The 56656-nt window shown below is 48.2% G+C and overlaps 2 protein-coding genes across 2 annotated transcripts; one reads left to right on the top strand and one right to left on the bottom strand.

Moving 5' to 3' along the window:
* The first annotated feature begins 14132 nt into the window (after positions 1–14132).
* dpp10 (dipeptidyl-peptidase 10 (non-functional)) lies at positions 14133–35109 on the top strand. Its single transcript, XM_086145510.1, has 26 exons — positions 14133–14560; positions 21513–21627; positions 21736–21831; positions 23874–23968; positions 24045–24119; positions 24509–24561; positions 25595–25676; positions 26027–26147; positions 26338–26492; positions 26597–26694; positions 27264–27387; positions 27497–27535; positions 28000–28107; positions 28183–28274; positions 28351–28398; positions 28476–28597; positions 28683–28727; positions 29396–29494; positions 29581–29650; positions 30461–30655; positions 30727–30781; positions 31248–31347; positions 32084–32142; positions 32688–32760; positions 32863–32936; positions 33022–35109. The coding sequence occupies exons 1-26, from the start codon at positions 14507–14509 to the stop codon at positions 33160–33162; spliced, it is 2388 nt and encodes a 795-aa protein (XP_086001636.1). The 5' UTR covers positions 14133–14506; the 3' UTR covers positions 33163–35109.
* A 1436-nt stretch (positions 35110–36545) lies between these two features.
* LOC147234840 (inactive dipeptidyl peptidase 10-like) lies at positions 36546–55725 on the bottom strand. Its single transcript, XM_086145499.1, has 27 exons — positions 55642–55725; positions 49155–49266; positions 48651–48746; positions 48384–48478; positions 48228–48302; positions 48088–48140; positions 47939–48020; positions 46857–46977; positions 46569–46723; positions 46015–46112; positions 45811–45931; positions 45702–45740; positions 45340–45447; positions 45128–45213; positions 44998–45045; positions 44260–44381; positions 44128–44175; positions 43890–43988; positions 43602–43671; positions 43325–43519; positions 42634–42688; positions 42445–42544; positions 42298–42356; positions 42165–42231; positions 41321–41394; positions 40390–40540; positions 36546–37103 (listed from the first exon to the last, which is right to left on the bottom strand). Exons 1-26 carry the CDS (start codon positions 55696–55698, stop codon positions 40394–40396), a joined length of 2382 nt encoding a protein of 793 aa, XP_086001625.1. The 5' UTR covers positions 55699–55725; the 3' UTR covers positions 36546–37103; positions 40390–40393.
* Positions 55726–56656: the final 931 nt, after the last annotated feature.

Here is a 56656-nt window from a genome sequence, read left to right as displayed (position 1 = left end):
AGCACAGTGTGCGGTGTCTGTGATGCCTGTCCTGTGGTTCGTTAAAATGTCAGATGATGAGAAACGATGATGAAAAGCACCAGCCGGAGAAGATGGAGAGGTAGATGTCGCCTGCTTATCTCATCGATTGCGCCCCCCCTCCACCCCCCGCAGAACTCCACAGCGGGCTGCAATCTGCAGCTGGTCGTCACGGTGATGAGGACGCTGTCACCTGAGGAGGCGCTTAATAAACAGTTTATTAGCTTCTGCTAACGGCAGCATCATCAGCCTTCAGTCTCAGGGTCACATTCATCATCAGCCAGATCCACCCGGACCCCCCACCATCAGCCACCTGAGCCCTCTGTTAAAACATAGAGAACCTCCAGGTTCCTTTGCTTCAGGGAACGGTTTGACTGGAGGTTCTCAAGGATCTCCTTTGCCTTCGTTTTGACGCCGTGAGGAACATCATAATCTCATGTAATCTCAATCTCATCGGTGGCTCTGTCGTGTGGAGAACAAGCAGAAAAGGGTTCATCTGGTCTCCAACCAGGGAGCACATCTTATTGACCAGCTCGGTCCACCCCCCCCACCCCTCTGAAGAGTTGTGCTCTACGTCCGCCGGGGGCCCCGGGGCGAAACCCCCTCCGTTCAGTAACCATGGCAACAGCGATGGGACAGGAGAGGAAGCGGCTGCAGGAAGGACGGAGAGAAGATGGATGGGGGGGGTTAGGTGGGAACTTGAGTGATTGAGTGAGTGCATGTGTGTGTTTGTGTGTGTGTGTGTGTGTGTGTGTGTGTGTGTGTGTGTGTGTGTGTGTGTGTGGAGGGTCTGCTTGGTGGTCCATCTGCCTGGGTTCACCTCCAGGACGGTGTAACCTCCCCAGCACCTGTGGATTTTTATTTTGAAGATCTCCGACTGTCCCTTGTGGGATTCAGGTTTTTCTTCGTACCAGGTCCCAACAGTGTCAAAGGGGCTCGGCTTTGACAGTCTGAGTTCCTGCCACCGTGGCATCTTGACGCTGCTGAAGGTTTGCAGCCAGCGAGCCTGAGAAGGATCGGAGCAGGAAGCAGGAAGTAGAACCCCCAACAGAAACACTGCAGCCGGAAAAATCTCATCTCTAATCTGTAATCCATAGTTTATAGAACTATAAATTTAAGTCATCTATAATCAGTAATCTGAATCAACATTCATTCATCATGTAATCTAATCTACAATCACCTGTATTCTATAATACTGTGACCTGCCATCTAATCCAGGTCATGTGGAAGCAGCTCAGATGGAGTCTGGAGGTGTTGAAGGTGTAATTGATCTCCATTGATCTCCAGGTGACCCCCCACCCCCCCCCCTCCGGCTCACCCTGGCTTCCATTATTCGTCCCCCCGAGTTGTCATCGCTGGACCAACAGCCTTTGTCCGTCTGTCACCACGTTGCCATGGAAACCCCCCCCCCCCCCCCAGGGGCCCATAAACACGGTGTACAATAAGTTGTGACATCTCTCTGAAGGACCAGGGCCTGCAGGACGGAGGTACCAGGGAGACCAGCAGACAGCCACCTTCTCACAGACCCACCAGCTGTGACAAGACCTCCAGACCCACTTTGACTCCTTATCTCCTTGTGGTTCTCCTAAAAGCTTTGAATGAAAAATCCATCAAGAGGGTTTCTCACATTCCAGAAGGTTCTACATCGGCTGTCTTCATTCACTGAGGGACAAGAAGCTGAGAGAAAGTTTGGATCTGGAGGACCCAGTTCAAACACTAGGACGTGACAACATGTGAAGACTTGACAACCTTGTGTGAGGACCAGAGTGTCATGTTGTTGGCCACAGCAAGACCTTCCCCGGGGTCATGACGCCCAGTTGCGGTTCCTTCTCAGGCCCAGAAGAGCGAGCAGAGAAGGTTCCATCCCCTCCTTTGTCTGAGGCTGGACCGCCAGCGTGACAAGCTCTTTATCTTCTCTCCATCTAGAGTCTCCTTCCATTAGCCTGGTCTTACATAAGACCAGAACTTGGCCTCGGGCCGCGCAGGCCACCATTACCGCACCCTCATATTCACGCCACTGGGAGCATGTGTACGTGACCATGTGTCTTACCGGGAATGGAGGCTGAGCCTGGGTTCTCCAGAGTTCTCCTATTATGTCTTCAAGCCAATGAGGAACTGTGTGTGTGTGTGTGTCCATGAAAAATATATGATAATGATAATAATAACAGCAGCGCAGTGGTGCAGAGGTTAGCCCCGCCTCTCAAGGCCAGAGGGTCCCTGGTTGGATTCCCACAGGTTCCTTCCGTGATCTCTCCGTGTGGTTGTGGGGTTCCTCGGGTCTCTCCGGGTTCCTCCCACAGTCCAGGAGGTTCGGTGAAGATCCTACATTGTCCAGATGTGTGAATGTCTCTGTAAGCAGTCCTGTGATTGGTCCAGGGTGACCCCGCCCCTGTGTGCAGGATAGGCATCTGAATGGAAGAATGAATGAGAAAGAAAAGATGGATGAATGAATGGATGGATAAATGAGTAGATGAGTGAATGAATGGGTTCATAAATGAATCAATGGATGGATGGATGGATGGATGATGAATGGATGGATGGATGGATGGATGAACTTCTCTCCATGCGTTGCCAACCCGACCTGTGATTCTTCTCACGGAACTCCTGCTAGCAACAGTATCCAGGAGGCGGGGCTTGCGTCCGACGGACGCGCACGGCGTGGAATTGGTTGCGAGAGGCCGATCAGTGTTTTATGTCACCCCCCCCTCCCCACACACACACATTCAGAAATGTCTGCGGTCGCCCCTGGTAACCGGCCGTCCCGGTCACTCAGACTCCGCACGCCGCCGCTCCTCCGGTGAGAAGGAGCTCCGGGATCCTCCACCGACGCTCCGCGCCCCCCCCGGACCCGGACCCGGATCCCGGTCCGTGCCTCGGAGCCCCGGGATGAACCAGACGGCCACCACCGTGTCGCACCAGGTGAAATGCCAGCCGACGAAGAGCATCAAGGTAAGACCTGTCCCGGAGCCCCGGAGCCGGGGAGGGGATCCCCGGAAACCCCCGGAGCCTAAGCCAAGGAGCCCCGGAGCCGGTGAGGACGGTTCCGGATCCCGGAAACCCGAAGCACCTGAGCTGAGGAGCCCCGGAGCAGGGGAGGGGAGCCGCGGAGCACCGCAACCCCACCGTGCGCACTGACGCGCGGGGCCCTCCGCGGATGACTCCCCGGCGGGTGGAACACCCCCCCCGGTTCTCGGTGCTCCTCTACCCCGTTTCCGGGGCTCCACTCCCCGGTTACCGGTACTCCCTTCCCCGGTTCCCGGTTCCCGGTTCCTCCCCCTGGCGCACCCTGGCGCAGCGCCCCCTTGTCATGCTCCTCACGTCCGCCGGCGCGTCTCATTGTGCTTTTATTGTGAAAGGGACGTTGGCGGGACTCGACGGCCGGCGTGGAAAGTTGTCCCCCGTGGAATCTGCGTGCGCGTACACATGAGCTGGACGGGTAACGCCGTCATTTTGTCTCCCGGTCTCGTCCGAATGCGTGTGAACGTGTGCGTGACTCAGTGATACCGATCCCGGAGTCCCACCGGAAGAACCGGGCCAGTGTGTGTGTGAGGGGGTCGAGAACCCGTTAGAACCCTTTACAAACCAGGGAACCCGTTAGAGCCTTTTAGAACCCTTTAGAACTTTTTAGAGCCTTTTAGAACCCAGGGAACCCTTTGGAATCCATAGTTCTGAGACATGAACCACGAGAACCTCACAGTGTTCCATGGCATAAACAGGGTGTGTGTGTGAGTGTGTGTGTGTGTGTGTGTGTGTGTGTGTGTAGAGGTTCTTGTCCTAGGAACTGGACTTTCTAATGTTCTTTATCACGAGGAGGTTCCCCCTCTGGTTCCAGAGGTTCCTTGAGTTCTAATGGACTGTCCGTCTCTGGAGACAGGGAGAACGTAGGCTCGGAACTACAAATATGGCATCTGCCCCGGTGGCCCAGGTGTCCGTCTGTCACATGACCCCAAGCAGGTCCTCCTTCTTCTGCACATCAGAGTGGAGAGACGATCGATGGCGAGCTTCCGGAACGGTGTGAGCCTGCTTCGTGACTCTGGAGCTAACCTCTGCAGGAGCTTCTGCACGTGCACGACTGCCACTCACCAGCTGTGATCGGCTGAAGGTTCTGACAGGAGCAGTTAGAACGTCACCTCGTTTCTGTGAGGTTCTGGATGGGAACATCAGGGAGAACTTTACGGAGATTGTCGGGGAGAGCATCATGGAGAACATCAGAAAGTTGAGGAGAATGTTGTGGACAAACTCAGGAGAGTGTCAGCTTGGACTGGAAAGAGTGCAGTACTTGCCAGCAGTACTCTTATCTCCACTCCAGACGCAGTACTGAACGCAGTACTCCGAGTTCCAGTGGTCTGAGGTCCCACTTCCTCAAAACCTGGACTGAAGCTCCGCCCCCAGAGGGATAGGCCCCGCCCCTAACCCCTGGGAGATTGAATAAAACAACACTGAACATCCGCAGCTACACCCCGTTAACACCCCCTCCACAGTTGCCCCCCCAGATCTATCAGGTTGGCTCTTTTAAGATGCCTGCTCTGATGAATGCCGCCATCGTACCAGTTAGAGCGTTGGTGCTTCTACTAGAGAAGCCCATCTATAAATTACCATACCCCCCCCAACCCATAGCAGCTGATAGATGTGTGTTGTTGTGATGTTATCTTCCAGCAGAGATCCTCCTCCCCCACAGTAGTACCCTGTAGTATTGTGAGTACTCCGAGTACTCCTCCATGGTCCTGCACTGGTACTGTATTTTATTTGGAAATCAGGCTTTTATTCTCTTACTTTCTGTCAGTCTGCCACTGACTTCTTGCCTCATTTTGACACATTTGCAAAAACTCACTTCCTGCATGTGTTGGAAAGGAGGAGGAGGTGAGGAAAAGCCTCCTCTGATGCTGGAGGTGTTGATTGGTGAGACCTTCACACCCCACTGTGCTTTCACTTTCTATCTCCCGGCCCTGGAGGGGAGTTGGAGTTTCTGGTTCAAAGATGGCGGCGTATAGAACTACTTTGACCCCCCCCCCCCCCGGAGGTCAAAGGTCACCGTGGGTCTCTGCAGTTTGTGTGCAGCTTATCTTCTGTTGGGTTCTCCTGCGGGGTCTCGAGGTTTGCGGGCCTCGTTCTGGACCGGCCCACGGCACAGGGGGACATTTGGAGAATGTCAATGAGGTACCGGCGAGGAACCGGCTCGCATTTGGGGGGGTAGGGGTGGGGGGCTGTTCTGACTGTTCTAGGTTCTGGTTCTGGACTTGGAACACCTGGAGGGTATGGACCTTATGATGTAAAAGATCAGAACATCCTCGCAGCAGTTTCTTCCAGGGTTCTCCAACCCAATCTCAGTCTGGGAGCAGCACGAGAGGTGCAGACAGTGAACGTGTTTGTGTGTGTGTGTGTGTGTGTGTGTGTGTGTGTGTGTGTGTGTGTGTGTGTGTGTGTGTGTGTATGTGTATCACAATATCCCTGACAGTGTGTGTCCTGTCATGTAAAGTAAGCTGGCGCCCTCCACTGGTCATGTTGGGGTATCAATTAAATTATGGCTCAGGATTTAAAATCAATATCAAATCAATAGCATCAATTTGATTGAAGATTTATAAATAACCTGAATATTAGAACTAGTAAATATTTAGAATATATAGGTGAAAACTGTCAATTACCAATACCAATAAACAAATACATAGATAAATTGCAGAAGCGCACACACACATTCACACACAGGCAGCAGTTGAATTCTATATCATATAAATCAAATCATGTCTTCTCTTGTTCTTTATATTTGAACCAATGACAAACATGTCAACAACAATAGAACAATTAGTAAACATGTAAACAAGTGGGGAACAACATAGTAACATGCAAGCAACATGTAAACAACATACGTAAATATAGAAACAGGTAAACAACTTGTAGCCAATGTGTAAATATGTAAACAACAGTCGAACAACGCGCAAACTTTGCGTGTGAAGATAACTGCTCCACAAAGCTGCAGAGGCACCACGTCCTGAGCAACACCGCCCCCTGCTGGCCGCCAGGAGAACTGCACGCCCCCCAAACCTCTGGGAGGGATAGAGATGGAGGGGGCAGACACAAATAGAAACACACACACACACACACTCTCACACATATACACACAGGGGGACACACGGACACACGCACACTCAAGATGGACTTGCGCACATCCACACACAAGCACACATATACACTCAGACACACTCTCACACATGCACATTCAGACACACACACACAAACACATACACTCAGACACTCTCACACACACGCACACTCAGACACACACACACACACACACACACACATATACACTCAGACACACACGCTCAGACAGACACACATTCTCAGACAGACAAACAGAAACACACACACTCACACACACGCGCACTCAGACATACACTCTCTCTCTCTCTCTCACACACACACACACGCAAACACACACACACACACACAGACAGACACAAACAGAAACTCACAAACACACACAAACACCCTCAGACACATACACACACACACAGACTTAGACACACTTGCACACACATACACTCAGATAGACACAAACAGAAACTCTCTCTCACACACACACACACACACACACACACACACACACACACGCACACACTCTCTCTCACACACACACACACTCTCTCTCTCTCTCTCACACACACACACACACACACTCTCTCTCTCACTCTCTCTCTCTCTCTCTCTCTCTCTCTCTCTCACACACACACACACACACACACACACACACACACTCAGACAGATTCTCCCTCTTTTTCTTTCTCTCTCTCTGTCTCTCTCTCTCTCTCACACACACACACACACACACACACTCAGACAGATTCTCCCTCTTTTTCTTTCTCTCTCTCTCTGTCTCTCTCTCGCTCTCTCTCTCTCTCACACACACACACACACACACACACACACACACACACACACAGGTAAAAATAGCAGAAACAGACAGTCTTTTCATATCAGGTTGAGTCTCGAGGCTTCTTGCTTCTTCTTCTCACCAAGGTTATTTCATGGTGGTGGTGGGTCAGGGGGGGTGACAGGCTGACTGTTCCCTGTTTGACCCCCCCCCCCCCCCCCCAGTGCCCCCCTCCCAGGAGACCCTCTGCAGCTCAGGAGGAGCAGCTCCCCTCAGAATACATCTCAGTTCCCGGTCGACCGCTAGGGGGCAGCACTGAGACCCTGTCAGACTGCAGCACTGGCTGAATGGATGGATGGATGGAGGGCAGGATGGATGGAGGAATGGAGGACTAAATGAAGGAAAGGAGTCGTAGGACCAATACATAATACAATGATGTCATTACACCTTTTTAAGACCTCGCTGCCGCAGGACTTCGGTCACACCTGAAGCTCACTGGATGTGGATCCCAGCTGAGCTCCAGGACGCCCTCAGGTTCTGAAGGTGCCTCCTGGCCATCATGTGACCCGGGCCTTTGGAAGTGCCACAGTGACCTTGCGGCTGTGACGTCAGAACCGCTCCGTTGTTTGGTGGTGGTGGTGAGCAGAAGCCTCGTCCCCTGCTCCGGAGGCGGGGCATTAAAATTCATGAACAGGTTTACGGCGCCGATTCGGCTCCTGCGGGTCCTCAGGGATGGAGAGCAGGAGATAAGAGGGGGCAGATACGTGTGTGTGTGTGCGATAACGGAGGGATGAAGGAACGTCTGGTCAGAACCCTGTTATCAGACCCAGTCTAAATACATGATTACTCCTTCCAGAAGTTTGCGTTCTGAAGAGGTTCTCCTTTGGAACTCAGGTTCCTGGAACCGTTCTGGTTTAGGCGTCTGGACGTGCTGCAGAAACTCCTGCTGTCCTCCTGTCTGAAGAGAGCGGACTGAAGGTTCCTAGGGGACCAGACCCCACTCCCGAGGGAACCTTGGTCAGACAGAAGTCCGGTTCCATCTTCAGTCCGGAGTCATTCATGGTCCGGTTCTGATATCCTCCTGGATGTTAATAAGACAATTATTGGCCAGGGGTAGTTCTCCAGTTCCCGCTGCGGTTCTCCTTTCCCCCACGGGTTGATTAACGTTCTCCGCGTCGCCGGGACCTGCTTCCAATTCCATCACCTGCTCTCCACGAGATGGTCCAGATAACGTTCCATTTCCTCCTCGGATTCCGACATCCGGTTCCCCTGGTGATGAATGATCCAATTACCAAGATGGCCGGCTCTTCTCGGGCCGCTGATTCATGGCTAACGGCACTCTGGACCGGGTGCTGCCCCCTCCCTCGTTCTTCTGCCGACTCCTCCGAGAACCTTCTGCCGTTCTTCACCTCCTCCCCCCCGCAGGAAATGAGCTCCATCTTCAGCACAGGAAGGGGATGAAAGGCCGATTGGTGGCGTCTTCAGTGCGGGGAAAAGCTTCTACAGCAGGGGAGGAGACCACCTGAGGACGGGCTGGACCAAAAACAGGAAGGGGAAGGAAGGCGGCCAATCATCACTGACACTGGGGCGGGAAGCGGGGCTTAACGTGGTCTGGTAAGCTGTCAATCATCCAATCATTCACCCTCTCAACTAAGGCAGGAGAACATGGGGAGAACCAAGACAGCTCCTGGGTCAGAACCTGAAAGTTCCTTAAAGTCCTGGAGTTACCAGCTGATGTTCTTCCAGCTCAAACCTCCATGTTCTTCAGAACCCTTAAATCAACGGTTCCGCTTGTTGTTTGTCGAGACCTCCATCTCGGTCCGATCCAAAGAAGAGGAATGGGTGCCGTCTGGCCGATGAACCCAGACCGAGGTTCTCCAGGAGTGCAGGAGTCTTGAAGGACAGAGTGTCCCGCTTAGAACTTTCCTCAAGCTGATGGCCAATTAAAGGAGACCCCCAAGCTTCACCCCTGAGGTCATGTGACTTAAAATAACTCCTGTTAATTAGACCATGTGACCAGCGGCAAGCCTGACCTGCTCCCGGAGGGGAGGGGGGGGGTAATTGGGTGAGGTGGAGGAGGTGGAGGTGGAAAAGATAGAGGAGGAGGAGGAGGAGGAGGAGAGAGGAGCTCCATCATCCTCACACTGAAGATCCTGGATTCAGACTTGATCTGCAGGTGAAGACGAAGGTTCTGTGTTTGTCAGGAAACAGGACAGAACAGGTGATCCATGTCTACAACCATCAGACACCCAGCAGTGAAGATAAAACACTGGAGCATCAGGTGGACCCTGAATGCACCACACACACACACTCCGTATCAACACACTGAATCAATGATAACACACACTGACTCACATCAACACAATGAGTCACTAATAACACACACTAACAGCCAAACACCGGTTCACTCTCAACACACATCGATTTGCTGTCGACACACACTCAGTATGATCACACAGTGACTCAGTCTGAACACACAAAGACTCAGCAGGAACACACGCTGACTCAGTCTGAATTCACACCCTGACTCAGTCTGGACACACACTGACTCAGTATGAACACACACTGAGTCAATACCAACACACTGACTCAGTTTCAGTCTGGGAGTCAGTGTATCACCTGTGATGGCAGATCTCTCTTGCTGTAGGGCGGTTGTTGGGTCCTCAGAGCTGCTCGAAGCAGATCCAACCCTGGGATAATGAGCCCCAGTGGAGGAGGAGGGTGATAAATCAGCTGCTGCCGGGCTCTGCGCGCGCGCGCGCGCGCGTGTGTGTGTGTGTGTGTGAGATGATTCATATGAAGGTGAACGTCCTTGGTGTGCCTGTTGCTCAGGATGTGAAGGTCCAGGCTCAGATTCTGATCCCTTCACAGATGTTTGTAATAACACAGTTGCTATCAGATTCTTCACTGCTGTTTCTTGGTGATCTTCAGGAAGGAATGTCCGCTGACCCTCCACTCGTAATCTTCATCTTCTGGTTCCGCCTTCAGATGGTTGTCTCTGTAATTGCCTCTGGACTTCTTGACTAGCCAGCGTATGCTGGGCGGCGAGTGTCCACCCCGTCTTCTGATTTAAATGGAATTATAATCCCCGACTCCTAAACGCCTTAATTAAACTCCTTTGCGACATTTAATTAACCCGCGGCAGCGAACGGTCGTCACGCTTACAAAAATAGCCCGTTAGCCGACTGAAGCCAGATGGGTTCTGGTCCAAGGTGGACCTCACGGGTTCCTCGTCGAGCTGCGTGTTCAGGACGAACCGTGCCCTTCGCCGGTGTCCTGGTCCCTCACTAACATCGCTAACAGCGCTGACGCTCCCCTGGCTTTCATCGGCGTGGCATCGGATGATTGGCAGGTGAGCTGTCCGGGCTAAGCTCCGCCCCCAGGTCCGGCCAGCAGGATGAAGGGCAAAGCAGGGAAGGGAGGGAACTACTGGTGTGTGTGTGTGCCCGCACATGTGTATGTGAGTGATGTTACAGTTAATGTCATAGATCATCAGAGATTGATTTTCTACTCAATGTTTGACCCCCCTCTGCTGAAACAACTGTGTGTGTTTGTGTGTGTGTTTGTGTTTGTGTGTGTGTGTGTGTGTGTGTGTTACGATCACAGCCCCTCTTTGGCAAAGCGATGTGTCACATGACCTTTGTCTGACAACATGTCTGAAGATGACAGAGATGACCCCCCCCCCCCCCCCCCCCCACACACACACACACACACACACTACACTGGACCAACTGGTTCTCTGGAGCTCCAGAACCTTCTGTGTGAACAATATTAAAAAACAGATTTATCAAGAACAAGCGAGGCCAGTAAACACAGCAGGCCTCTGTTTCTATTGGTTTTACAGACATGAAATCCTTCTACAATAAATATAAATTAGCTGAACATTAGAAGGCAATGACATGAAAAGGAGTATTACATCCCATAATAATCTGCGGCATAACGAGCCCGGAGTGATCATGTTATCGGGGATCAATTTCCCGGAATCAGCAGCTGGTCTTCAGACATGTGAGGAGAGCAGCTGGAGGTTCCCCTGAGCAACGACAACCCATCTCCACCCAGCGTGATGTGAAGATGAGCTGAAAGGTGGCTGGAGAAGAAGTGCATGAGTGTGTGTGTGTGTGTGTGTGTGTGTGTGTGTGTGTGTGTGTTGGGGACCAGAGCCAGTCCTTACTCCCTGTCCCCATTACTTCCTGTTCCCTATTTCCTGCTTCCTTCTTGTGTCCCATCCAGTGTCTTCCATTCCCTCCTGTCCTCTGAAGGATACACAGCTTCTCTCCTCGGCTCCGATGGCCACTGTGGCTTGTGTGTGTGTGTGTGTGTGTGTGTGTGTGTGTGTGTGTGTGTGTGGGTGTGCCCTGTTTGAGACAAACATGGCCAGAGCTCTTATTTTGAGGGGTAGATGGATCTCCAAGCTGCAGGTGAAGAAGATAAGCTTCTTCTTCTCTGCCTGTGATCGAGGCGGTTTTCATCACACACAAACACACACACACACACACACACACACACACACACACACACAGTATTGATCGTATCACCTCCAGCCATGTGGATGTGTGTCAGTGTGTCTCCGGGCAACTTTTATTTTGGCATGAGCCTCAGCAGGAAGTCATGGAGGACACACACACACTCACACACACACACACACACACACACACTGTGATTGTTTACGTGAGGTCTTTTATCTGAACCGTCATCCAATCAGAGGCCAGGAAACACCGAAACACAGATTCCAGGACCAGCAATCTGCTGGGCCTCGTCGTCCTCCTCCTGCTTCACCTCCTCATACTTTCCCTCATGCTAATGCTAATGCTAACCCTCCTGTCCCTCTGTCAGACAGACGCACTCATTGTAGAGTCTCGTCTGTTGTTTCCAGGGGCAACCCCCTGTGGTTGCCACAGAGACGTCACCGTGTGCGGACACCTCCTCTTTAATATCCTTCCTCTTCCCCGTCTGCGTGACATTCGTATCGCTGTGGCGACAGAAGGAAGCCTGCCGTTCTTCTCATTCTCCGTGCTGAGAGCTTTGGGGGGGCGGCGGCCAAAGTGCTGAGTCATGAAAGTTTGATCAGCCGGTGCCCAGGAGCCCAGGAGTCATGAATACTTCATCTACAGTAGATACCTCCACACACACACACACACACACACACACACACACACACACAGAGGGCCATGTTGCCAGGTTGTGTACAATTCAGCCCAACCATCTTCTAACCCTGATGGTCTTTCAAGAAGCAGGAAGTGCCTTCAGAGCATCCATGGCTTCATATTATCTCCATCTAAGGTGCTCCTCACACTTTCCTGGTTTCACCCCCATGGTTCTTGTGAGGAATGCTGTTCAACCCCTGGACAGATGAGTTCCACGCCTCCTGGAGGCCACCAGGCTCCACTGGACCTCCAGTCTGTCCTGCACCTCCTCTAGATGTTCAGTGTTCTCAGACCAAAGAGCTCTTTGAACTCGGGACTCTCCACCGGCGCCATATTTGTAGTTCCATTACGGGCGTCAACTTCAGGTACCTTCAGGTGTCCTACTGCCGCATACGTGGGTGACCGTTCAGAAGTGCCTGAAGTTCTGGGGGGCAGAGGAGGTTCTCCTCCAGCAAGAGGTTCGAGGGGAACTTCAGTAGGTCTGGGCTGAGATGGTTCCACTGGCGACATCATCAGCATACAGGGTGGCAGTCAGGAGAGAACAGAAAGGAAGGAGAGTTCCTCTGAGAAGAACCTGCTGTCCATCCATCCATCCATCCATCCATCCATCCATCCATCATCCGTCCGTCCGTCCGTCCGTCCGTCCGTCCGCCCACTCACTCACTCACTCATCCTCTCACTATACATCCATCTTCCATCCATCCATCTATCCATCCATCATCCATCCATCCGCCCGTCCGTCCATCCGTCTTCTGTCCATCCATCCACCCATCATCAATCTTTCCATCATCCATCCATCAATAAATCATCTGTTTATCATCCATCCCTTTATCCATCCATCTATCCATCATTTGTCCATCGTCTCTCCATCTCTCCGTCCCCCCTCCTATGGTCTAATAGGTGTTGGTGATCCATCCTCAGCCTCAGAGATCCATTCACTGATATTGCTGATTGTGGATTATTGATGAGGTGCCAATCCTGTGACTGGACCACATCTTCTCAACTGACTGTTTTTTAATGAATCTATTGATTATATGATAGATTTTTTTTAAATTTCCCCAAATGTTCTTGATTGATTTATGAAAATGCGAGTGCAGTGTACTTAACCATTTGCAACAAAAAATATCACACACCAATGAGCGGGGCATTCTCTGATTGATTGAGCTCGGATCAGTGATTGATAACTGATCTACAGCTGGAAGGACGGGGTGTTCAGGGACCTCTGGTCATTCTGAGTGCTGCTGCTACATTTTATTCACTGTACTTATCCATCCATTGGAATGCACGTGCGTGCGTAGGTGTGTGTGCGTGTGTGTGTGTGTGTGTGTGTGTGTGTGAGAGAGAGAGAAAGAGAGCATGCTCGCACATGTAAGACTGGTTGATTGTCTCTAAGGTCAAACACACTCCTTGTCTGCAACTCACATGTATACACACTGACTGTCACACACACTTACCAACACACACACACCAACACCTGCCAACACACACACACGCCTACCAACACACACACACACACACACACACACACACACACACACACACACACACACACATATCTATCAGTACACACACCAACTAACACACACACACACTGACTGACAAACACACGCCTATCAACACACACACACACACACACACACACACACCTATCAATACACACACAACTATCAATACACACACATACACGCCGACTGACACACACACACCGTCTGGAACGCACACGCCTGTCAACACACACACCTTCCAACACACACACCGACTGACACACACACACACACACACACACACACACGGTCTGACACACAATGACGACATACACGCGCACGTCTCCCATCGATCGGTCTGAACGGAGCCGCTTTGAGGTCTAGAAAGAGGCGCGATGTAAGTGCGTGTGTGTGTGTGCACGCACGCGCGCGCGAGCGAAGACGAATGCGCTGCGGCGCGGCTGCGGGATGGACGCGCGCCCCTTGTCCGTTCACGCGCTCATCCGTCGCGAGAACGACGACGTGAGAACGTCGTTGTTTTCCACGCCGACGCGCACACGCACACGCGCTTACACACACACACGGGGGAAAATCCATCACGAGACTACTTGAGCCCCCCCTCTTCCTCCTCCTCCCTTCTTCCTCTCCTCCCCTTCCCCCCCTCCGTTAGTCTCCACCGGGCCGCGGACGGTCGGTTACCGGATCCTCCCGGAACCGGCGGGGCGAAGGATGCGTCATCAGCGCGCGGGCTCCACCGCAGCGCTTGAGCTCCCGCGTCCGGTGCCGCCGATCCGGGCGCTGTGAGCACGCGCCTCCCGCCGAGCTTCCGGTCGTGACGGACCGACACACCGACCGACGCCCCCCCCCCCTCCTCCTCCTCCTCCGCGAGGGACACAGGAGGACCGGAAGGACCGGCGGCGGATCCCGAACCGGGTTCTGGACGGATCCGGTGTTTTCTACCGCTGGAGCAAGTTTGAACCGGGGACTTTACGATGACCGCCGGGAAGGAGCCGCCGAACCAGCGGCAGAACCCGCCGCAGGACGAGGTGAGCAGACGGAGCCCGGTACGGTACGGAACGGTGCGGCCCGGTCCGGTACGGTGCGGCCCGGTCCTGTCCATACGGTGCTTTCAGGGTTCATCTCGGTTTAGCGCGGACCGGTCCGGTCCAGCCCGCACGAACCGCATGTGAAATGAATAGTTTGTTGTTTGTTGCGTTCGGTCACGTGACCGGGCGCGTGCGAGTTGCGGGTATTAAAAACAATCACGCAGATCCAACGTGCGGTTTTCCGTCTGTGGCGGGCGCGTGCACACGCATGGCGTGCGAGGGAGCCAGAGACTGCGGGGCGCATCTTAATGCAGCCGCGCATCCTGACAGCTGGCCTCCAGGCCAGGAGGAGAACATTATGGTGGTTCTCCACCTGGAGGCGAGGTCCTCCTCCGCCCTCCACGGCTGGTCCAGGAGCTGCTGAGGACCAGCAGCGAGGTCCACCCAGGCTGGAGAAGGTCCTCCTCGAGGCCACCAGGCTTACGGACGTACAGGGGGCAGAGTGGGTTGGAGAACCTCCTGCCCGGCCGCGCTTAGAACCCCATCTAGGAGCTTAGAACCCTGTTTAGGGGCTTAAACTGTATTTTGGAGGACCTTAGAACCCCGTTTAGAGGCTTAGAACCCTGTTTAGAGGGAGTTTAGACCTCCGTTCAGGAGCTTAGAACCTTTTTTAGAGGCCCAGAACCCCATGTAGGAGCTTAGAACCCTGTTTAGGAGGACCTTAAAATCCTTTTTAGGGGCTTAAACTGTGTTTTGGAGGACCCTATAACCCTGTTTAGGGGCTTAGTGCCCTGTTTAGAGAGAGCTTAGAACCCTATCTAGGAGGTTCGAACCCTGTTTAGGAGCTTAAACTCTATATTGGAGGACCTTAAAACCCCGTTTAGAGTCTTAGAACCCTGTTTAGAGGGAGTTTAGATCTCCATTTAGGAGCTTAGAACCCTGTTCAGGCACTTACAACCCGGTTTCGAAGGAGCTTAGAACTCAATTTAGGAGCTTAGAACCTTGTTTAGAGGCTTAGAACTCCGTGTCGGAGCTTAGAACCCTGTTAAGGAGGACATTAAACACTGTTTAAGGGCTTAAACTGTGTTTTGGAGAACCCTAGAACCCTGTTTAGGGGCTGAGTACCCTGTTTAGAAAGTGCTTAGAACCCTATCTAGGAGCTTAGAACCCTGTTTAGGAGGACATTAGATCCCCGTCTACAAGCTTAGAACCCTGTTTAGGAGCTCAGAACCCTTGTTTATAGGCTTAGAACCCGGGTTTAGAAGGAGCTTAGAGTTTCTAGAACCTTCTGAAGGATGAACATGTGGAGTCTACTGTGGGATGCCATCCTGGGACATCATGTTAACTCCATGAACCAGTGAAGATACAAGTAGTAGTAGTAGTAGAAGTAGTATGACTAGTATTGGTAGTAGTATTATTGCTGATGTTCTCCAGATGTTCTCCAGAGCTTCCTTTGGCCCTCGTTCCTCCCCGTCCTGTGGTACCGCTCTAATTTTACCTCTGAAGGTCTGACCTGTTCCAGTCGCACCTTGGAGGACTTTGGTTCTGCTGCTAATTCAGTCCTCTCAGCCTCGTTCCCGAGTAGGAGCCTCTCCTCCTCCTCCTCCTCCCTGGCCTGGAACAGGAGGCTTCATCATCTAGGACTCTGAGCTGAGCTCAGGACCGCTGTGTGTGTGTGTGTGAGAGAGAGAGACAGTGTGTGAGTATATATAGTGGGTGTCAGTGTGTGTGTGTGTGTCAGGGGTGTGTGTTAAGGTGTGTGTGTGTCTTCATATACTCCAGGTCCTGACAGTGTGGAGCTGTTCATAGACTTCTACTGTTTAATGGCTCCTCATCCTGAGGCTTACACACACACACACACACACACACACACACACACACAAGCGCACTCTGGGTTCTCTGTGGGTTCTCCATGGATTATCCACATGTTCTCCATCTCCAGTCCTGTCCGGAGGTGTGAGTAAGAGGCTGAATGGTTGGATGATTGACAGCTGAGGCTAAGCCCCGCCTCTCTGCATCACTGGCTCCAACCCCAATCACGAACCCAGCCCGTCGCTGATGCTGATTGGCTGGCGAAAGCAGGAAGTGGGGGGAGTTTGACGTTGGCAGTGAACCCACGGACGGCCGTCCAAAGATCAAACAGGTGTCCGAGAGATCAAAGGGACGGCTAATGGCGTCTGTTAACGAGGTTTAAATGACTTTGATCTTTGACATAGCCTTTGATGTCTGGCAGCCGCTTGTTGGCGGGGAACATCAGAGGGTCAGATAAAGGGGCGGGGCTGACCAGATGTTGCGCCCCGCCCCTTCCCCCCTGAAGGTCTTCTGGTTGGTCAGTGAACGCCACAAACCACTATCGTTGCATGAGACGCCATTATGGCCGCCGCCGTGCGAGCTCCTCTTCATCAAACATGCATGAGCACACAGAAGGCTGTAAATAATGGAGCGTGCACTTCCTGCGGGCTGAAGGTCGGAGGAGAAGGTGGAACCAGGAGAACCTCCTGAGGGTTCCGTGTGTGTGTGTGCGGGATTAGAAGTCTTTGTTAATTCCAGTAATCCTTCAGCCTTTTTTCATCAGCGGGGACGCTAGGGTTTCCGAGGGTCCTTGAATGCATCACGTGTAAGACGTGGCGAGGAGATGTCCGAGGTCAAGAGAGTTGGAGAGGAACCGCATGGACCTTCTCCCGAAGAAGAGATGAGCATCACACGCTCCTCCTTCTCTTCTTCTTAATCCATCTCCTCCTCTTCCTCCTCCACATCCCGCTTCTTCTGCTCCTCTTCCTCCCCCTTTTCCTTTTCTTCCTCCACCTATTCCTCCTCCACTTCCTGCCTTTCTGCCTCCTTTTCCTCCTCCTCCTTTTCTTCTCCTATTCCTCACCCCCTCCCCCTTGCGAGGGTTCGGAGGTCGCAGATCTTTAAAATGCTAATCTTCTTCCTCTCAATCAGGCGTAGAGAAGGACTTCTTCATCCCTGTGGAATGGAGGGATGAAGAATCTGCCTGGAGATGATAAGGCGCCGGGGCGATGGGGAGATTATCCTATTTTTCCATCCAATGTTGAGAGCTGCCAGCGTGTCCAATCCAGATCCATCGCCGTCTATGGTCCGGATCCAGCGTGGAACGGCGCCGTCCTCTGTGCGTGACCTCGGCGCCGCACCGCCATTAGCCTCCTTGGGTTGGGAACAGGAGCCCTGCTTCCCTCTGGCGGCTGATGTTACAGATCGATCCTCGGGAACAGGAAGTGGGGGACGGGCGCCATCGTGGAGGCAGAAAACCTCCAACCCCCGGGGACCTTGGCGGCGGCTTATTTCCCCCATCCGCCAGGGCTTTTATTTTGAAAATGTGTCCATGACACCTCCCGACTGTCATGTGATCCTGGAGATGGTAGCCTAGCTTTGGCTGACAAACACTAGCACCCCCCGTTTCACTTCCTGTTGGACAGACAGACGTCCTCTGGGCTCCGACAGTGGTTGGATGTCTCAGTGTGGAGCTCTGTGATTGACAGGTGGCCCTTTGATTGACAGGTGATTGGTCCTGGTCAAACCCTGCCCCTCCATACAGGATCAGCTGGGAGCAGGATAGATGGTGCAGATCCTGAATCAGTAGATGAATGAAAGAATGAATGACTAACTGAATGAATGAATGAGTGAATGAATGGATGGATGGATGAGGTGTTTGAATGAATGAGCAAGTGGATGAATGGATGAGCTAGTGAGTGAGTGAGTGAATGAATTAACAGATCAGTGATGAGTTGGTGAATGTATGAGTGAATGGATGAATGAATGAGTGCGTGAACAAATGATTGAATGAGTGAGTGAGTGAGGGAATGGATGGAAGAATAGAACAGAATGCGCCTTTCGTGGTCCCACCAATGGTAAATTTCAGAAGTGAAGGTGTGAATGAATGAGTGAATAAATTAATGCATAAATGAATTAGTTTGTAAATGAGTGGATGAATGAATGTGTGGCTCTGCAGCACCCTGCTCTATGTCATGAGCAGACTATCCTTCCTGGAACCATCTCCAGGTTCCTCCTCCGGTTCTTCCACGTTCCAGTCTCCATCTTTGCTGGAGTCGTGCCAGGGTTCCTCGAGTTCTCCGTGTCCAACCCGGTCCTGGCGTCCGTCCAGAGGCCTGGTCCGGCCCCTCTGTTCCCGGAGCTTACCTTGGATTTAGATAACGATCTTTAAATCCAGCCCCCGACATGTTCTCCAGGAGGTCTCATCCCGCGGCAGCCGTGACCTTCGTCAGCCGGCTCCTCTTCTCGCTGCCAGGAATTATCCGTGTCCAACGGGCTGCAGGCTAGGGAGCCATTAAAACCTCGGGCGCCAGCATCACAGGAAGTAGGACGCAGGAAGCAGGAAGTATGATGTAGGAAGTATGAAAGGTCTGACCTTGAGATACGGGTGAAGACACCTGCCAAAAGACAAACTGGTGAAGTTTGAAAATCCACCATCTGGAGGTATGAGTCCTGAGGCGGTTCCTCTGTCCCAGGACTCGTGTTCCACCTTGCCTGCATGGACCTGAAGGTCCACCTCCTAGTCCAGCCTCATCAAAGTCCAACAGGGTCTCCACTCTGGATCAAGGAACCTGCAAAGAACCGGGTCACCCCTCAGAAGTTCTCAGGAGCTGCAGTATCATAGTTGTTGTAGTTCTTATGATGAAGAGGTTGTCACATTATGGTTGTTGTACCACATGGATAATGAGGAGCTTGTAATATCAAGGTGTCAGTGTGGTAGCAGTACTTAGTGGTTGTAGCCTGGTGATGTTGTAGTACAGTCACTACAGGTATGAGTTAATGACAACTCAGAGTTACGACTCTGAGTCGACAGACGGGCGTTACGACTATGACCAGTATTCATTTCACGAGAAATAGCTGGAAGTTGCGACATCAACGTATATGTGCCAAGCACAGTGGGAGCGCAGTTGAGGGAGTAACTGTACCCCAACGTAGCTGTGTACGATAAGTTTGGCAACTGGCAGCACAGAGATACAGCCAGCATCTTCCCTCCCTCAGTCACCAAGTCTCATTCAGTCACCGTTACCGTTGTGTGCCTTACTGAGTTACCTCCACTTTTTTCTACAGTACTTGTAGTCCAGTGAGGTTGTAGTACGGTGACAGTACGGCAGTTGTCTAATCGATATGTAGCTTTTGTCATACCGTATTTTACAGACCATAATGTGCACCGGATGATAAGACGCATGAGAAAACATAAGGTATATAAAGAAAAAACAAAATAGTCAGTGTAGTTGAATTTATTCAACTCATCCACTTGTTCACTAACTATTCAATTTTGTCCTCTAACTGTGGCCATCTCTTTTTGGTCCCCCGGAAACTCTGTTTTCTTTATTTGGTGCAGTTCATCTGCTTGCTTCCTCCATATCCGTACCATCGATTCATTAATATTGAATTCTTTCCCAAATGCTCGATTCCCATGATCTCCTGCGTGACTGCTAGCCTTCAGTTTGAATTTTGCTTCTTAAGCATGTCTATTAACAGGTACCATTTTTGGGGGTCCTCATACATACAAATTTACAGTAATATTACAACTTTGAATGATTAACTGCAACAATGAGTCAGTTCTTTGGAATACAAAGCACAACTTTGTGTTCCTGCAGTATATAATTAGTTATCGAACATTGTCTGACGTTGCAACCCATATTCAATCAAGGACCGACTTTAAGACAACGTCCCTGTATCAGGTGGGAACGGTCCGATAATCAAACAAGCGGAGTGGCTTTGTCGCTTACCAAAGTCGCACTAAAACATTTGGACAGCTGTTTGAGCGCGATGTTTGGTTGGTGGTCAGTAAGCACAAGAATTAATACATAAGGCACTAGATTATAAGGTGCACAGTTGATTTTTGAGAAAATTTTATGCATTTTAAGTGCGCCTTTTAGTGTGAAAAATACAGTACTTTGACATTGTAGTAGTTGTATCAAAGTGTTTACACATGCTAACATGCTAACACAGAGATCAGGCATTCAAGGGAAAACTTACACTCAAAGTACCACTCACAAAAATACAGTACACACAGTAATATGAATACTCACAGTACTTTGTACTAACATTGCTGTTGTTCTTGCAGCAGTAAGTTTTGCATTAGTAATAGTAGTAATCATGAACACAGGTAAAACCCGTGTCTGATGACTGATGTTACGGAGTGTGTGTGTGTGTGTTCATATCCTCAGCTGGAGCAGGCCCTCCCCCCTGCTCCAGTGTTAAACCTCCTCAATGAGCCTGAAAGCTCCCACGGTCCCTGAACGCCCCGCCACCACAAACCAAATTAATGGGCTTTTACTCCGAACATTTGTCTGCGGGTCCAAATGAAATGTTGTGCGATTTGCATGGCGGCGCCCACGTCTCCTCCCACCCCTCCCAGCCCTCCAGCTCCCACCATCCCCCTCCGACAGTCTAATCTCTGATTTAAACGCAATTAGACATGGCCGACTGCGCCGCCGCAAATTACCCCGCGGGTTTGCGGGACAAGGTTCCTCCATTTTCCACGCCGTTCAGCAACAAATGTTTATTATTTTTTTTCATAAGTGTGTGTGTATTTGTGTGTGTGTGTCTATCATCGTGGGGCTGGAAGAGTGGCGGTGTGTTTTCAGTCTCGACGGGGTGACATTGGGGATAGCTGGCGGGATGCTGGGAAAAGGTGGAGGGTGGAGGAAGAGGAGGAGGAGGAGGAGGAAGATGAGAACCCAGGAGGTTCTGGAGGAGACGTGTGGAACCCGATCAGATGATACAGATGTTATGGATGGGGTTGAAGGCATCTGCTCCCTGAGGCTCTGCTGTGGAACCCCATCTCTTCTCGTCCGGAAGGATGGACGTTCTCAATGGGCCTCGGTCGTTTCCGCGTCAATTCCTCAGAACCCTTCTGTGATGACTAATGTGTGTGTGTGTGTGCGTGCGTGCGTGTGTGTGTGTGTGTGTGTGTGTGTGTGTGTGTGCTCAGGACCTCGGAGGGGTGAATCCTCCTCAGAGGAACTGGAAGGGGATCGCCATCGCCCTGTTGGTCATCCTGGTGGTCTGCTCCCTCATCACCATGTCCGTCATCCTGCTCACGCCAGGTAAACTCAGAGTACTACAGACAGTACTGCAGAGTACTATCAGCATTACTGCAGAGTACTCCAGGCTGTGTGTGTGTGTGTGTGTGTGTGTGTGTGTGTGTGTTGCAGCTGACAGCCAGGCCGGCAGTGACACCAAGCTGACGGTGGAGGACCTGTTCAGGGCCGACTTCCAGGTCCATGACCCCGAGGCCCGCTGGATCAATGGTCAGTACCACCGTCAACCAATCACAAGCCAGGAAACCAAGTTGTGTGTGTCTCAGTATGTGTATCCATGTTTGTTGCTCAGTATATGTGTTATAATTGCTGTGTGTTACAGTGCGCATGTGTTTGTCTCAGTATGTTGGTCAGTGTGTGTTGGTCTGTGTTTCAGGGCGTGTGTGTGTGTTACATTTTGTGTCTGTTACCATGTGTACATGTGTGTATTTCAGTGTGTTGTTCAGTTTGTGTCGCAGTGTTTGAGTGTGTGTGTTTCATTATGTGGTTCAGTGTGTGTATTCATGTCAGTTACAGTGTGTGTGTGTGTGTGTGTCTGTGTGTGTTTGCATGTTTCATTTTTTGGTTCTGTGTGTGTTATAGTTTGTGTGTACCTGTTACAGTGTGCATGTGTGTGTGTCAGTCTGTTTTTTTAGTATGTGTTGCAGTGTTTGTGTGTATGTGTGTTTCAAAGTGTGGTTCAGTGTGTGTATTCATGTCAGCTACAGTGTGTGTGTGTGTGTTTGTATGTATGTGTGTGAGTGTGTCTATGTATGCGTGTGTATGTCTGTCATTGTATGTGTGTGTGTGTGTGTTTTGCTATGTGGTTCAGTGTGTGTATTCATGTCAGTTACAGTGTGTGTGTGTGTGTGTTTGTGTGTGTTTGTGTGTATGTGTGTGTGTGTGTGTGTGTGTGTGTGTTTTGCTGTGTGGTTCAGTGTGTGTGTTCATGTCAGTTATAGTGTGTGTGTGTGTGTGTGTTTGCGCGTGTGTGTGCGCGTGTGTGTTTTGCTGTGTGGTTCAGTGTGTGTATCCATGTCAGTTCCACTGTGTGTGTATTTGTTCGATTGAGTGTGTTCATGGCAGTTACAGTGTGTGTGTGTGTGTGTGTGTGTGTGTGTGTGTGTGTGCCTGGAGAGAGATGATGCAGTCTATGTATTCATGTGTGTGTGCGCATGTCTGTGTGTCTGTCTACATCTGTGTGTGTGTGTGTGTGTGTGTGTGTGTGTGTGTGCGCTCTCCCTGTGTGGCGTTCAGGGCCCCTGGGACTCCTTACATAAGCGTGTGTGAATTATTGAGCTGAGGTGAATAGAACATGGCGCCCTGCCCTGAACCCGTGTGCCATGCAGCGCTGCTGATGTCACTTCCTGTTCCCGCCTCCACAGATACCACCACTGCGATGCTCTTCTTTTCTACGTTTTCGGGTGGCAGGTAACGCTGCTCCTGAAGTGATCCTTGAAATTAAAAGACAGGAAATGAAAAGGTCTCTCAAGTCAAATAGAAAGGAAACAAAGATTTCAATAAAATAAAATAAAATGTAATTGTTATTGTAATCAAATATAATTGAGACAAATAACTTCGGAATAAGATAAATACGTGGAATTCAATTAGAATAAAATAAATACATTCCAAATAAGTAAAACTGAGGAACTCAACAGAATTACTATAGTAGTAATAAAAACTACAGTAATACTAGTTATTACAGTAGTAGTATCTCTTCCTCCAGCCGTGGTAGTAGTAATTACTGTTAATTGGCAGGCTGCGGTTTCCACCTGTCCTCCATGAGGTTCTACCTGATGAGGATCTCCAGGGATGAACGTTCTCCTGCTGGTCGTCAGACCTTCATCGCTGCTTTTCAGCCCTTTCATTATTCTGTCACCCTTCATCCTCCTCCTCTTCTTCTTCTTCCTCCTCCTCTTTGTTCTGAATTTAATTCCATGGTGTTGCAGCATTCTCTTTTTCTTCGATTCCTCCTCCTCCTCCTCCTCCTCCAGACTATGACATCATGGGGCTATAAACTGCCTTTGTGTTTATTTATTCATTGTTCATTACATAATAATAAGTGTCAGGTTCTAAACATCTGCTCCTTCACTGAGCAGGACCTCCCAGGTTGTCTGGGTTCCCCTGGTTCTCAGACGGAATGAGAGGGAGAGGATGGATGATTGACAGCCCATCATCCATCCCCCCCCCCCAGATATGCCCCCCCACCCCCCTGACCTGGATTACCTGATTTCTTTGTGTGTGTATGTGTGTGTGTGTGTGTGTGCATCCAGACTCAGAGGTCGTCTACAGGAACAGCGACGGCCATGTCGTCAAGTTCAACATCCTGGCCAATGAGACGGAGGTCATCCTCACCAACACCACCTTTGTAGGTTTATGAGCGCCGTTATTACGCCGTATTACCATATAATTACACCCCGTTAATAACGTGCTCCTTCCACCAGATCAACTTCAACGTGGCCAAATACTTCGTCTCGCCCGACCTCAAGTACGTCCTCTTCGCTTACGACGTCAAACAGGTAGGCCTCCGCCGCGTGTTCGGGGACACACTTGAAAAACAACAAAGAACCTTTAAGAAACGGAGATTCAAGGAAATAGTCTGAGCCGGGATGACAGGCCCCTTATCTCTCACACCTGACCTGTTTGTGTGTGTGTGTGTGTGTGTGTGTGTGTGTGTGAGACACATCCCTTGATTGTGTCTCTGCCGCGTAATGATTAAAACCCTAGTCTACTCACTCACACACACACACACACACACACACACACACACACACACACACACACACACACACATACACACTTGCTGGTTACTTACTTAAGCCGATCCATAGCTGACCTGACCTCAAGTCCCCACCTGTGTTTGTGTGTGTGTGTGTCTGTGTGTGTGTGTGTGTGTGTGTGTCCTCAGGTGTACCGCCACTCCTTCATGGCCTCGTACAGCATCTACAACGTGCACACGAGGTGAGCAACTTTATCACACGGTTGTTATATTTTTATTACTCTTATGCTGTTAGTATACAATAATGTTGTTATCATATTATCATCATTTTTTTTGTTATTGCTATGCTATTTGCTATTATTACTACAATGCTGTTATTACACTTTTATGTTATTACCCTAATGTGATCAGTAACATCAATAAACTTATGTTCTAATAACTCTCCTATGTTATAATCATCATCCCCAGTTTGTTATTATTATTATCATTATTATCAACTAAATAGACATTATTGTTGTTGTTGTTGTTGTTGTTGTTGTTGTTATTATTATAATTATCATTATCATTATAATTAACATTATTATATTGTCATAATTACTTTTAATAATATTATTATATTGTTCTTATTACCATAATGCTTTTAATATACTATCTTTTCATTATCATACTGTTATTTTTATTGTAATATTATTGTTATTTTTATTATTATTTTGTTGTAATTTCAATTCTGTTATTACACTATTAAGGTGAGATAAAATAAAATAAGATAATACTTTATCGATCCCCATGGGGAGTAACACAAAATAAATCTATGTATTAAATAATCAATAAATGATTTTATTATCATCATACCAATGCGACTTTTAATGATTATCAACAAAATAAAAATTATGATTTTTCTCATTTTATTATTGCGATGAATATTATTTTATTGTTCTTATTGCCATATTGCTGTTAATACACTATGTTTTCATTATAATGATGATTTTTTGTTATTATTATGGTCATATTGTCATGATTTTTTAATTTATTTTAATTTTCTGTCGTTATTTTACACTTTACACTTAAACTTACACTTTAATTACCATGGGTTTACCCAGTTACATAGTGAGGTTGCATGTCCTCCGATGCCCGTGAATCTCCATCTAAGATAAATACGACATTCCTCCAGCACCTTGAATGAGTTGCCCTCTACCCACCCTCACCCTGTGGTGTTATTACCTTGTTATTACTGTGTTATACCATGTTATTACCACGTGCTTGTCGTTGTTCCAGGGAGGTCTGGGAGCTGGACCCCCCTGAGGTGGTCAACTCGGTGCTACAGTATGCTGCCTGGGGGGTTCAGGGACAACAGCTGGTAGGAAGACACACACACACACACACACACACACACACACACACACACACACACACAACACACACACACACAGTCCAGGCTCAGGAATAGCATCCGGCTAGTTTGGAACCACTGGAAGTGGACCTGAGCAGCGCATTCGCAGCTCAGATAAATTCATGTGTTCGTTAGGCCGCCAGCAGCTTCTGATTGGAGCTTGATGTTTGTGATGGAGCGGCGGGCAGATGCTTCCAGATGTTTCTCAGGCTGGACCTGTGCAGACAAACATGGCTGACAACATCGACGCCTGTTTTCCCTCGGTGATCCCGCACGTCCCTCTGGCCTCCAGCTCAGGCTCCGCTCCATGTCTCCAGGTCTACATATTTGAGAACAACATCTATTACCAGTCCGACGTGAAGGCCAACTCCCTTCGGCTGACGTCCTCAGGGAAGGATGGCGTGATCTTCAACGGCATCGCCGACTGGCTCTATGAGGGTACGTTCTGCGCCCGCTAGCACCGTGCTGACATCTCCCGGTTCCTCCCGATGAAGGTACAGAAAGCACTTGGAGGTACCTCTCTAGTGCTTTAGTACCTCGATGCCGCTCGAGTCACCTGAGAACTTCTGAAAGTGAATCCGAAGACATCAGGAGGAGGTTCTCCCTGACTAGAGTGTGGTTTCTTTAGAGGAGATCCTGCAGAGCCACGTGGCCCACTGGTGGTCTCCAGACGGGGAGAGGCTGGCCTTCCTGGTCCTCAACGACAGCCTGGTGCCCAGCATGGCTCTGCCCAGGTTCACCGGCAGCAGCTACCCCCGGGGCAGGAGCTACCCCTACCCCAAGGTGGGACGCTCACCAGGGTGTCATCCGAGTCCACGATGGTTCATTTGGGATTAATTATGTGTGTGTGTGTGTGTGTGTGTGTGTGTGTGTGTGTGTGTGTGCAGGCAGGTCAACCCAACCCGGTGGTGAAGCTGTTCGTGGTCAATCTCTATGGACCCACACACACACTGGAGCTGGTTCCCCCCGAGACCCTCAAACTAAGGTGAACACACAAATACGCACACACACACACACACACAAAAACACATCCACACACTCAAAAAGATAGATAAAGTAAATATGAAGCGTGTGAAGCTGTGTATTACTGTGTGTGTGTGTGTGTGTGTGTGTGTGTGTGTGTGTGTGTGTGTGTGAGAGAGAGAGAGAGCGAGAGTGAGAGAGAGACCGAGAACATGTGCACGCACTACACACACTGACGAACATGGGCACCTTAAACACCTAAACAAGTAATGTGTTCATGCCAGTGTATTACTGTGTGTGTTTGCGTAGGTGTTTGTGCGAGAACATGCATTCCGGCACCCACATGCACATCAAGGAAACAGGAATCATGTTTATGCACCTGTACGACTGTGTGTGTGTGTGTGTGTGTGTGTTGTCGCACACACACACACACACACACACACACACACACACACACACACACACTCCAAGAGACACATAGGGTAAACAAGAAGTATGTTTATGCATAATAAAACTGTGTTACTGTGCTTTGCTCAAGTCACCACGTGTGTGTGTGTGTGTGTGTGTGTGTGTGTGTGTGTCCTCTCACAGAGAACACTACGTAACCATGGTGAAGTGGATCAGTAAGACCAGGACGTCGGTTCGTTGGATGAATCGAGCCCAGAACGTCTCCATCCTGACCGTGTGTGACACCACCACGGGGGCCTGCGTCGCGGTGTGTGTGTGTGTGTGTGTGTCTGTGTGTGTGTCTGTGTGTGTGTCTATATGTATGTCTGTCTGTGTGTCAGAACCCCTCTTCTGATTGGCTGCGTCCTCTCTTGCAGAGACACGAGGAGATGTCGGAGCTGTGGCTGTCCAAGCAGGTGCGTTTCCTTCACTGTGATTGGTCCTCAGGCCTGCTCGGGAGCCATCTTTGATTGGGTCAATGGTCCAGCTCGCTCCTTCCTGTCACATGACACTTAGAGACACGACATTGGTCGAAAGTGGCGACGTCTGTTGGGTTGCCATGTTGCTATGGTAACCATTTGCCATTCAACTGGAGTGCTGATTTGATTTGATTTTGGTGGCATTTGTTGGTTCACAGATGTCCAAATAATAAATTATTGAAGAACTTACAAACTTGTTTTGTTTTTTTCTCCTTTTGACTTCTATGAAGACTTCAGGAAATTTCGCATAATTTCTTGAACCAGCTTTAGAGGAATAATGGGTTAAAGTAATAATACAAATAACAACAACAGAGAGTGAGCAACAACAATATAAAGTTAGTAATGCTAATAATGCTAATAATGATAATAATAATAATAATAATCTGATTGTTTGATTTCAGAACCAGGAACCCGTGTTCTCCAGAGATGGCAGGAGGTTCTTCTTGACGGTCCCGGTCAAACAGGGGGGGCGGGGGGAGTTCCACCACATCGCCATGCTGACCACGCAGGTGGGCATCTGTAAACGAAGGCCATGTTATTTCAGACGTTTAGCGCGCTAACCCCCCACCATCCTCTGACCTCAGTTCAGGGCGGATCAGAACGAGGTTCGCCACTTGACGTCGGGGAACTGGGAGGTGACGGAGATCCTGGCCCTGGACGAGAACGCAGAGGAGCTGTGGGTTGATTCCGGTCAATCGGTGGAGAGGGTTTGTGAGGAGGCGGAGACTGACAGCGGCCCTTTGTCTCCTCAGGTACTTCCTGAGCACGGAAGGTTCCCCTCGGCGGCGGCAGCTGTACAGGTACCCGACAATTCTGCTTACGGCGAAGGGGAATTAAAGAGGAATTTAATTTTGACGTGTCACATCCTTCGCCGCAGTGTTAAGACGGCAGGCCTGTTCCCCCGCCGTTGCCTGACCTGCGAGCTGAGCCGAGCCCACTGCCTGTACTTCAGCGCCGCCTTCAGCCCGACCAACCGCCACGTCATCCTGCACTGCAAAGGTGGGGCTGCCGCTGGGACGCCGGGCCAGCTGGGGTTAGGCCCCGCCCCTCGACGCTCAACGCCGCCTCTTGTTTCCTGTTTCAGGCCCCGGAGCGCCGACAGTCATCGTTCACGACCTGAACACCTCCAGTCAGTAAAACCCCTTCACTGCACCGCTAGGGCTATCTGCTACGACTATCCATCTGTCCAGTCATCCGTTCATCCGTCTATCTATCTATCTATCTGTCTATCTATCTATCTATCTATCTATCTATCTATCTATCTATCTGTCTATCTGTCTGTCTGTCTGTCTGTCCGTCCACCCATCCATCTATATATCCATTGAACCCTCCATCCATCTGTCTGTCCATCATCCCACCCATCTGTCTGTCCGTCCTTCCTTCTGTCTGTCTGTTCATTGATCCATCCATCCAGCCATCCATTCATCAATCAATCCATCCATCCATCAATCCATCAATCAATCAATCCCTCCACCCATCTATCTATCTATCTATCTATCTATCTATCTATCTATCTATCTATCTATCTATCTATCTATCTATCTATCTATCTATCTAGCCATCCATCCACCTGTCCATCTATCTATCTGTCTGTCCATCCCTCCATCCATCTAGGACCCATAAAGTTAAAAGAAACAGGAAGTAGACCTTCAAACTAAGATCTCAGCCAAAATACCGGGAGTTCCCACAATAGGTTCTCCAGGAGGTCTCTCAGAGGTGTTCCCTTTCCCCCCTCCTGGCTGAGGAGGGAGGAGTGGGCAGGTTGTCCTGCTGACCACAGGACCATCCTACTTCCAGACTTCCTGCTGCTGGAGAACAACTCCCAGCTCAAGGCGGCGCTGAAGTCCAAGCGGATCCAGCTGAGCGACTTCCGAACCCTCCACACGGAGCATTTCGGTGAGAGACCCGCCCCCCTGGACCTCCCGCTGCCCCCCAGGTCTCTCCCACTGGCCCGTGACCCATCTGGTTGTTCTTCTCCACAGACCTCCCTCTGAAGATCTCCTTCCCCCCGGACTTCTCTGAGTCGCGGCACTACGGCCTCCTGCTGCTGCTGTTAGTCCAAAGCCGCCGGATCTCACGCGACAGGAAGTGTCAGCGACCTCAGATGAGGGCGGAGCCAGCGTGTCATTGAAATATTGACAACCAAACAATAATCACTGATGATTGTTTTTTATCAATTGGAATATTTACTGGAGTTGTTGGTTTAGACCACACGAGTTGCTTGGTATTCATTATTATTATACAATATTTTATACTTATTATATTATATATATAATATCAGATGTGAGTACACACATTATTGGTAATTTATTGGTTGTTGTGATCAAACTGTCGTTCTGTTATCTTTATTTTTATTTATTTTTTCTTAATCTATGTTTTTATTTTTATTTTTTCTCAGCATTTTGTCATTATTATTATGATTATTTTCATATCATCATTTTATGAGTTGAAAATTCATTATGTTCTCCGCTGTTTATGTCTGTCTTGCTTCTTCAATTATATGATTTTTTTTTTCATATATCTAATAATTATTATCATTATATTTTTCTCTAGTTCTATAGTTCTCTAGTACTATTAGATGTATATTATAATTAGAAGTGGTGGAGGTTGCGGTCCTATTTGTCAATATATTAGTAATATTATTGTAGTATAGTTGTATAATAATAGTATTAGTAGTGGTATTGTTACTACACTGCAGTGTAGTACTGCTATACTGCAGTTCTTTATCATTTCTTCCCTTCATCATCATCATTATGATGATCAGTAGATAATTTAAATCAGATGAAATTCACTAAATGCACAGATTTCAGCGGTTTCCGTGGTGACGGCCTCCTCAGGCGCCTGTGCTGTCTGGCTCTGCAGTGACAGCGCCCCCGGTGGCCAGTCTGTGAGCGACGCCTTCAGCCTGGACTGGGACTCGGTACTGGTCAGCTCGGACGGCGTGATCGTGGCCCGTCTGGACGGCCGGGGCAGCGGCTTCCAGGGCCAGAAGGTCCTGCAGCAAGTCCACCGGAGGCTGGGGACCGTGGACGTCCAGGACCAGCTCGCCGCCGTCGAGTCAGGACCTTGAATATCTGAAGGTGTGGAGGTGAAGGCACATTTGACTGACAGACACTCTCTGCTTCCAGGTACCTGATGAAGTTCCCCTACGTGGATAAGACCAGGATGGCCGTCTTCGGACAGGTGGGTGCCTCACGGGGACGTGTCACACTTCCTGTCACTTCAACCTTGACATCAATACAGAAAACCACAGAGCACAGGCATTGATGTCTTTCTTTGATGTAAAGAAATAATGTAATTCTCCCTTTCATGTATCAATGGCATTGAGTCTTCCTTTGATGTATCAAATGCATTGATTATTGGTTTGACGTATCAATCCCCTTAATTATTCCTCTTATGTATCAATGGCATTGATTATTCCTATGATGTACTAACATTAGTATTTCTTTGATGTGTCAATTGCATTGATTAATCCTTAGATGTATCTAAGGCATTGATTACCTATTTGATACATCATAGGCATTGACTATTCCTTTGATATAAACAGGTAGAATGTAAGCGGAGGCATTGAATATTCTTTTGATAGATCAAATGCCTTTCTTATATAAAGAAGAGCATTGATCGCTCTATCTCCTCTGTCCTTCCCCAGGGTTACGGAGGATATCTGACCTTGATGATGCTGAAGTTGACGGAGGGCGTGTTTAAGTGTGCGAGCGCTGTGTCGCCCGTCACCGACTGGAGGCTCTACGGTGAGACTTGGGCATGGACACGTCAAGGAGATGAAGATGGAAGTGTTGTGTCCAACTTTGAAGTCTAGATTTTCCTTCAAGAGGGTTGGGATCCGTTTCCTGTCCATGGAGGAAAGGGGGTTCCTGGAAAGACCTGTGATTGGCTGGGCATCTGTCATGTGATTGACTGGCCGCTAACCCTTCACATTAAGGCTCTTCTTCTTTAACAGTCATCTGATGCGAACTGCTAACACTTTGAATGCAAAGCCTTCATTTCTAGTTATCGGATGGTAACCGCCATCCTTCTACTTGTAAGGGCCTGATTTGTTGCAAGGCATCTGATGCTAACAGATAGCCTTTGAAACCTAAGACCCTACTTCATGACTAGTCATCTGATGCTAGCCCCTAGCCCTTCACACACAAGGCCCTAATTCATTTCCAATCAGCTGATGCTAACCACTAACCACTAACAAATTACATCTTAGGTCCTACTTGGTTACCAGTTGTCTGATTCTAATCTCTAACTGCTAACCCTTGACGTCTAAGGCCATACTTGGTTACCGGTCGTCTGATGCTAACCGCTAACCTTTCACATTTAAGGCCATCTGACTCCTAATTGCTTTTCTAAGTTTGCTAAGGAATGGTCTTAGCTAACACTGCAACTCAGAAACCTCCTGTGGACCCCCTTCCTGGAGGTCAGAGGTCCCCCAGAGGAGCAGGGGTTTCTAACGCCTCTCCGCCTCCACTTCCCCCACAGCCTCGGCGTTCTCTGAGCGCTACCTCGGCCTGCCGCTGAGGGACGACAGCAAGTATCAGGTGGGTCAGGTGACTGCTCCCAGGGGCGGCCATGTTTGTCACAGGAAGTGACATGCCACTTCCTGGTTTAGGTCATTGGACTTTTTTCGGTTTCCAAACTAAAATCAGATTGTTTCATTCTTGGGTGATTTATTTTGAGAAAGTTTTGATTTAGAAATTCATAGTCTAGCATTTTATTTTCCTTCAGTGCATTTAATATTTTTTTTGTAATGTATAATATATTTTTTGTTTAAATTTCTATTTATTATTTCTATTTATATGCATCATTTCTATCATCTTTATTCATTTTTATTTTTCACTAGTAATATTCAATTTATGTTTACTGTTTATTTCTCTATTTATTATTTATATTTCATGTATTTATTATTAATATGTATTATTAATATTTATGTGTGGAGCTATTCATTTCTAATATTGATAGTATTTTATTGATTAATACAGTAATAATAATATATTATTTAATATATTTATATTATTCATATTATGTTTATATTTATTTATTATTCATTAGTCTCTCTACTCCATGCCCCCCCCCCCATACCCAGTTCTCCAGCGTCCTGCAGAACGTCCACAGCCTGAGGGGGCAGACAATGATGCTCGTCCATGGGACGGCTGACGGTGAGGGGGGGTTCTGGGGCTGGGGGGGTCCTCTTTTGGCAACGGGTCTTCGTTTCCCTATTCCTCCACCCTCTTGAGATGTTATTCTCCTCAAATCCCCAGCCAACGTCCATTTCCAGCACACGGCGGAGCTGGTGAAGAACCTGGTGAAGGTCGGAGCCAACTACACCATGCAGGTAGGGAGGAGAGGCCAATGGCGTTCAGATGGTTCCTCACAAAGTGCAGGAGAACCTGATGGAGTACCGACCTTCGTCCCTGCAGATCTACCCCGACGAGGGCCACTTCCTGTCCGTGCAGAGCCGCCGGCACCTCCTGACCACGCTCACCTCCTTCTACAGGGAGTGTCTGAAGGAGGAGCTGCTGCCGCTGCCTGACGAGGAGGAGGAGGAAGAGGAGGAGTAGAAAGAGGAGGAGGAAGAGGTGGAGGAGGAGGAGGAGTAGAAGAAGGAGGAGGAAGAGGAGGCCTGAGCTTGAGTTTTCTGCTCGAACAAAAAACCCGGCACCGCCTTCTGTTTGGACCAAGAGTACGTGTGTGTGAGTGTGTGTGTGTGTGTGTGTGTGTGTGTGTGTGTACATACCAATAGACTCTGCTCTGCAGAGACACAGAGGACGAGGCTCCCCTGGAGGCTGGATGGCTGAAGCCCCGCCTTCACACATGCATGTTCTTTTCTGGGCTCCTGATTGGCCGTCTGGGGATTTAGAGGAACACACCCCTGTCCACTTTGGGACCGCCCCCTCACCCTCCCACACACTCCCCACGCCTCCTGGTGGCCGTTACTGTCAAAAACACACAAAGAAGAAAAAAAAAAAAAAAACATCTGCAAGCTCCACCCGAGCCAGTTCCGAAATCCTAGAACGTTCTCCGGCCACGGTGCCGGCGGTCCGGTCCCTGCAGACGCCCCCCCGTCGGACACAAAAACACCTTCGCGGGAAGCGTCACTAGTTTCCATGGCGACGACAAGGCACCACCTGCTGGGGACAAACGGGACTCACCTTTCGATTCAAGACACCCCATAATATTACAGGAATAAAGTCGGATAATATTTCCAATTAGAAAGTAGATGAATTCGTTTAAAAAAATGAATTCTAAGAAAATAAAAAAAATGATAAAACTAGAAAAAAAATGTTAGCAAAGATGATTTTGAATGAGCCCTTCATGTCATAGGTGTACTTACACAAGAATAGAGGCGTAACTAAATATCTGATAAGGTTCAATAGGAGCAACTCTAACAGAATAAAGTTTTAATTATTTAAGGATCTCAGAGGACGTGGGAATGTTTGAAGGACAGATCCAGCAATCCTAGGAACGGATGAAACTTGAACTTTGCAGGAGGACCCTGGGTCTCTTCCCACAGGGCGTCTCTGGACCTCCTCCGGATCATCTCCTTTGTTTTGGAGGCGGTCTTCCTCCACTCCTGCTTTATTCCTGTAAAATCATGCCTTTGCACCTGGTTTTTCCCACCGCAGATGCTAAAACAGGCGTTTGTGTTTCTTCCCGTCATTTTGGTTATTTATTCTCACAAAGTCGCCGTTGTTTTGTTTCACGTTAAACCGTGGTTTCACTCTGGTGGATGAAAAAGATTTTATTTGGATTTAATTCCCATCTTTTAGTTTGAAATAACTATCGATCAGATTTATGCTTGAATTTGTGATTTTTACTTTCAGCTTTTTAGCTGGAATCACAACCTTAACCTCAAACTCATCACTTTGTTCAGGATGAGACTTGTTTTATTTAGTTTTATTTTATTTTTATTTTATTTTCACTTTATTCAATTAGAGTGCAGTTTTATTTCTTTTAACACTTTGGTCTTGTTTTTTTAATCTAATTTATTTTCTATTTTTTATGATTGTATTTATTCTTTTAACTTTTAATACAATTTTAATTATTTTAAATCGTTCTAACTATCTTTTTTCCTTATTTTATTTTTCAATTTAAGTGCAATTCATTTCTCTAAACATTTTCTTGCCCTGTTTTTGCTTTTTTAATGATATTATTTATTTGATTTCATACTAATTTAATTTAGAATATTTATTTGTTCATTGTTTTATTCATTTATACTTATCCATTTTATTTTAAGTTGTTTCATCATATTTATCTGAATTATTTATTAGTATTTGTTTTTTTCAACTTGCATTATCTATTTTATTTAATTTATTTTCAGGTCCTTTATAAATACAAGTTAATTATTTTTATTTTTTATTTTATTACTTTAATGTTTCTTTTCCTGAATCCCGTCTTTATTCCTGTAAGGTTCTGGAGTCTTTTCATGTTTTATTTTGAAAGTCTCTCCCTGAAATGTTGTCACTTCCTCTCATTAAATTTTGTCTTCAATTCTTCAAACATTTCAAGCCTTGGTTTCTCCTTCTGAGTTGGGCTTTTTATTGTTATGGAAAGAAAGTAAACCCTGCTTGCTTCCTGTCCCGGGGGACTGATGTCATCACCTGGACTTGACTGAAAGCTGGTATATCCTCATGGCCCTGAACGCACCACCAGCGTCCCCCGCTGGTGGGCAGGCCTGAACCTGAAGGGGTTTTGTAGTGGAGACACCATGCACATGGATCTGATCATTTTTTTTCTCCTTCCTTTATTTTTAATTTTATTTTTAATTTTTTCACTTCAGTTTATTGCAATTTCCTTTGTTGGACTCCATTTTTTCTCCTTTATTTTTTCAGCTGATTTTATGGTTGTTTTTGTGTTTTCTTTTTATTATTATTTCAAAAACAAAGTTTACTTCCTTTATTTTTTTTTATTTTGTTTTTTTAAGTGATGAAATGTAAAAATGGTAATTCATTTTCTTTAAACAATTTTCCAAATTATCTTACTAAAGTAATTTTAAGTTAATTTCATGGTTCAATTTTATTTCATTGCTTTTTTATGGTGTTTAGTTTTAATTTTTTTTTTTTATCAGATTTTCTTTTCTTTATTTTATTTTTTTAATGTTAATTCGATTTTCCATCACTTGTTTTTATTATGTAGTATGTTATATTTGATATCCTTCAATTTTGTTTTTCCTAATTAATTTAATTTCTTCTTATTTAATTTTGTAAGATTTTCATTTTTCAGGTCGTTTGTTTAGGACGTCAAATCCTTTTATTTGATTCTGTTACCCTAAGAGAAGTAGAACCCGATTCCTTGTAGATTTTTTCCAAATTCTGTCCATATGTTCTGAACGAGAAAAAAAAGTTTATTAAAACCAGAAGATGGAGGGGTTGAAGTAAAATGTCTTTTCAAATTGCTGAAATGTCCTCAATCAGCACAGCATTTTTAACTTATCAACTTTTTTTTTGCAAAATTCCCCCTTTCATTCTTTTTTTTACAAGACAACTTTTACATAAGTAAAAATAGAATTATTTTGATTTCTTTTTTTTTTTTAATTCTTTATTTTTCTTTATTCGTCACATTTTTGTGATTTTTTTGAAAATGTGTATACATGGGAAAGAGTAGTGGAACCGAGACGAAGTCAGCATTTGTGAGCAGCAGTATGATTTCATGCCGAAATAGAACTATATATGCAGCATCTGCTTTGAGAATGCTGGTAGAGAAGTCAAGAGAAGGTAAGGGGGGGCTGCATTGTGACTTGGTACACCAAGAAAAAGCATATGCCAGGGTACAGAGAGAGGAACTCTAGTACTGTACAAGGAAGTCTGGAGTGGCAAAGCTGTATGTTAGTCTGGGGCAGGACATGTATGCTAGCTGTGAGACAGTGGAGAGGTGTCTCAAAATGCTGACGTAGATTGTATTCTTTGACAACCAAAACTGCCTCATAACACAAACGACATACCACTTTTTCTTCTTGTAGCACAAAGATGTATTCTCTTTATCTTCCTTGAAACAGCCCTCCATCTGCACCAACTTTTCTCTTCCTGGACATTTAGGGATTTATTGATATTTATATTTATATTTCTCAATTCCACTTGTTGAAAATCACATTGATGTGGATACACTGCGATCTGATGATGGAATGCCGTCACTTGGTGGGTAACATGATCACCATTAATTGCGGGAAATGTAGTTTATGGTTAATGCATGCATATTACTTAATTTTAAGACAATCAGACCTTTTAAGACGTTCTTGCTGGCCACATAAAATGACACATGTGCAGTAGACAATGAGCAAGTAGCCAGTTGGTGAATGGTGAATTTATGTTACTCTGTTGAATTCATACACAGTATTTGTAAGTCTGACTTTGAAAGAGTCAGTGTCTTCCCAGTCATGAACCTCACCGCACCTCACTGGTCCAGAGGAAGACCAGAGAGGATATTTATGGATGGCGTGAAAGAGGACATGAAGTTAGTTGGTGTGAGAGAAGAAGATGCAGAGAATAGAAGACTGAGGAGGACCCTGGAGGGAGCAGCCAAAAGGAGAAGAAGAAGAAGATTGTTACAATCTGCAGTCTTTGTTTGAGCTGAATTCCTTCAATTTATGAGCTCTTTGAAAACATTTTGCGGTCTGACTTCAAACTGAATCTCAGAGAACATTCAGATACATGACGTGGACCTTCTCAGGGATATTTTATTTCTTGTTTTAGATCTTTTTCAACGTGAGCAGAAGAACAGGAGGACATCATCATCATCATCATCATCATTGCACGCCAGACTTTGTGTTTCCTGTTTCTCCAACATCAGAGTCTTCATTCTGTAAATCTCCCCTCAGTCCTCAGGATACCTTTATTTTTTAAAAGTGTCTCAGGCAGGTCAAAGGTCCTCAGAGGAACACTTCACAGGATATTAATCCATCCATCCACCCATCCATCTTCCCCTGCTTATCTGGAGTCGGGTTGCAGGGGCAGCAGCCGGAGCAGTGAGACCCAGACCTCCGTCTCCCTCGCCACAAGGTCCAGCTCCTCTGGGGGGACCCCAAGGCGTTCCCAGGACAGCCTGGAGACATAGTCTCTCCAGCGACCCGCCTATAGATCTACAGCTCCATCCTTCCCTCCCTCATGAGATACTTGAACTCCTCCACTTGGGGCAGGACCTCTTCCCCGACCCTGAGTGGGCACTCCACCAGTTTCAGGTTGAGCACCATGCTGTTGGATTTGGAGCCGCTTCACACTCGGCTGCGAACCGTTCCAGTGAGAGCTGGATATCATGGCCTGATAAAGTCAATAGAACCACATCCTCTGCGAAAAGCAGAGACTTGATCCTGCAGCCACCAAACCGGAGCCTCTAGATGCCCTGGCTGTGCCTAGAAATTCTGTCCATAAAAGTTAGGACAGAATTACTGACAGAGAGTAGACCTGGCGGCGTCCAACTCTAACTAGAAACGGGTCTGACTTACAACCGGCAATGCGGACCAAGCTCCGACATACATGGACTTAACAGCCTGTATGACGGGGTTCGGTACCTCCATACTCCCAGAGCACTCCTGAGAGGATTGCCTGCAGGACACGGTTGAATGCCCTCTCCAGATCCACCAACCACATGTAGACTGGTCTGCCAAACTCCAATGCCCCCTTGAGGATTCTGCCAAGGGTATAGAGCTGGTCCACTGTTCCATGGCCAGGATGAAAACCAAACAGCTCCTCCTGGATCGGAGTTTCAACGACCCAGCGGACCCTCTTCTCCAGCACCTTACCAGACCTTACCAGGGAGGCTGAGGAGTTTGATCCCCCAGTAGTTGGAGCACACCCTCTGATCCTGACCCTTTTTAAAAAGGGGGATCACCACCCCGGTCTGCCAATCCAGCGGCAATGTCCCCGACATCCACGCAATGCAGCAGAGGAGTGTCAGCCAGGACAGCCCTACGCCATCCAGAGCCTTTAGGAACCCAGGGCGGACCTAATCCATCCCCGGGGCCCTGCTAATGAAGTGCTTTTTGACTGCTTCAGTGACTTCAGCCCCTGGAAATAGGTGTGTCCACTCCAGAGTCCCCCGGCCCCCGGCCTCATTGGAAGGCATTTCAGCAGGGTAAAGGAGGTCTCGGAAGTATTCTTGCCACCGATCTACAACGTCTCGAGTTGAGGTCCTGAGCTGCCTCCCCCACCGTCAGAGCCAGCTCACCGCCAGGTGATCAGTTGACAGCTCCGCCCCTCTTCACCCAAATGTCCAGGACATGCAGCCGCAAGTCCAACGATGTGACCACGAAGTAGATCAAAGAACTGTGGCCTAAGGTGTGTTGGTGCCAAGTGCACATATGGACACCTTTATGCCTGAACATGGTGTTTGTTGGACAATCTGTGACAAGCACAGAAGTCCAATAACAAAACACTGCTCGGGTTCAGATCAGAGGAGCCGTTCCTCCCAATCACGCCCTTTAAAGTTTTACTGTCGTTGCCCATGTGAGTGTTGAAGTCTCCCAGGAGAACAAGGGAGTCCATGGAAGGAGCACTCTTGAGCAGCCCTTCTAGGGACCCCAAGAAGGGTGGGTAAACTGAACCGTTGCCGATCAATATGCCCACACCTGCCCAGCACCTCTCACCGGCGCTGGGCCGAAACTCTAGAATAAAAAAGAGTCCTGCCCCTCTTGAGAGGCCTGGTTCAAGACCCCACACTGTGCATCGAGGTGCGCCCGACTAGATCTAGTCGGAATCTCTCAGCCTTGCGCATCAGCCCGGGCTCCTTCCCTGCCAAAGAGGTGACATTCCAAGTTCAAAGAGCCAGCTTCTGCAGCCGAGGATCGGACCGCCAAGGTCCCCCGCTCCGGCTACCGCCCAGCTCACATTGCACCCGACCCCTTGGCCGTTCCTGTGGGTCGTGAGCCCAAGGGAAGAGGTATCCATTTTTTTTATCACGCTGTGCCCGGCTGAGCCCCATGGTTGAAGGCCCGGGCCACCAGGTGCTTAGAGCCCCAGCCGCTGGGCCTGGCTCCAGGGAGGGGACCCGGTGACCCACGTCCAGGTAAAGGAAAACTGGGTCCAGTATTGTCTTCTTCATGGGGGTCTTCTGAGCCACACTTTGTCTGGTCCTTCAACTGGGACCTGTTTCCCTTGGGTGACCCTTCCAGGGGCTAAATCCCCACAACATAGCTCCCAGGATCACTGGGATGCGCAAACCACTCCGCCATGGTAAGGTGGCAGCTCCCGGAGGTCTAAAATGTAACATGAAGGTCTGCTGGGAACTTCACAGGATATTGATACTCTTATTACTATTGATATTGTTTACTGAAATCACATAGTTGAATCTTCATGCTCCAGCAGGGACCAGAGGTTGGGGGTGGGGTGGGGTGATCAGGGACTTCGGACAGAACCCAATACTAAGGACTCTGACAGGAAGTGAATATCACGTTGGGGTCACGGACGAAGATCCAGGGAAGAACCATCGTAACCATGGTAATGCAAAGGACAGGGCGGGTCAGTGACCGAGGCGCCGAGATAGCATGGAGACAACAGATTGTCACAAGGAGGGGAAGGTTATATATATATATATATATATATATATATATTAATATATATGTATATACACAGACGCAATCTTTGCCCCAGCCAGTGTGGTGCTTCATGGAGGCGTTAATAGATTTGTAAATTCCCGAAAAAAAAAAATTAAATACCAATATATCAAAAAAAGTAAGAATATTCAAGAGTTCTCAATTGTTTTTGAGGAATTTCTTCGAAGAAACAAAAAAGAAAAAAAAATTGATATGAATCAATAGATCAATTAATAAATAATCGCTCTGGCCTCGAACACCTGACCTTCTCAGTCCTCCCGGCCCCTGGTTGCCGCAGCGACAGCGGCAGGGGCAGGGCCAAGGCGGAAGCATTGTCTGAAGAAGGACAGGAGGGACGACAGCAGGAAACGGCGGCTCTTCGGCGAGGAAATCTCATGACCTTCGTCGGGGAAGATCTGACGGGCGGAAACATATACATATGAATGCAATTATTTCACCATTATATGACATTTCCTATTAAGTAAAAAGTATAGATAATTAATTTAAATTGTTTTTGAAGTTTATATAATCTCACTTAAATTTAGTAAAATGTTTTAATAATAACACTAATGATAAGAATGAACTTACTTTAAAAGTAAATAATTATTTTAATTCTATTTCAAATGAAATTATAATATATTTTATATGACATATGACATACTATGATTTTATTGTGAACAAAAATTATAGGAATAGATAATCATCAAATAAAGCATAAAGCAACAATAAAAAATATGTTCGCCGACAACAAAAATATAAATAATTATCCATTTTTTTAAAAATATGTTTATAAATCAATAAATATATTTAGGGGGTTATGGACTATTTTCATCATTATTTTTATTATTATGGTTATGTTGTCCATAAAATAATCTTGATTTTTTAAATGATCCTTATGAGTGTCTTATAACATAAAGATACATTTGATATAACATTTTCAAGAACCACTACAATAATATATAAAAATAGTGCTAATCATAGAATTATCAAGTTTGTATTTAATTGAAAAAAAAAATTAGACTGTAATCAAAACAAATTCTCACGCTAGTTATTTTTATTTTGAACATAACAAGAATCATTTTCAGATTTTTTCTTTTTTTATATATTTTTACAAAAAACTCTTATTTGTAAATTAATTATATGAATAATCTGAATAATGATAAAGTGATAATGTTGGTGTAGATGATGCTGAGGACCTGCAGGGAGTAGTTGGCGTTGGCGGCAGCCAGAACTTTGATCAGCTCTGCTGAGTGCTGGAAATGAACCGAGGCTGGAAGACAACAGGTCAATGGATGAGACCCTGACAATGCTCCCTGCTGGACAGCAAGCATGGCGGCCACATGGTGCTCTCGTGATGGCAATATGACGGGAACATTGCGGCCACATGGTAGTCATATAGTGGTCATGTGGTTGTCACGTAGCAGGTATGTGGTTGTCACATGGTAGTCACATGATGGTCACGTGGTGGTCACATTGTAGTCACGTGGTGGTCATGTGGTGATCACGCAGTGGTCACATGGTGGTCACGTGGTTGTAACGTAGCAGGCATGTGGTTGTCACATGGTGGTTATGTGGTTGTCACATGGTGGTCACATGGTGGTTATGTGCTTGTCACATGGTGGTCACATAGTGATCACGCAGTGGTCACATGGTGGTCACGTGGTTGTCACGTAGCAGGCATGTTGTTGTCACATGGCAGTCACATAGTGGTCATATGGTGGTCACATGGTGGTCATGTAATGGTCACATAGTGGTCACATGATGGTCATATGGTGGTCACATGGTGGTTGTGTGTTGGTCATGTGGTGATCAGGGGGGGTCACATTGTGGTCACATGGCAGTTGCATGGTAGTCACATGGCGGTCACATGGTGATAACATGGAGTCACATGGTGGTCACATGGTGCCAGCATAGTAGTCATAAGGTGGTCACGTGATGGTCAAATGAATGGTTACAAACAGTAAATTACAATCAATCAATCAACTGGTTGACGAACCAATTAACCTGAGAGCTGACACTCCCATTGGTTAGTGTACTGACCATCTGCAGTGGCGTGGACCAGCCTCAGGGGCGGCGCTGTGGAGATGTTCCCCATCAGCCCGGAGATCTGACGGAGAGGAGACAGGCTGTCACACACACACACACACACACACACACATACACTCACACACACCTGGTACTGCAGCTCTGGTCTCAGTGGGAAGCCAAAGTATCTCTCTGTGGCCGCCGAGCCTTCAGGACCAGAGCAGAACCTCACTTAGTGCTTTAAAATAAAAGCCTAATTATTGTGTCAGGTCGGTGTTGGCGGCAGCATTCCCACCGTGCAGCTTCCAGTTGGTTATGGGCGCCACAGCGACACCACAGCTGAGCGCGGACCCCGAGGAGAGGAGTATCGTGGACGCCAGGAACCCGCCATACGCCTGAGGAGAACCGGAGAACGTCAGAGAACATTGGAGAATGTCAGAGATCATCTGAGAACAAATAGGAACGTCGGTGTACTCGAATGCACCTTTCCGTAAACGCCCACTCTGGTGGCGTCCACGTACGGCAGCCGGGTCAGGTACCTGCAGGGGCACAATGTGGAGATGCTTCAGCACCAACATCTCACACCTCAGGAGACCAGAGGTCCAGAGAGAAGACAGGGTTGTCAGGGTTCCACAACGGCTCCCTTCACATTCTCAGCAGCTTCTGACTCCTCTATGGACGTTCTGTCTACTTCCAGTGGAACCCAGGTTCCTCTCCACATGCCATAGTAACAGCGATTGATGGTGAAGATCTAAACTTTGGATCTCCTGACATCACCTGGGATGTTAGCTTATCTCCATACATGGAGGAGCCAATCACAGCACTGGGAGGCGCCGGGAGGAGGAGCTGGGCTTAGCCCTCCCCCTATGGACAATTTAGTCTGAAGCTGCTCACAGTTCTTGGACTGAGGAGAACATGAGGAGAACCCAGACAGGAGGACATGGTGGAACCCAGACAGGAGAGCTTGGAAAACATGGAGAGAAGACAGGCAGAAGGACATGGAGAGAACCCAGGGTCAGAACCAGGAACCCTGCAGCTCCCAAGATGGAGGTATTGACGCCTTCATGCATGCTTTGAAGGAACCACCTGAAGGACCAACACGTAAGCAGACAGATGGACTTGGAGGTCCTTCAGGTTCTGATGCGATGGAGCGGAGGGTGGAGACGGGTTCGTACTGGAGGAAGGCCAGCTGGTCTTGGACGTCCACAGTCCCCAGCCTCCCGTGGACCTCCTGCAAGACCCTCTGGCCCTGGAAGCCACTGCCCCGGCCGTCCAGACGGGCCACGATCACGCCGTCCGAGCTGACCAGCACCGAGTCCCAGTCCAGGCTGAAGGCGTTACTCACTGACTGGCCACCGGGGGCGCTGTCACTGCAAGGCACAGAGGAGAACATCAGATGAACATTCTAGACATCCTCCTGTGGCCCTCAGAGGGTGGAGTCAGGTGACGTACAGCAGTAGAAGAAGAGGGTGTTCCTGAGCTTCATCGAAGTCCGGTGGGAGGAGCAGCTCCGTCCTGAGAGCTGGAAGAGTCCACAGGAGAAAGGTTGAACAAGGATGGTGGGAAGAGGACGGAGAACATGGAGAGAACCCAGTCCACCGCAAGGTCAGAACTTAGAACCTGCTAACTGTGAGGCTCCAGTTCTGATCCCCAGCGCCCCCCTGCGGCTCGGATGACCTTCTCCACTGGTCTTCTTCAGTTCCTCGCCGGTTCCCTGAGAGGTTCAAGCGTCTGACTCACCAAAGCCATTGATGTGCAGGAGCCTCCTCACACTCCTGGGGATTCTCCTGGTGGACAGAGCTGCTCCCAGCTGGGGGTTCCCCTCCAGAACTCGGAAACCTTGAGGAGCACAAGCCAGAAAAGAAATTCAATTAAGCAGTAATACGCTTGTAATAAGCGTGTGATACGCATGTAATAATCATGTAATAATCATGTAATAAGAAAGGAACACCTGTTGAGAAGGTATGGAGACACTCACTGTTCATGTCGCTAAGAGAGTGGACGCTGATCTGAGGCGCACCTGGGCCTGAGAGCAAATTTATAGCACAGAGCTTTAATTTTGAAAGCCTGCTAGCAGAGGATGTTGGCGGCGCCCCTCGCTGGAGCTCACCTGCACACCGCAGCAGCACGCGGCGAAGGGTGGGGCTCAGAGCGGCATCAAAGAAGGAGCACCGCGGCCTGAAGAGGGAGCAGCTGAGGCAGATCGGGGGCGTCTTGTCCACGGTGGAGACCCTGGAGAAGACATGGGGTTCTGTGACTGGCCGGCATGAGCTAGCTAAGACCATGGCGGCTAGTGGTTAATGAATGATCAGAAAACAGGATGTGATGTCACAGTTTGATGACACTGGAGAGATATCGCAGAAGACACAAAATGAGACGGTGAAGCTGATGCAAATGAATGCTAAGCTAATGTCAGGCTAATGCTAGGCTAATCTCAAGGTAAACATGGAGAGAACCCAGTGCAGCACAGGATCAGAACATGGAGGCACTTAGCTGTGAGGCTCCACATTCTGACTGCAGCTACACTGCACCCCCTGAGATGACTAGCTAATGCCAAGCTAATGCTAGCTCATGCCAATCTGAGGCTAAGCAAATGCTAGACAAACTGTAAGCTATTGCTTGACAAATTGTAAGCTAATGCTAGACAAATTGTAAGCTAATGCAACATATATTGTAAGCTAACACAAAGCTAATGCTAGCTTATGCCAATCCGAGGCCAAGCAAATGCTGCACAAACTGTAGACTAAAGCTAGATAAATTGTGAGGTAATGCTAAGCTAATGTCAAACTAATGCTAAGCTAATGTTACGACAATGCTAAGCTAATCCTAAGACAAATCCAGGAGGTACCTGTAGAGCTGCCGCCGTGCTGGTCCGTCCTCCGTACTCAAGAAGTACCTGGAAACACACAGTTGTCACGTTACTCGGAGGTGAAAGGGGGATCTCTGTGGGGTTCAGAGGTCAAAGTGCTCCTCCTCACACTGAGCCGGCGTCTTCGTCGAAGGCCAGGACCTGAGTGACCTCCCAGCCGCCAGAGGTCAGGTGACGTAACTCCACCTCCTTGTCCTCCTCGCCGGGACGAACACACAGACAGGATCAACCAATCATTATTTGATCAACTACAGCCGTGGAGTCACGTGACTCTCCTGTTGGCCCCACCCACAAATCAGCAGGGATAAAGGGAAGATTTACTGGCTGGGTAACCATGGCGATGTGGCTGAAGGTTCCCTGGCCCTGGTGGTCCAGCGGCGTGGTGATGAAGAAAGTTCTGTAGTCCCTGGAGAACACGGGTTCCTCGTTCTACCAGACAGGTGAACATATTTACTCACTAATTATTCATTCTGTTCTTTTTTTCTGTTCTTTTTTTTTTCTTTATTTTAACACACACTTCCATGTGCCCTGCAGTGTGTGTGGTGCTTCCTGCCTCGACCATCAGGGGGCAGTGCAGAGGAGGAGGAGCCTGGCACCGACCCCAGGGCTGCTGATTGGTCGAGGAGGCGGGAAGAACGACAACTTTGCGAACAAGAGGCAGGAAGAACTACTACTCGTCTAACCTGGAGGTGGAGCCAGCTGTCGGACCTCAGCTGGTGTCTCTGCAGGACAGACAAGACAGATGTTCATTGAGTGGACGGTTCCTCCTGGAGAAGAAGTCCAGATCCTCACCTCCATGCAGACGGCGGTGGAGACGTTACACAGCGAGAGGACGGCCCTGTCCTGGCCCCGGGTCACCCAGCGCACCGCCAGCTGCTCCCCTGCCCACGTCACCATGGTCACGTACAGCTCGCTGCACAGGGTGGGAGGTCAGGGACAGTGTGTTTGTGTGTGTGTGTGTGTGTGTGTGTGTGTGTGTGTGTGTGAAACATTCACCTGTTCTCCAGTGAGTGGGGAGGCAGGAGCGGGACCGTCCCAGACGTTCCATCCAAGGAGACCACGAACACCTGGACGGACGGATTCCTCTGACCAGCCTGCAGGAACACAAAGACACACACACACACACACACACACACACACACACACACACACACATCTGACTGTTTGGTTTTTTTTTACAGCTGAATGAATGAGTGAATGGATTGCTGGATAGATGGACGAGAGTGAGTGAGTGAGTGAGTGAATGAGTGAGTGAGTGAGTGAGTGAGTGAGTGAGTGAGTGAATGAATGAACAGATGGATGATGGAAGAATGAATGCATGAATGCGTAAATGGATGGCTGATGGGTGGATGAATGAATGAATGAATGGATGGATGAATAAATTGATAGATGAATAAATTGATAGATGAATGAATGAATGAATGAATTAAGGAATGAATTAAGGAATGGATGATGGATGGATGAATAAATGAATGAATGATTGGATGGATGGATGGATGGAGGAAGTGTTGGATAGATGAGTGAGTGAGTGATGTGTGTGGAGGTGTGACCTTGGGGTAGGGGTACTTCGTGCTGCGGGGGTAGAGGGCGCCGGTGAGCCGGGGCAGCTGCATGCCCGGAACCAGGGAGTCGTTGATGCTCAGGTAGGCTAGCCTGGAGCCGTCGGGAGCCCACCAATGGGCCGCCGCCGTCCGCAGCACCTCCTCTGGACACAAGCCAATCAGAACCGTTGGAGTCTCCTCAGAGTACAGCAAACATCTCACACGCACACACAGGAGAACCGTCCGACCATGGTTTGTTTTTAAATGAAGTGAAGATGGCCGTGGGTCCGGTCTCACCCTCGTAAAGCCAATCAGAGAGGCCGTTGAAGACCACGCCCTCCTCCCCCGAGGAAGTGAGCCTCCAGGAGCTGCTCTGGACCTCGGCCTGATAGTAGATGTTGTTTTCAAATATGTAGATCTGTGGACAGAGCAGAGGAATCTGTCAACTCCACTGCCGCGGGACATGCTGCCATGGTAACTGATGACGTGTTACCATGGGAACTCAAGCTGGCGGTCTACAGGTGGACGCATTGTCACGGTAACTGTTCTGCGATCTACAATGGGGACGTGTTGCTGTGGCGATTAAAGCTGTGGGTTTTACCACATGTCGTCATGACAGCAGGTCCTGCACATTGACAGACATATAGATCGTCATGGTAACCCGCAGTGTAGACAGCGAGCTCGTGGATCAAATGGGAAAAAGCTTTGGACCAGAGTTCCAGAGATGCTGAGGTTCCCGGGGAGATGCTTCTTATGAGCAGCCGACAGATTAACTGTCAACTGGCGCTTGGACATCCCGGAATACAATCCCAACAACAATCAGCCGTGGCAGTCTAATCCATAATATCTAATCCAACAATTTCATCCAGTCATAATGCAATCCAATCCAGTGGATTTAACTCAAGTACTTTTCCAGAGCAGAGCCTTTATGAGTAGGAAAAACAACTCCATTGAAAGATCCCATTCAACGATCATCTGGTCTCATCTAATGATATTCTCACATAATCTAATAATAATCCCGTCTAATCTGATGATAATCTGGTCTCATCCACTCTAATCCAATCAAATCCATGTAAAGTAACGTAATCTAATCTAATGGTGTGCAGAATCTAGTACAGTCATGGCCAAAAGTTTTGAGAATGGCACTTTCACAAAGTCTGTTCCTTCAGGGTTTTTAGGTGTTTGCCAGATGTTTCTATGATCTCAAAACTTTTGGCCATGATTGTAGAGGGTCCTGAACTCCAGCCAAGACACTCCTACCCAGAGTGTTAATGAACCAGGTGTAATAGTTCACATCTAAAACCACCTGTCAAAGATTTAATCCATTAAAAAAAAATGGAAGTTAATCAAGAACATGAAGACCAGGAAGTGCTCCTCACCAGCTGCTGTCCCTGAACTCCCCATGAGGCAAACTGGAGGATGGAGTTGGAGACTTCTGGAGGGTTCAGCTCCTTCACCTCCCTGCAACATCACCCCCCTGTCCGTCAGAAGCCTGATGGCACCATCTGACCCGCCTTCTCCCACTCACCTGGTGAACAGGTTGTAGATCAGGTACGAGGCCAGGAAGGAGCTGCGGAACACCTGAGGGGATGGCAGAGCGTCACTTTCCATCCCTGGCGGTGGAAACCTGAGAAGGAACCTGACCTCGCCGGCGGGAAAAATTCTTACCTGCCGGATGTCGTATGCCAGGAGAACATGGCTCAGGTCGGGAGAGACTGAGAACCTGCTGGCCTTGAAGGTCGCCTGAAAAGAAACAGGAACACGATCAGAGGAACCCGAGGAACCTGCCGTTGGGGTGCGAAGGACGAGGAGGACGAGGCTCACAAGGGTGGTGTTTTTCAGCAACAGTTGGCTCTGGTTGGTGAGAGCGTTGACCCTCCAGACGTCCCCGTCCCAGCTCTGGAAGACGACTTCCTTGTCTGAGGAGGACAAAGGTGATGATTTATCAGAGAAGTGGGAAACAGGAGCAGGAGTTAGGGAACGGTTGATATCATCTGGATCTTCAGGGTCTCAACAAACATCTGACTATGACCATTAACACTCTGACACGGGTCTAATACGACTTCTGACCCCTGACCTTCACACACCCACCGTTGATCCATCTGGCTCCAGTGTCACACGGATGGAAGTTGGGGTGTAGAACATCGTCCAGCATCAGCGGGGAACCCGAGGACTTCCCCCCACCTACTGAGGAGCAGCAGTGAGGACCAGAGTCAGCAGCGGCAACAATCCATCGTGGGCAAGGAGGTCTGTGTCCTGGGTGGACTCAGGTATGTTCCCAAATGTGTTCCCTGGTTCCATGGTGTTCCCCGGTCCCTGGTGTTGGCCGGTGGGCTACAAGGTGTGTTCCCAATGTATTCCCTGGTGTTCCCTATTGTGTTCCTCACTGTGTTCCTTGGTGTTCCCTGGTACCCCCGGTCTGAACCCAAGTGTTCTCTGCTGTGTTCCTATGTGCATAACAGCCTGTTATTGTCATATTGTCTGTATCTTCACTCATGTTTGTCTTCCTTTATGTTCCAGATAAAACCAGGACCTCCTGAGAGGGGGAACTTTGGGTTCCTCCCAGTTCCCTCAAGTCTGGGAGGTCCTCCTCACCTGGGGACAGCAGGATGATGGACATTCCGATGAGAGACAGAACCAGCAGTATCACCAACAGCGAGATCCCGATCCCTTTCCAGTTCCTGTCCGGTCCGATGGAACCCAGGTCCTGCAGAGCCAGAGGAAACCACAGGGAACCGGGGGCTTGATGGGTTAACAAGGAACATACTTCAGGAAGCCAAGAAGAAGAAGAAGAAGAAGAAGAACCTAAACGGCAATGAGGGAATGTTTCTGTTTGACCCAAGATAAATGTCAATTTCCAGGAGAACCTCCGGGTCTCAAAACATTGATTATCATTGTGTTACTGTTCTCTGCATCCAGCCGATCAATAACTGATGGGACCATCTGATCAGTACTGATTAAAGGAGAGAATCACGATGTTCTGGTCAAAATGTTGACCTCCGGGGAACCGAAACTTCATGAGTTTCATCACTATTTGTGTTTAGGTTCCATCCTGGACATGATTGTCCTATTGGTGAATGAACATACGAGACACTCTGCTCTTTGTTTCCATGGAAACGGATGTCCCACGGGGTTCTATCCCAGAACCCCTGATGTTCCCCTGGGATCAGCGCTCGCATCTGCAGCTACCTACTCAACCGGAGGGGCAGGGCTCCATCTGCAGGCAGTGGCCTGTACAGACGTGTGGTCAGGTCCTGCAGGTTCTGGAGGTAGTGAGTGGACGGGGGACATGTGACCTCTGGCTGCTCGGCGTCCATCAGCCTCCTCCGGTGCTTATTACACCACTGTGGCATGTATTACACCCTGTATACGTGAATGTGGCGTCTATTACACTATTATTTCATGACTGCAGTGCTCATTACACCCTTATTACATGTCTGCAGAGGTTATTCCACCCTTATTACACGCCTCTGGTGCTATTGCAGGCACTTGTTTGTGTGGTTTCCATGGAGATCATCGGGGGCTTGTGGATGGTTCCTATCCGAACCGGCCGTCCTCGAAAATTACAAAAATCACATTCAACAAGCTTCTTCCCTCCCTCCTATCCTACTCCCTCCCTCCTCCCTTCTCGTTCCTCCTTCTTTCTTCCCTCCTCCCTCCTCTTTCCTTCCTCACTCTTTCCTCCATCCCTCCTCCCTTCCTTTTCCCTCCATCCTCCCTCCTTCCCTCTTTCCTTCCTCCTCCCTCCTGCCAACTGAGCTGCGAGGTGTTGCTGCCCTCTGCTGGCAGACAGGCGAAGCTGCAGCGCTTCCGGAGGAAAACGGAAACGTTAAAACACGCAAACGAGGCAGCACACACACACACACACACACACACACACACACACACACACACACACACACACACACACACACACACACACACGCGCGGGTCACATGTCAATCACACTTACAGAGACATCCAACTGTAAACTGGAGCATTCCTGCACTCTCTCTCACTGTGTGTGTGTGTGTGTGTGTGTGTGTGTGTGTGTGTGTGTGTGTGTGTGTGTGTGTGTCGTGCCCTCTGGTGCAAAAACTCAGGAAGTGCATTATTTAACGCTCATTAATTACAGCCCGTAGGAGAGTGTGCGAGTGAGTGTGTGTGTTTTTATTGAAACACAGACACACACTCACTCGCACACACACACACAGACACACACACATACAGCTGGTTAAAGATGGATGAGTCAGTGATCAGTTTAAAGCCCGAGTGCAGATACAGTCTATTAAACATTTAAAACCTCCCTCCTCTTTACCCTCTCCTCCCCCCTTCATCCCGCGTTCTGTCCTCCTCCTCCTTTTTTTTAACCCCCTCCCTCTGTCATCCCCCTTTTCCTCCCCCGTCCTCCCTCATCCCGCTGTACTCGGCCCTCTCAGTGTTCAGAGGCTCCCTCCAGTGGGACAGCTGCACCCCTGTTCCTGATCAATAATCAATACAAGCACTCGTTCATTCATGCACTTTCATTCATGCGCTCGTTCATTAATTCCCTTATTCATTTATGCACTCATTTATTCACTTGTTCATTGATTCGTCCATTCACCTGTTTCATTTACTCATCCATTCAATCATTCATTCATGCACACATTCATTCACTCGTTCAACGACTCGTCCATTCACTCCTTCATTAAACTGTCAAGACACTTGTTCATTCATTCGCTCGTCCATGGACTCCTCCATTCACTCATTCGTTCATGCACTCATTCATTGAGTAGTACATTCCTGCACTCATTCATTCATTCATGGACTTGTCCATTCACCCATTCACTCATTTATTGAGTCATCCGTTCACTTTTTCACTCATTCATTGACTCATCCATTCATTCATTCACTTGTTTATTAACTCGTCCATTTATTCATTCATTGAGTTGTCCATTCATTCACTTGTTCACTCATTCATTTGTTTCTTGCCTTGTCCATTCACTCACTCACTCATTCACTTGTTCACTCATGTACTTATTCTTTCACTCATTTGTTGACTCATCCATTCGTGCACTCATTCATTCATTCACTTGTTCATTCCCTCATCCATTCATTCACTTGGTCGTGCACTCATTCATTCATTCACTCATCCATTCATGCACTCATTCATGCAATCATCTATTTCTTCACTCATCCATTCATGCATTATTTCATTTGTTTCTTCATTCACTCATTCATTCATTCACTTGTTCTCTCATGTACTCATTCATTCACTCATTTGTTGACCCATCCATTCATGCACTTGTTCATGTACTCATTCATTGATTCACTCGTTCAGTCGCTCATCTGTTTCTTTATCCATTCATGGATTATTTCATTTGTTTCTTCATTCAATCATTCATTTATGCACTCGTTCATTCATGCATTCACTCATTCCTTCCTGCCCTGGTTCACGGTGGTCCATTTGTGCCGATCAGTCATTGATCAGTCATAGTTCCAATCAGGTTCCCTTGTTTTTCAGATCATTGTGATCCATTGGCTTGATGATTTTCCTTTGAACCTTTTCAACACATATTTGTGCAACACTTCTGTTATAGTATTAGATTGTTATTATTATACACAATACTATATTAATTGTGATTAATATTGACCTTCTCGTTAATCCTCTTTTTCTGTAAAACCAAAGCTGCATATATTGGAATTAGGATTTCAATCCACTGGATTTTGTTTTCTGAAGTCAGAAATTAATTTTTCCTCAATCTCAGTAATAAATACCGAAATAAATTATTTAATTATAAATATTATGATCTAATTCCACCTTTTTTTTAAGTTTATATTTGTTTTTAGACTTTGCAGTTTAATATAAATTATTTAACTCTAAATAACTGAAATATAAATAATGTAAATTACACGCATATTATTATATATTATTTACATAATATATATTATTTACATAATATAAATAATTCAAAATCAATTAGTTATTCATAAATAATTGGACTATGAAAAAACACCAATATTTCATAGTTATGTGTAAATGATTTAATTCCAAAGAAATAATAGGTTAACCATTGAATAGTTAATATTTAAACAGAAATTATTCATCATATTATTCATTGCAGTTTAATATAAATTATTTAATTCTAAATAACTGAAATATAAATAATGTACTTGTTGAGAAATAATTACAAATAATTCAAAATCAATTAGTTATTCATAAATAATTGGACTATGAAAAAATACCAATATGTTAAGTGTAAATGATTTAATCCCAAAGAAATAATAGGTTAACTATTAAATAGTTAATATTTAAACAGAAATTATTCATCATAAAATTTTTAAAATTATAGTTTATAATTATAAAAAAATACAAATATTTGTAATTGTAAATAATTTCATTAAAAATGACTGCATTCATTGACATCAGATGATTTCATGGATAAACCGAATCTTATAGGTTCTTCTCCATGTCCTCCGTGTGGGTTCTTGGTGCCTCATCAGCGGCTGCAGGTTCTCCTGCAGGTTCTCCTCCTGCAGGTTCTCCTCCTGCAGGTTCTCCTCCTGCAGCAGCACCAGGGTTCTGTTTACGTTCCCTGGAGGAGAATAAACCTCACAACAGGAACGAAGGGGATCATCTCTTTCATTCTCCCTCTCCTCCTCTTCTTCTTCTCCTCCTCCTCCCATCTCAGGGGGTTGCTAGGAAACCATCCAACCCTCCGCCCCTCCGGGCCGACGATGAAAGGCCTGTGAGAAGAACCGTCAGGTTCCTGGAGAACCGAGGACGTGGAGGGAGAACAAACAGAACAATGAGCCACCAACAGGGAACCAGGAGACCATGGAGCCAGGAGGACATGGAGCTTCGGGAGAAGATGTGACTTTGCCTTTCAGGAGGTTCTGACCTGAGGGTCTTCTGGGTTCTCTCTGTGTGGGGTCTCTATGTTCTCTTATCTGGGGTTCTCCTCATGTTCTCCTATCAAGGTTACCTCCATGTTTTCCATATTGCCCTGCATGGATTCTTGCCGAGTGGAGTCTCCTTGTTCTCCTCTGCCTGGATTATCTTAATCTTCTCCTTCCTTAGTTCTCCTCATGTTCTCCTGCTTGGGCTCTCCCCATGTTCTCCTGAAATCCAGAGAAAAATTCCAAACAGAAGGTCTTGGATCCCTCAGGGAGAAAGTTCTGTCGATTCAGACGTCCCATGATGGACGTCATGAGCCGAGATCCCGACGCTCCCCGGAGACGAGAACCTTCAAAGGGCTCCATCTGAGCGACGTTCTCCTCTTCGCTCCTCCCTCTCCAGAACCTGGTCCTATTAATAGAGCCTATTTATGGAAAAGGTAGAGATAAACAGACAGCAGGACCTTCTTCGCTCCTCATCCTCGGCGCTCCATCTTCTGAGGGACCCGAAAGCCTCTGCTCCCTCTGGGCCTTCAAAGCTGAAGGATCCATCAATCACTGATCCATTCACTCCTTCAATGGCTCTTCAGACATGGAGTGATGTAAAAATAGCAGGAGCTCATCAGAAGACCACAAAGCACATCATCTCCTCCTGGTCCAGGAGGAGACCGCTCTGGATCTAACTCATGGGAAGGGGGGTCAGGTCATCAATCAATCCATCGATCAATCAATCAATCAACCTAAACTATAGATATCAACGTGGGATCTGTGTCCGACCTGCTGTCATCTGACCAGGTCTTCTTCTTGTTTGGATCATCTGGTCTGGTTTGGTTCTTGAAGGATCTGGGTCCCCACTGTGACTTGGACCTGGACTGGACCCGGACCAGAACAAGGAGTAGGACCATAACAGAGTCAGGAGAACATGCAGAGAACCCTGGAAGGTGGGACCTTCCTGCTGAAATGAGAAGGTTCTGACCAATGAACTGGGTTCTGTGAGGGGAAGCAGAAGGTCTGCAGAGTTCCAGGAGGTCCTTCAAGAAGGAATATCAACCATCTTCCCACCACCAGCGGGTTCTGGCCTGGAGGTTCTGGACATCTTGGACCCCCCCATCCCACCCCACCAGAGCCTGGGCCCAGCCCAGGTGGGGATCTGTGCTCTGCAACTCCAGGTGAGGTCCAAGTCCAACACCTTCAGGAAGAGAGTCTCGACAGAATCAGGAGGTTTTTTACTTCTGGATCCAAAGAGGTGAGATGATGAGGTCCATCCTGGGGCTGCAGGAGGAGATGAGGTCCTCAGAGGCCCCAGATGCTCTCAGCTTCATGGAGTTTGGATTTTAACATCAGGAAACCCAGATGTATCATCACTGGGTGCCAGCATGGACAACTAAAGGGTCAGCTGAGACGAACCACACACACACACACACACACACACACACACACACACACACACTCACATACACACTCACATACACATACACAAGTACCCAGGCACCCTAACACACACACACACACACACACACACACACACACACACACACACAAACATAAACAAGCATCAGCGCACACATCACATACACACACAAAAACAAATAACATACACAAGCACTCACTCACACACGCACGGAGACACAAACACAAATATACACAAACACCCATGCGCACTAAAACACACACAAACATACAAAAGCACACACGCAAACACACAAACATAAACCAGCACATATACACACACACTCATGCACACAAACACAAATATACACAAGTACACACAGGCACACATAAACAAGACACACAAAGATACACAAGCAAATGCACTCGCCGACACACAAACAGACACACAAGTGCGCGCGCACACACACACACACACACACACACACTGACAGACACACAAAGATACACAAGCACATGCACACACACAAACACACAAACAGACCCACAAGCGCGCACAGACACACACACACACACATACACTGACAGACACACAAAGATGCACATGCACACACGCACACACACACTTGCACAAACAAACACACACACGCGTACACAGGCGCCCGTGCACGCCCCCAATCAACCGGACATCCCCCCGTCACAGCGCACCTGCCCATTACCGGAGCGGAGCCCCGGTGTTACGCACTCCGCAATCGCTCTGTCCAGTCAACAACTTCTCCCGCGCACCCCCCCCCCGCTTCCGGTAACCCCGACCACACTTCCGGCCCCTCGCGCTCACCTTGTCCTCGCTGGAGTACCTCCGGCTGTGCTGCGCCGCGCCCGCGCTCGGATTCATGCTTGCGCCGCGTGTGCTCCTCGGGACGGCGGCGGTGGCGCGTGGCGGTGCGGGGAAGTGCGGGAAGGCGCGGGTGGGGGGGGGGAGACCCCCCGGCGCTCATTGGCTCCTGCGCGCGATGACGCGTGCCGGTCCGGTCCGGTCCGGGGCATCCGCTTCCCCCGCGGATTAACCTTTAACCCTAGAGGATTAGTGACGTAACACACACACACACACACATAACCATTCATTTATTCACTCACTGCTTCACTCACTCACTCATTCATTGACCCATTCATTCATTCACTCACTCATTCATAATTTATTCACTCACTCACCCACTTCTTCGCTCCCTCACTCCATTTTTTCTTTCAATCATTCATTTATTCACTCATTCATCATCCACGCCACCTGTTCTGCACTGAAGCTTTCAGGGTTGGAGCCTCTCCCTGCTGTGATTGGATGAGAGGAGTATTCACCCTGGACCAATCGCAGGGTGCATGGACACACACCATTCACCCTGCATACCAGCGCACACAACCAAACACACACACACACACACACACACACAGTCGACATGAGGTCAGCAGAGTATCGCAGCAGATGGTAGGCTGGAGAACCTCCCCATGGCGTGACCTGATGTGAGTGTGTGCAGTAGAAGTTGATGGAAGGGAAGTGACAGGAGGTCCTGAATGCTCACGGAGGCGTCCTGCTGACAGGAGGAAGGTCCTCTGAAGGTCCAGTGAAAGTCCTCTGAAGGTCCCTGAATGCATCAGGGCTCCGGGAGGTGGGAAGGAGAGGGGAGGCTGCGGAGAACTCTTCTGGTTCCAGGAGGACAACAGGAGCTCATGGATCTCCAGCCTCCGGCCCCCGGGTTCATCAGGATCAGAGGCCGTCCTCTGGATCCATCGCACGTGGAGGGAACTCTGAACATGTCCAGGTGAAAACGTCTCACTTTGTCTTTCTCTCTCTCTCTCCC

This window comes from Fistularia commersonii, chromosome 4 (assembly GCF_037954325.1).
Source record: "Fistularia commersonii isolate RoL2024-O1a breed Wild chromosome 4, RoL_Fcom_v1.0, whole genome shotgun sequence".
In the NCBI taxonomy this organism is placed as follows: domain Eukaryota; kingdom Metazoa; phylum Chordata; class Actinopteri; order Syngnathiformes; family Fistulariidae; genus Fistularia; species Fistularia commersonii.
Note: the sequence above shows the minus strand (reverse complement) of the source record. Positions and strands in the feature narration are given on the sequence as shown.

Bases quoted from the DNA above. Each gene is read 5' to 3' on its own strand.
- dpp10 (XM_086145510.1), top strand. From the start codon at position 14,507: ATGACCGCCGGGAAGGAGCCGCCGAACCAGCGGCAGAACCCGCCGCAG. The intron at 24,562-25,594 runs GTGAGCAACTTT...TCGTTGTTCCAG, and splicing joins ATCTACAACGTGCACACGAG to GGAGGTCTGGGAGCTGGACC. The intron at 26,493-26,596 runs GTGGGACGCTCA...GTGTGTGTGCAG, and splicing joins GGAGCTACCCCTACCCCAAG to GCAGGTCAACCCAACCCGGT.
- LOC147234840 (XM_086145499.1), bottom strand. From the start codon at position 55,698: ATGAATCCGAGCGCGGGCGCGGCGCAGCACAGCCGGAGGTACTCCAGC. The intron at 46,113-46,568 runs GTCACACCTCCA...GTGTTCCTGCAG, and splicing joins CGAAGTACCCCTACCCCAAG to GCTGGTCAGAGGAATCCGTC. The intron at 44,176-44,259 runs GTGAGCTCCAGC...ATTTGCTCTCAG, and splicing joins CGTGCTGCTGCGGTGTGCAG to GCCCAGGTGCGCCTCAGATC.